This window comes from Schistocerca piceifrons, chromosome 8, assembly GCF_021461385.2.
Source record: "Schistocerca piceifrons isolate TAMUIC-IGC-003096 chromosome 8, iqSchPice1.1, whole genome shotgun sequence".
In the NCBI taxonomy this organism is placed as follows: Eukaryota; Metazoa; Arthropoda; class Insecta; order Orthoptera; family Acrididae; genus Schistocerca; species Schistocerca piceifrons.
Genome location: NC_060145.1, coordinates 3,125,539 through 3,197,627, shown reverse-complemented (window position 1 = coordinate 3,197,627; position 72,089 = coordinate 3,125,539).

Sequence of the window (72,089 nt, the reverse complement as noted above, 5' to 3'; positions counted from 1 at the left end):
CTTCTATTTACGATATTGCAATCTTATTATTTCGTATATGTCGTCCTGGAGTTTTTCGTGGTGCATCAGGATGCCAGGTTTTGTGTATTTACTGCATACAGTGTTGCCAACTGTCGATGTGCTTTTTCTTATGTTGCTGTGTCTGTGTGTAGTTTCATGATATTCGTTAGCTTGGTACGTGTGTGTGTGTGTGTGTGTGTGTGTGTGTGTGTGTGTGTGTGTGTGTATTTTATTGTTTTTGTGCCTAAAGTAATGAGTGAGGTGTTACTTACGTTGATTTGATCTTTCATAACTTTCATTTTCGCTGCAAGGGCTCCTCGTATGTGAAAGGGCTCTTTGTATAGGAAAAGTTTTCGTGTAGTGCTAAAAGTCTACTGTTGTAATTGTTGATTCCAACAATTTTCATCTGTTAGATGGTTCGTACTATTCTGTATTAGGTGTTGAGCAAATTTAGGATGGCTATTTTCATACTTCCAGCTTCTTTCGTGCTCTTTTACCAAGTTCTGGAATATCTATATTTGAAAACGTGTGTTTTGTAGGTCAGTACTGGATCTTCAGGCTTCAGTTACTTTTTCGTTACAACGCAACAGACTTTATCAGAGTGTCAACGCTTCAAGTTCATAATGACTATCGTCTAGAGAGCATATGGTTCGATGCGTAAAAGCGACGCTATCAGAGTATGTTTATATGACTATCCCGTGACCGCGGTTTCAACCACGTTCCTGGGAGACGTTCCCACATACAGTACTTGAGCGTATGGCCTATTCCACAATGATACGATGTTGGCACGGAATGTTGACGGCGATAGTTACGTTGCAATTTACTGTAAACGGGTGGAAAGACCTCATAAACTGTTATGAATCCCTCAAAGTATAAATTCCTGTTCGTGATTCCAGAATAATGAACAGGGTGACGTTACGTGTATTCGTCTGTACTGAATTTAGACTGAGATTAATGAGTCTGTCTGAACGACAAAATAAGGCAGTTTGTATGAATAGCACAAATTTTATGTGTAAATGAAGTCTGAAAAAAAGGATCCTGTCTACAATTACGGTGTTACTAAGTTTAACGATTGAACATTATTTCTTGAACAACAAAAAAGTCGCAAGTTTTGTATAGATCGTGTTATCAGTCCTAGCTTAACATAGAATACTCAATAATAATTGATGTGGCAGTTTCATTTGCGGCTGTGAAAACTATTGAAGTACAAGTTTATTACGGCAAACAATTGTTGACAAATTGATTCAAGGTAATTTGGAATTTCATCCTGTAATTCTGAGGAAATCTTTCATTGAAACAAAGTCGTCATCCTGTGGAAGCGTTGTAGTCTCTCTTATCAGCTTTTTGCTATCCGTACTCGAGATAGACGGTGGTGGCTGCCAGTCTGTCGCACAGTATTCCTCGAAAACAGATTCCAGACATTCCCGGTAACGAAGTCAAGTAAGAGTCTCCTTGTACAGAAAAAACATATTTTTGTCTATCTTTTTATCCAAATATATGACCTGGGTGTCATCGTCGGAGTACGTTTATTCACTTGTGTTGAAAGACTGAATGTAGGACATTAAACTGAAAATTTGTGGGTACTGACTTTACCGCTTCTGTTTACATTATACTTCATTTCTGATGTACCTTACCTTTCCTTAAAAAGTGAGTTCCGCTATTGAAGGGTTGAAGAGAGTCTCCTACGGTCGGAATCCTTAATATAATTTCAGGCAGCACATTCGCCGTGATTCGCAAAATTCTCTTGTTCTTTTGCTCACAGAATAAAAATTGTTATTATTATTGAATATATGAAAATACGTATCTAGTACTATTGGGTCACGCAAAAATTTTAGAGCAATATTATACAGAAATGAAACTAACTATGTGCTGCATTCTCAGTTACCTGCACTTTGACAGTTAAAAGGAGACATACGTTTTAATGTAGATCTTGAATCACGACCGAAGCTGGCAGCTCTAACTTTCACCTTTTGCCTAGAGGCGAGATTCAAGTGCAATAACTAAGTTCGCAAAATCCGCTTAGGATAGGACTCGTTTATCATTTGACGTTTCTCAGATTGCTTCCTAGTAGCGGAATTTTGCCACTTTCACCGACACCATACTCAGGCCGAAATCTTTCTTGCCGGAATGTGAAGGTGCTTACGTTACGTGTACAGGCCGCCAAGCTGAATTACTCTTGCAAGTTCTGAGTGATCACCAGCACTTTCAGAAGAATACAAAAATAGTTATAATTTCAGGTTCGAAAATGTCAGATGAGATTTTAATAACTTTTACTGTTCACAATAAATTTAAAAAAACACTGTTTTGGGATTCACGTATGTTCTCCGCTGTGCAGTCTTTCACATTCGATTTTGAGGAAACTATTCGGCAAAAGAATGGATTTTTTTGCATCTTGTTGCCTGATATCACAGCTTCATAACCAACTGTTCCCCTCCCCCCCCCCCCTTCCCACCCTCCCCTCCCCCGCTATTGCGACACTCAGAAGTTAAGTAAAACGCAGCGCATATTTTGGAAAGTTTGCAGTAAAAAATGCAGTCGCTGGTCAGGTGATGCGTCTCTATTTAAGTCGCTTCATTGACTTTCAGGGTTGATGCCCACTTTTACATTTCTGAACAGCATCGCTTAAGTGTCGCTTCTCCTCTAAATTCAAACAGGAAGGAAGATTATCAGCTGGGTCATATATCTAGCAGTCTTAGTGACATTTCAGTAGTAAATTACCATTCGAATTTTATTTCGTATCTAAATCATTTTCCACATTAGCTAGATACATATCAAGAGTTTGTTACAGTGAAGCAATCATCAAATATTTGTGTTTCACCCTATGTTTTCCTAGTTCCATCCTTCTCGTTGTCTGCTTGGAAGCAAGTTTGTCGTCTGTTGGGGCGGCTGTGTGTCTTTGGATTTCGGGTAAGAGTATCTGAATGTAAGGACGACTTAGCCAACTTCTGCATGTAGCAAAGAGGAACTGTTCTGGGTGAGAGAGACACCAGCGATCGAAGATCCATCGCTTTGGTTGAGTTTGCACAGGTACCTGTGCGTCAGCTTTCGGTCCGCCGTAGGGACTGTAGGTGGGCAGCGAGCAACCTCACTGTAAGGATGGGAAAAACCGACCAGTTAACACCGATACTAGTATTTAGGTTCTGAATAACCGGTATATTTCGGTGTTTGTTCCTTCTCCGTTGCAATCGGTGGTTCTTTATTTTTTAAGTAACAACAGGGCAAAATACCGAAATATCAGTTAGCCATAGAAGTAGTGCTAACATTTTTGGTTTAAATTAAATAACCTTTTCTTATAAAAATTAGTAATCTTTATCATAAACTTGCTTTGAAATTTTGCGCCATTATAGAAAATTGGAAAAGTGATGAGTGTTATTTTAATAACAGTGCTACAGAAACGAGCAAGAAGCACATGTCCGCAGCTCGTGGTCGTGCGGTAGCGTTCTCGCTTCCCGCGCCCGGGTTCCCGGGTTCGATTCCCGGCGGGGTCAGGTATTTTCTCTCCCCCGTGATGACTGGGTGTTGTGTGATATCCTTAGGTTAGTTAGGTTTAAGTAGTTCTAAGTTCTAGGGGACTGTTGACCATAGCTGTTAAGTCCCATAGTGCTCAGAGCCATTTGAACCAACAACCACATGAAGTAAGAATTGGTACAGCACTGCTGAGACAGTAGTGTACTTGTTACCATGTGGCGCGGCCTAATGGCTGGTAGGGGTATACATGCAGTGTACAAGACTTGCCTGATTCGGTCTGTATGATAGTTTCTCGTTGTCGTCGGCTGACAGCAGTTGTAATCTAGAATGGCACCATACCCAGTCTAGAATTATTTAAAGAATTGCAGTAGCAGTAGGATAGAACGCTCCATTTGCCTTAAAAGTTTGAAGATGGGAGGAGCCACAACAAACTAGTGGCTTTTATGTAAAGAGAAAATTTAAAACTTAGCATTCATTCGTAATTGAAATAAATGCTTGTAGCTGCGTCATTCGTTGCATTAAGAAATTTCTTTTCTATTTCTTTATGGTGAGTGGTTTCACACACCTATGTCCATTTTCAAACCATCCATTTATCTCGTTTCCCTTATTGAGTTACTGAACGCTTCTTTCTCTTTGATCAATCGTTAGTCTGAATGTGTGCGTGTGTAATGTATCTTTCCCACAGCACTCCCGATTTCAGATGATCGTGGTATTCATGTAGGAATCACAGTTCGTTTTACCAGCAATAAAATGTTTCAAATGGCTCTGAGCACTATGGGACTTAACTTCTGAGGTCATCAGTCCCGTAGAACTTAAGAACTACTTAAATCTAACTAACCTAAGGACATCACACACATCCATTCCCGAGGCAGGATTCGAACCGGTGACCGTAGCGGTCGCGCGGTTTCAGACTGTAGCGCCTACAACCGCTCGGCCACCCCGGCCGGCTTTACCAGCAATATTCAGTATCAGCACTCCATGGTAGGTTAAGGCTTTCTAACCGCTTTGTGTACTTGTTTTTGAGATTCATGAGCAACTGCGAAACTTCCTTAAAAGAAATTTTATCTTCTTCTATCATCTTCGCAGAGTCATTAAATAAAGCAACTTGTACATGTACAAATTTCAACCAAAGCTCCGAATATTCATTAAAAAAGAATGCGTGTAGCGCAGCTGCGCAGTCTTCTTGCGATAGAAAGTAAGATTTCAGTGGTACATACATTTTCAGGACTCTCTCTACTGCAGGCAAATGTGCGAGCCATCATGTTTTACTATGTCTCAGGATTCTTTTGTATTGCATTTCTGCTTCTTCTCAAAAATGTTTGAGAGCTTATACACGGACTGTGTATATATAAAAGTACGAATAAACCTCCGTAACAATATATTCGACGTCCACTGGTAACAAATCTGCTGGTCTTTGTATAGGGTTGCGTGCAATATGCGCTGCGCACCCCACGCCAACTCTTTTTCTCCCTAAGCCCTCTTGAAGTTTGAAGCAAACATCGCATTGTCCTTCACGTTGAACTCCACCAAAATCTGCATTGGCATTATCTGCACAAATTCCCATGACTTTCTCCTTAAGGCATGGTGATTTTCCAGAATTTCCATTAAAGAAACATACATAATAACTGCAGTTTCACTAGGTAAATTCAGGATATCTAATATTTTTACATTAATTCCAGTCTTTGGATGAAAGTATCGTACTAGTATAGGAAATATTTTGAGGTCTTTGTGGTTTGAAACGTGTGTACAGATACAGATAAATAGAACGTCTTTAACTTCTGTCTGTTGCTTATTTAAAGGAAAAAGGCGCAATCACACTGTTTATTATTTCTTCGCACTTAGTTTTCCCGCAGCGAAACTTCTTTTGAAACACTTTTTGAATCAATTTAGAAGCGCGTTCCATCGATGCAAAACCCTGATTGTGACTTACCGTGTGGTAAGCCGACAAACCTTCGGCTCTTGCAAGTTCTTCGTAGTCAGCGAAGTTTTCCTGACGGAAATAAGTTGAGAGTGATGATGTACCTGCAGCAGGCTGCACCCTTTTGTGTTTGCCAGACGTTAAATGACGTTGTATATCGTGTTTACCGACGTGAGAAACGGAGAATACCCCATTACACTTTTTGCACCGTACCTCTGAAGGTGTTGTACACTTCTGTCAAAAAGGAAACTCCTTTTGAGAGTCCTTCGTGAACTGACAACTTCGCTTTTTAGCAGTCGGCGGGATTGCTAAATAAAACAAACAAATTAGTTCAAGGACCTCGGCGAAGCACGCAAACACAAATCAACTCTGTCGAGTCTCCGTGCGGACTAATGTACGACTTAATTAATTTCACGTTGAACTTCGGCATCACGCGGAATGCTTCGTCTGGAAGTTGTTGTTTTTCAGATCGCTGCCAACCTCAGAGAAGTAAGAGTGGTCACCCCAGGCTAACAGCAAGTGGTGTTTCACCCAGTCGTACTATACATTTTATTTATTTTTTTTTATGTACACTAGCCAACGAAAGGTACTGCACGTAATCACACCCATAAATCCTAAGTTCATTGTGCTTTCGACACGTGGGAATAATCTGCAGTTGGTGGAATGTGAAAATTACCAGAATGCATGACCGATTAGGCATTTTGCGGGATACTTTTATTAAGTCTTCCAATGCGGGACGGGGCGGCAGAATCCGGGACGGTTCCGCAGAAACAGAACCGCACCTGAGCACAACACGAGGGACTCGTCGCCGCAAGCGTGTGGCCAGCTGTTCCGACACGTCTTGCTTGTTCTCTCAGAAGTGGAGTCACTCCACTACAGCAGACAATCCACTGCGAACGAGGCGCCACGGCAGCCTAGGTTTCGGTAAATTGCAGTCGGCCAGCTGAGTCGTGCCGGAGGCGCAACAGGTAGGTAGGGAGGCAGGCAGGCAGGCAGGCAGGCAGGTGAGCGCGCCCTCTGGAAGGCGGGAAGTGAGTGACGGCGGCGCCCGGCTGCCCGCGGATGCCCGATGGCCGAGGTGGAGGCTCGTGGAGGAGCCCCAGCGATGGCGCCGGTCACCCGTCTGTCTGCCTCCGCACTTGCAGCAGTCTACCGTGAGCTGCTATGGCTCCAGAGAAAGCGGTTACAGTTTCCCGTGGTGTCCTCTGCTGTCTGTCATTTCGATCAGTGTGGAACTTTCACTTTGTGTGTGTTATCCGCAAGTGTCGACAGTACTCAGAACGTCGCCACTTGACTTATGTTGTTCTGCCACTGAATACCGCTGCCCTATTTTGTACAATTCAGTTCGTAACAGGCATGTGGATGTTGGCCTCAACGAGACATGTAGAAAAACATCAGTAGGCCGACCGCGGTGGCCGAGCGGTTCTAGGCGCTTCAGTCCGGAACCGCGCGACTGCTCCGGTCGCAAGGTTCGAATCCTACCTCGGGCGTGGACGTATCTGATGTCCTTAGGTTAGTTAAGTTTAAGTAGTTCTAAGTTCTAGGGGACTGATGACCTCAGATGTTAAATCCCATAGTGCTCAGACCTATTTTTTTAACATCAGTATGCTTGAGGGCAATGCCTACTGACAATCTCTACTGGCTCTGCTAACACAGAGAGACACAAAGTGAAACTAAACGCTGCTTATCTGTTGCGTGTACACAAACCTTCCCTAAGTAAGCTGAAATCTAGGATGAACCTTCTAAGAACCTTCCCCAGTACAGTCCATCACCGTCAATGGCACGACAAAACCTGTCGACAACCACATCATGGATCCCGCCGTCGGAGAACTTCTCCCCAGGCTAAAATCTACAATGGAAAACTTTGAAGTACCTCAACAGACTAACGAGAGTGGTGGACAGGACAAAGGATAATATGTCCAAGTGGAACTACCAAGGGGACCTTTCAGCTTTATGCGAATGTGGTACTGAACAACTGAACGGTTGTCCTCAGTGTACAGTTTTCTGCACGGTGGAGCACCTTTTGTGGACCAGGGAGAATGCTGCCGAAGTTGCCAATTTTTGGTCCGATTATATTTACTTTTTGTGATTTGTTTAAATATAACTTTTATTATATGTTTCTAATTGCGTCACGTTCTATCTATATTTTCATGGTACGTATTAATTTTATATATTTAGTTTGTTTTTTCTCTTTTTGTCTGTTTTGCTTGCAACATCTGTGACACGAATAAATAAATCCGCAGTGGAAAAATCATTTTTTTCTATTTTTTAAATTAATTTTTGTTTTCACTAGTTTGATATCTTGCAGCATGCGCCATCTCGTTCTGCGTTGTTCTCCTATTTCTCTATTCTTTTGAACTTAATTACCAGGCTTTTAACCAAGTACATTTATGAACTTGTATATGCATGCGGTCAAGTATCTGCTTTCTAAACTGATGACTAAGCATGATGTAGTCCAGCTGGTCTTTTCGCGAGTCTTGTAGTACGGCGATTCCCGCAGATATAACCGTCACATCTGAACATGACGCAGTCACTTCTTGTGTGTGGGATCGTGAATTCCCTTTCCGTCTTACCGCGGATCGCACGTCACTATCTCCACTTCTACTGTAGTAGGAAGACGTGTGAGCTGCCTAGTTCTGTCTCGGTGCGTCAAAGCAAAACACAGATTCTCCAAAACTTCCGCCAATAAGGCGTCTTCAAGTGTTTTTGTCGTTATATATTTTGTTATATTAATAACTTTTCGTATGATTCCCGTACTTTTACGCATTACCACAGCACTTCATTTTAAAGTTTTCAGTTTTATCTGAAAAAGTGTGCATAGAAAAAAAAACTATTGGCATCCATTGAAACTACCAAACTTAATATTTCAGTAAGTTGTATATTGGTAGTTCCATTACAGACTCACAACGAAAGCAGCGGACGTGCTACCTCTGTGATGGGACGACAAAATCACTTGAAGACGCCTTATTGGTGGACATTTCGGGGAATCTTTGTTTTGCTTTCTCACTTCCAGAGTAGCAGACATTGTTAACTTGTCACAAACAAAAGTAAACTTCCTAAACACATTTATAATCTGCATTCCTGGTAGATTCGTAATCTTACTCTTGCACTTAACCCATCCAACCTTAATATTAGGCCACTCCACAAACGGCTGAACTGTTTGACATGAATCACTTTGCTAGTCGCCCATTCGCCGCTTAGGCGTTGACACACGAAGTGATTCGGCTCTTCCTAGGTACTCACATGTTTCCTAAAAGTTGATAGGAAATTATGTTTTTGTTATGTAAAGGTAGCGCACAATTAAGAGGTTCTCCCTCGTTATTACAAAGTGACTCTGAATGTTAATTTAGTACTAGCTGATAAATACAATCAATAATTTGGCTCGCAGACCAGAGGGTATTCTATCTTTTGTTACGGCAGCCAATCACAAGTCGGTTCATTTGGCAAATTTACACGATAGGTCTAACTGTGTTGTAGCATCTGTCATCTTGCCTCACTCCACAGCGTGCTGTTAAACGTCAACTCAACTGAGATGTGAATAAAGCTTGCCAAATCCACACGAACGTAAAATTTCTAAGTTTGGCGATCTTTTACAGAAGCTCGAAATTTATCACGGTTTCAATAGGAGATGCTTATAACAGTTTCCATAACGAAACTTGTCTCGAAACCTGGCAGAAAATCCAAAGAGATTCTGATCGTCTGTTCAAAAACGGTTCAAATGGCTCTGAGCACTATGGGACTTAACTTCTAAGGTCATCAGTCCCCTAGAACTTAGAACTACTTAAACCTAACTAACCTAAGGACATCACACACATCAATGCCCGAGGCAGGATTCGAACCTGCGACCGTAGCGGCCGCGCGGTTCCAGACTGTAGCGCCTTTAACCGCTTGGCCACCACGGCCGGCTGATCGTCTGTAAAGTATGCTAACGGCAAGACACAGTCGAAGCTTTGTCTTCGCGATAGCAATGGAAATACTGTCGACAACAGTGCTGCTAAAGCAGAGTTACTAAACACAGCGCCGACCGCGGTGGCCGAGCAGTTCTAGGCGCTTCAGTCCGGAACCGCGCGACTGCTACGGTTGCAGGTTCGAATCCTGCCTCGGGCATGCTTGTGTGTGATGTCCTTAGGTTAGTTAGGTTTAAGTAGTTCTAAGTTCTAGGTCTAGGGCACTGATGACCTCAGCTGTTAAGTCCCATAGTGCTCAGAGCAATTTTTTTGAATTAAACACAACCTTCCGCATTCATTCACGAAAGAAGACGAAGTAAATATTCCAGAACTGGAATCAACAACAGCTGCCCAAATGAGTGACTTAGAAGCAGGTGTCCTGGGAGTGACGAAGCAACCTAAGTCACTTAATAAAAGCAAATCTTCTCTTCCGGACTGTGTACTAATTAGGTTCCTTTCAGAATGTGCCGATGCAATAGCTCCATCAATCTTACACAGCCGCTCGCTACACGAAACACCCGTACCCAAAGACTGGAAAGTTGTACAGGTCGCAGCAATGCTCGAGAAACATAGTAGGAGTAATCCACAAAATTACAGGCCCATATCATTAACGTCGATATGCAGCAGAATTTTGAAACATATATTGTGTTCGAAAATTATGAATAAACTCGAAAAGAACGGATTATAGACACACAGTCAGCACGGATTTAGAAAACATCGTTCTTGTGAAACACTACTACGTCTTTAATGACACGAAGCGTTGAATGCTATTCGCAAGGGATTTCAAATTGATTCCGCATTTCTGGATTTTTATGTAGAAGGTTTTGGACACTGTACCGTCTCGTAGTGAAATTGCGTGCCTATGGAATATCGCCTCAGTTATTTGACGGGATTCGTGGTTTCCTGTCAGATAAGTCACAGTTCATAGCAACTGACGGAAAGTCATCGAGTAAAATAGAAGTGATTTATGGCGTACCCCAAGGTAGTGTTATAGGCACTCTGCTGTTCCTCATCTAAATTAACGATATCGGGGACAATCCGACCATTGGAACTTCTGAGCGCCGTTCCGTGTCTGTTACATAGTAACTTCCCGCTTTGGGTTTTAGTTATTTGGTTGATGTGTGGCCTTCACCCGAGTTTTAATATCTCTTGAATTAATGTTCTTGTCTTGCCCTTAAGGCTTATAGGGGCCTTCACCCAAATTTTACATCAAATCTTTTAAGGCCTTAAGCCGTTAACTTATTGTGTTGATGTGTGGCCTTCAGCCGAGTTTTAATAGCTCTTAAATTAATGTTCGTGTCTTGCCCTTAAGGCATACGGTTGTGATGTTTTGGTATGGGGCCTTCAGCCGAATTTGCTTAAATTGTTTTAAGATTAGGCCTTCTGTCGTTGGATTGAAACACTTCTTATTGCTTAATATGCGGCCTCTAGCCGAGTTCCATTAAAATTAAAGAGCTAAGGTCTTCAGCCTGTTTAGGCTGTTAGGAACAGAAAGTGTCCAAGGAATAGAAAAGCAACTGGAATCACTCAACAGAGGAAAGTCCACTGGACCTGACGGGATACCAATTCGTTTCTACACAGTGTACGCGAAAGAACTTGCCCCCCTTCTGACAGCCGTGTACCGCAAGTCTCTAGAGGAAAGGAAGGTTCCAAATCATTGGAAAAGAGCACAGGTAGTCCCAGTCTTCAAGAAGGGTCGTCGAGCAGATGCGCAAAACTATAGACCTATATCTCTGACGTCGATCTGTTGTAGAATTTTAGAACATGTTTTTTGCTCGAGTATCATGTCGTTTTTGGAAACCCAGAATCTACTCTGTAGGAATCAACATGGATTCCGGAAACAGCGATCGTGTGAGACCCAACTCGCTTTATTTGTTCATGAGACCCAGAAAATATTAGATATAGGCTCCCAGGTAGATGCTATTTTTCTTGACTTCCGGAAGGCGTTCGATACAGTTCCGCGCTGTTGCCTGATAAAAAAAGTAAGAGCCTACGGCATATCAGACCAGCTGTGTGGCTGGATTGAAGAGTTTTTAGCAAACAGAATACAGCATGTTGTTATCAATGGAGAGATGTCTACAGACGTTAAAGTAACCTCTGGCGTGCCACAGGGGAGTGTTATGGGACCATTGCTTTTCACAATACATATAAATGACCTAGTAGATAGTGTCGGTAGTTCCATGCGGCTTTTCGCGGATGATGCTGTAGTATACAGAGAAGTTGCAGCATTAGAAAATTGTAGCGAAATGCAGGAAGATCTGCAGCGGATAGGCACTTGGTGCAGGGAGTGGCAACTGACCCTTAAAATAGACAAATGTAATGTATTGCGAATACATAGAAAGAAGGATCCTTTATTGTATGATTATATGATAGCGGAACAAACACTGGTAGCAGTTACTTCTGTAAAATATCTGGGACTATGCGTGCGGAACGATTTGAAGTGGAATGATCATATAAAATTAATTGTTGGTAAGGTGGGTACCAGGTTGAGATTCATTGGAAGAGTCCTTAGAAAATGTAGTCCATCAACAAAGGAGGTGGCTTACAAAACACTCGTTCGACCTATACTTGAGTATTGCTTAACAGTGTGGGATCCGTATCAGATCGGGTTGACGGAAGAGATAGAGAAGATCCAAAGAAGAGCGGCGCGTTTCGTCACAGGGTTATTTGGTAACCATGATAGCGTTACGGAGATGTTTAGAAAACTCAAGTGGCAGACTCTGCAAGAGAGGCGCTCTGAATCGCGGTGTAGCTTGCTCGCCAGGTTTCGAGAGGGTGCGTTTCTGGATGAGGTATCGAATATATTGCTTCCCCCTACTTATACCTCCCGAGGAGATCACGAATGTAAAATTAGAGAGATTCGAGCGCGCACGGAGGTTTTCAGACAGTCGTTCTTCCCGCGAACCATACGCAACTGGAACAGAAAAGGGAGGTAATGACAGTGGCACGTAAAGTGCCCTCCGCCACACACCGTTGGGTGGCTTGCGGAGTATAAATGTAGATGTAGATGTATGTGTAGATGTAGGTTCAAGATTTAGAAAATATTCTTGGGTGAAACCTGAAATTTTTGCTTAGGCCTTGTGTTTTCCATTTGAAGTGTGGCGTTCAGACGATTTAAAGTTGATCAAGGAGGTCGATTAAAGTTTTTTGTGTTCTGCATGCTTGTTATTATATTATGTGTTGACAAAAAAAGTTTGTATGTTGAGTGTAAGTGACAGTAACCTCATTTTGGCCACTTTCCACAACCTAACCACCTCTGCCCGGCTAGCCTAGGCATTTCAAATACACCATATTATTCCCCACTGTCCTTCCTTGGGCCACACAGATGGAAGTCGAAAGGAGCGAGATCAGGGCTATAGGACTTGCGTGAAACGTTGCGTTGGAGGAAGAGATGTTCGTTCGCATTTTTGTGGTGACGAACATTTCTTCAGTTCCCTGAAGGTAGCACAATGAACTTCAGAGTTGATCGTTGCACCGTGAGACAGAGTAACCCATTCGGAGTCCCAGAAGACCACCGCTTTGACTTCTCCGACTGAGTGTGCGGCTCTGAACGTTTTCTTCGGAGGAGGTGGTGTAGCGCCACTCCGCGTGTTGTCGTTTTCTTTCCGATTTAAAGTGACGAAACGATGTCTGATCGCCTGTGACGACGTTCGACAGAAAATTGGCACGATCAGCCTCGTAACGCACAAGCAACACCGCACAGATGATCCTTCGTTCCTGTTTGTTATATTTTGTTAGGTGGCGAGGAAACCAGCGGGCACACACCTTTGAGTAGCCCAACTGGTGGACAAGTGTTTCAGCATTGTGCAGCGAGGTCTTTAATTGTGATCCGTCAGTCAGCTCGGAAGAGGGTGTCCGCACGTTCCAACACTGCAGGAGTCTCAGCTGTGTGCGGCCGTCCGATACGCCGGAGATCGGACAAGTTTGCGGGACCTTGTTACGATGGCGAGAGAAGCCTCGCCCAACGACTAACCGGACTGCCGTCCAATGCCGGGCCTCAGTAGGCATTCTGCAGGCGCCTATGAATATCTGCGATGCTTTGGGTTTCCACCGAAACAAACTGAATGATGCGAGTGCAGGTTTTCTCGGCGAATTTCATGTACGAAGTCTTCACGGGTTGTCAGCCGAGTAGCGTCGTCGTCTCGTAGCAACGTTTCGATGGAATCCGTGTCCATCATCTTCAGGCGAAGTCTTCGCCTGAAGATGATGGAGACGCATTCCATCGAAACGTTGCTACGAGACGACGACGCTACTCGGCTGACAACCCATGAAGACTTCATATATAAAAAACTGAATGACAGCCCTCTGCTTGGAACGCACCTCCGTTACAGACGACATTTTTAAGGCTACATGTTGCACAGCCACCTATCGGAACTTCAAGAAACTATAGGGGCTGGAGCGTGAATATTCAGTGATGTGTCGCAACAAATTCCGCATTTTTTTCAGCCGAAATTTGCTGGAAAAATTTGTTGCACTATTCAATGGACTCCATGCGTACTAGGAAATTTCCCATCAAGAAGTGGCCATCTGTTGTGTAGGAAAATTTCTGTAAAGCAATTCCGTGGTCAGGCCGTGACGACCACGAGACACTGACCGTCCTTTGTGCCAGCCTGCGCTAATGCCATCATTTGGGAGGTCCGTTCTGTTATCGCACCGTCCTCCCAGCTGGTGTGTGGTGTGGGCACCCTGACCACTGGACTCTCTGCTGCTCATCAGAGTATCTGCCCAGGCTGTGTGCAGCCCGCTCCAGTCCACCCACCATCCGACCTGGCAGTACCGGGAATCGAACACGAGTACTCTGCAAGGCAGTCAGCCAAGCTTTCCTCGCGCCTATGTTCGTGGACTTGGCCTCCAAGCGTCGACGTGTATTGGACCACGCTGTTACATTTCTATTCCTTCAGGAGTAGCGGAACGAGTCACTGTATACGCTCGCTGCTTGGGCAGCGATCACATCAGCAGATCTAGTGGGAATCGCACCCTTTTTTGCAGCTGTATTCTACCACCGGTGCCACTCTTTGATTCCCATATACTTTTCGGCGTCCGTGCCCCGCACGGTTAGCGGTGAAATGCACATTCCCCGGCTTTGGGGGATGAGATGGCCAATGAGATCGTAAAAACTGTGAGGTCAGTATCCAAGTCCTGGATTACACTCAAGTCTCCATCGGTGCTTCTTTTGATTTACTCCGTAGTTACGCCTTTCCAGCACCTGAAGAAAACTACTTGTTTAGGCACAGAAATATTGTGCGCAGAAATTAAAGCGTCAGTTCGATCGGACACGCGAAAACGTACCGTCTCCTCACCGTAATGACAAATGTTAGCAAGTAAGCTATACTGGTACCGTTAAGAACGGGATTTTTTTCTGATGGTGTGTTATAAGAAGCTACTAATACAAATAACCCATTAAAAAGCCGTTCGAAATTGAACAACATGGTAGTGAAGTGTATACAATGTGCAGTACAGTGTTCTCTTTCGTGCCGTTGGCTCGCTGACTACGGTGCCGGCTGAGGCGGGCGGCAGCAGCCTGTGCTCTTTCGGAAATAATTAGCGAGTCCGAGGTCGGGACCGGGCGCTAAGCCCGTTACGGCGCCCGCCGCCTGTTGCGCCACCTGCAGGCAGCACTCGCGCTGCTGATGAAAGACAGGCGCCGCCTTTCACTTTCTTCACTTGCAGCCACCAAACATCGTCACCATTGGCTCCGTTTTTTTTATTTATGTCAAGGTTGAGGCGTGGTTCAACAAGCTTGCCTCGCTCAGAAATTCTGCGCTTTATGGAAAAAAATGGGAATACTAAGTAAGCGGTTTGAGGATGATTCGGGGTCTCTTCATCTAAAGAAGAAAAGAAGGAAAAATCCTGTTACGGTACAGTAATCTTTACTACGTTACTCATCTGAGGAACGACAAAAAAAAAAGTTGTCAATAATGCTAAATCGTTTTGAAGTTAAAACAGAATCGTAGGTCAAAACGAAATGGCTTTAGTTCGGATTAAGGGAGGAAAGGCTGCAGTCGTTGAAATGTTGACTTGGGAAAAAAAGATAGATGCTTGTGGAGAAAGAAATCGTTCTGTAACTTTGCGTTCGCACCTCTCAGCATTTACCCATAGTATGAAAAGCTTCGTTTCGAAAGCCAGAATGCTGATCAATACTCATACTTTTTTTCCCGTTAGTTAACGACCTACTATCTTTGTTATAAAAGCTTGTAGTACTGTAGTGCCTTAGGCTGCCTCTAAAAGCCTGTCAGTCAGTCGGTCGGTCAGTTTATCAAATGGCTCTGAGCACTATGGGACTTAACATCTTAGGTCATCAGTCCTATAGAACTTAGAACTAGTTAAACCTAACTAACCTAAGGACATCACACACATCCATGCCCGAGGCAGGATTCGAACCTGCGACCGTAGCATTCGCGCGGTTCCGGACTGCGCGCCTAGAACCGCGAGACCACCGCGGCCGGCGGTCAGTTTATCACTCAGCTACAGTTTTGTAGATCATGTTCACGATAAAAATAGTGTTAATGGTACAGAAGTTGAGAGAGACCATCAAGAAAAACTTATCTGTATGCAGTATGGTATTCTGGCCATTTACAGGTATGCGATGAAGTATTTGTTTCTATGGTATGGGGTAATATTGTACAAAAGAGGTTTGCACAGCACTTGGCAACACCTCATGTGGAGCTGAGAATGTACCTGGCTGCGACAAACCAACAGTTCACCTAAGAGTTGCAGTCGGACAGACGTTTACAACGTCACGCACAGGTCGCCCAAGTTGTGATTGCTCACACCTTGCGTCCGTTAAAGTTGAGTCCTTACCGCAGGAGATCGGGCGCGGTCGCGGTTAATTTGATGACTTGGCTCGGAACTTACTCAAGTTTGTAGGTCTAATTTCCTGTAATGAGTGCGTAAATTTTTAAGGGATGCCAGGAATTTATTGCACAATTGCAATGCTTGAAGCAACACTTCCTCAGTTAGTGTTACATGATGTTATAGCTACAGACAGATAACTGCTTCGTTCGACCTTATCGTGTGAACGTAAGCCACGAATTTATCGAACTGAATTTAACGTCGAATCACAAAGCATGAAAACAAATATCCTGCGCAGTAGGCACACTTCTCCTCAGGCGACGAAGGCTCTCGGCTACGGCCGCCAAACGACTCGTTGTCGAGCTGCAGTGCACTCCCTGTCCCTCCGTTCTCGCCGATCAGAGACCAGGGAAAGCAATGGTATCATGTAAGGCCGTGCTACGACCAACCAGTGAGACAGGGAGACACTTGTTTCCATGTCAACAGCGACGCAGTTTGCTATATAGTGCCAGGATTTAAGCCAGAGTGCCCAACCCTTCAGCTTACCTGAACTACACTGGAAGAAGACGAGTATTTTTGGGCCACCAGTAATATCCTTAACAATAACTTCATCGAAATAAATTCGCTGACTGCGATTAGCTTGGCGTCACCTGTGTTAGTTACGACTGTTCTACCTGTTGGTGACAAATGAAAGTCTGTACCCGATTATCGCGAGAGGTCACCTTCCCATCGGGTTGTCCGTGCACACATCCCGAATCGACTCACGCTCCTGTATGTCTCGCTATATTGCTGTCTATACCATAGCCTCTTATTTTCATCACTGAATGCTCGCAGCTTAATTCTGTATTCCCACATTTGTGAGGGTAAGACCATTGGGAGTCGAGACCTATGAAATATCGTCTAGTGCCCGTCTCAACGTGTAAAATTTACATTGATAAATGTAAATATAAAACTATCAATAACCTGGGACTGAAAAAAAACGGGATGGGCCAATGAGCAATGAGAGAACATCATCGTGTGGGGCGAGTTTCATACGGAAAATATTCAGCTTATCATAACTATACATAAACCGAGTTTCATGGAATTTTTCTTTCACCTATCCCGAGATAGGTGTTCATTTCTTCTGCAGCATTTATACTTGCTTCAGGCAACATGGGGCCCGCGCGCCGCGGGTTTGACACCTTTTATTTAAGCCACATTGTTCAACATTACAGTTTGAATCAGGCGGATTAGGTGTAAACGTTAAAGTAGCAGAGCGATTCTGCATGTGGCTAAGATAGAGCATTCCCTTCGATAGACGTAGTTTCTCAGTACAGATATTGCGCTCACAGCAACACAGAAAGCTGAAGTCACAGATCTTGTGACACAAGTTGTCGAGGAAAGCGCTGCGCTTGTGGTCACAAGAAACTGAATTAAAAGACGTACGAGCAAGAACGTCGTTGCCTTCATCCGGAGAGTAAAATGTGAAACAATGCTTTGGAATCTGAGCAGTAGTTTTATCGTTTTACCAATTCGTTACGTATCTCTTACGAAAAATGCCGGATGGTCATTGCAGTGACAAGTCGTGCTTGTTATATTCTCTGACCGACACAATGCAATCTCCGTTCAGCACAGTCTGGAAATTTAGGCAACCGGTGGGTTGTTGCACTCCGCGAGTACTAAAATCTGATCCACGAACATTTATAATATGAGAGCAAGACTTAAAAAATACAGGATTTAATAATATGTACGACCAAACTTCCAGCACGCAATACTTAGCACATAAGAGAAGAAAATTTGTTGTATGGACGTCACTCCAAAAACTCCCTTGTTTTCGGCGTAAAACATTACACTTTGACTAATCTAAAATATGAGCTCTCATTATGTCTTCCGTTAACTTATATTCAGGCTTTAGCCCAACGTTGTGTAGAATTTCAGATGTACTGGTATACACCTGGAGTACTGCGTATGATTTTGCTGCCTTCCACAGTAAGAGCACGAAGACTCTTTGCATATTGTACTGTGTTTTGGTACATAAGAGATTTCAAATGCCTGGAGGATGAAGAGGCCTGGGAATTGGTCTTCTTCTTCGTATCCAACTGTTTCGGAGTCTGTTACATAGAAGTGAACTGAAATGAGAAAGGAGCTCGATATAGCGAGAAGTCGCCCTGATAAAGAAATACGTTGGCTGTTCAGTAAGTAATGCAACACATCTTTTTTCTCTTACAATTTCGGTTCCAAAAATTGGGGTATTCGTTGTGGGACATCGTAGAATATTTCCGCTTCAGTTCTTAAAGTTTCATGAAGTTCTGACAGTTGGCGGTGCTCTACGTAGCCTTCAAAATGGTGTCTCTAACGGAAGTGCGTTCCAAACAGAGCTGTCAATGAGCTCGGTTTGGAGGAAAACCAGAGCCTCGCAGATATTCGAAAGGCGACGGCAGAATGTCTTCGGAGACTTGGCAGTGAACAAAAGCACGGCGAGTCGTTGGGCGAGGCCTATGTCGTCACCGCAACAAGGTGGCGCAAACATGTCCAGTACTCTGCGTACCGGCGTGCCGCACACAGCTGTGACCTCTGCAATGCTGGATCGTACGGACACTCTCGTTCGAGGTTATCAGCCGGTCACAGTCGAAGACCTCGCAGCACCACTGCACGTGACTGTTCGTAGTGCTGGCGCACTCGTCCGTCAGTTGCGGTACTCAAAGGTGCTGCCCTCAGGAACTAGCAGAGACGACTTCAGCGTGTTCGTCGCCACAAAAATGCAAACGAACTTCTCCTTCCCCATGTTAACGCAAGGCGTCACACGAGTCTGCGGAGCCGAGAGGAGCTCACAACAACTTCGCTGGACTGCTCTTGCTCGCCTGCCCTAGAGCACGGATCTCGTGTTTTCCACATGTTTGGTCCAGTGGAGGTCGCACTCCGCTGGAAGCAGTATTTGGATGATGGGTAGGCTACTGGTGCAGCAAGACGTTGCCTCCGAGGTCTACAGGTACAGAAATGACCCGCGGGCAGAAAATGGTTCAAATGGCTCTGAGCACTATGGGATTTAACATCTGAGGTCGTCACTCCCCTAGACTTAGAACTACTTAAACCTAACTAACCTAAGGACATCACACACATCCATGCCCGAGGCAGGATTCGAACCTGCGACCGAAGCGGTCTTGCGGTTCCAGACTGAAGCGCCTAGAACCGCACGGCCGCAGTGGCCGGCGCGCGAGCATTCACATTAGACCATATATGTTGGATGGATACAGAACGTTAACATGGCACACTCGCCAGGTATTCATGTGTCAGCATTAGTTGTTGCAGTTATTTGTATTAGGTTGACTCTAGCCTCGTCCATAAGTGCTTACGAATTAGTAACTCGATTTGCGTTGTCCTAATCCCTTGTAGGCCCCCAGGCGCAAGTAGTAGGCTTAAATGTACGTTGTTTCAAATTTCCTCGTCTCGGGACCCCTTCGTTCAGGAAATCACTCCGGACACGTACTTTAAGTGGGCCAGCCATTATCGTAAGCTAATGTGCGAAACAAATGTGGCTGCCACCTTCGCAGTTATGTAAGTTTTGATTACACTATACCGGAAACCAAATTCATTGTGAATATTCGTAAACAGTTATGCGCTCGCCAAGTTCTTACTGATAATTTAAACCACTGATGCTAAGTGTAAGGAAGGCAACGATGTGAGTGATCTGTCAACAGAAGCAATGGCGTGAGTCGTATATCAACTTTACGTACGGTGAAAAGAAACACAAAACACTGGCGGCGAACCTAGAATTACAAGCTAACCAGACAAAGCAAAACGGTATTCCAAAAATTACATGAACAGAATGTTTTTATATGGTTTGTTGGAACGTCCAGCTCCTGACCGTTTCTCGTGGTTAATGTACTATTAAGAGTTGTAAAAAATAAGCTGGGATGGGGAGATGAAACGTTTCCCGATCTATGGCCGTACAACACGTCGTCTTCTTCTTCTTCCTCTCTCTCTCTCTCTCTCTCTCTCTCTCTCTCTCTGTGTGTGTGTGTGTGTGTGTGTGTGTGTGTGTGTGTGTGTGTGTGTGTGTGTGTACGAGAGAGAGAGAGAGAGAGATCCTGATAGTTTGGCCGTATCTCACATCAGGGAGAAGCGTGGTTCATACGCACGTCTATCCGTGCAGATTCAGGTTTTTCTCATTTTCTGTAACCTCCAGACAACTGCCGCTGTAGTTTCTTTCAGTGGACCACCGCCATCTGCAGTCACGTTGTTCACTTCGCGCTTGTGGTCCTTCTTTAATAGTATCAGTGTCGCAGGGAGATTAAATGCCAGTGCCCCTTTTTCATTTAGGTTTTCTTAATTACTATTTATAATTGGCGTCCACTTCACTGGTAGGGACCCACATTGTCTGGATTCACTGGCGTCGTCTTTTAATTTATGGCTTCCGATGCTCATTACTGAACATACGAGCGTCAGATGTGCCTGAGACTATTGGGCTCGGGTGTAATGAATGGTAAATGCGTATATGCTAACTGCAAAAGATCGCAAATTTGCAACGTCTGACAACAAGCCAGTCATTATCAGAACTTGCGAGCAAGGTGAATTAATAACAGCACAAAGTCATTCTCCTGTGTGCTATTTAACTTACGAGAGGAAACCCTGAAAGCAACGGTGCAAGGCAAGTAGCATCCGACATATATTTGAGCTCTTGTTGCTTCCATAGCGCTGGAAACTGATGATGTAACTTAAAAGTATTTTGTTTTGGAGAAGAAAGGCTATTCTGTTATTATTTCTACACTCAGTTGTTTGTTTTTTGTTTATTTGTTGTAGATTTGGAAGCAGCTACAGCTTCATTACATGTAGTTTAGCACTGTGATCAGTGGGAGATAGGACCTTAAGTATATCCTGCTAATGTACTAGATCATCTTCTAGTGCAGTAGCTGTAAGGTTCTGGACGCTGCTAGGTACTGGTGTGCATTAACAGGCCATACGCTGAGATGACAAGAGTCATGGGATAACATACGCACCTTTACAGATGGCGCCAGTATCGTGTGCACAAGATACAAAAGGGCACTGAATTGGCGGAGCTGTTTTTTGTACTCAGGTGATTCATGTCAAAAACATTCCGACGTGTTTATGACCGCACGACTGGAACAAACAGACTTTGAACGCGGAATGCTAGTTGGAGCCAGAAGCATGGAACATTTCATTTGGGAAATCGTTACGGAATATTCCTAGATCCACGGAGTCAAGACTGTGCCGAGAATATCAAATTCCAGGCGTTACTTCCCATTATGGACGGCGCAGTGGCTGACGGCCTGCACTTAACGACCGAGAGCAGCGCCTTTTGCATAGAGTTGTCGGTGCTAACAGAAAAGCAACACTACGTGAAGTGACCGCAGCAGTCAGTACCCGGCATAACAGCACAGAGAAATCTGGCATTAGTCGGCTGTGGCAGCAGACGACCGACGCGAGTGCCTCTGCTAACAGCACGGCATCGCCTCCAGCGGCTCTCTTGGGCTTTTGACCATGCTGGTTGGACCCTAGACGACTGGAAAACCGTGGCCTGGTCGGATGAGCGCCGATTTAATTTGGTAAGAGCTGATGGTAGGGTTCCAGTGTGGCGTATATTCCACGAAGCCATGGACCCAAGTTGTCAACAAGGCACTGTGCAGCCTGTTGGTGGCTCCATAATGGTGTGGGCTGCGTTCACGTGGAATGGTCTGGCTGCTCTGGTGCAACTGAACCAATGACTGAGTAGAAATGGCCGTGTTCGGCTACCTCCTGACCATCTGCAGCCATTAACGGACTTCATGTTCCCAAACAACGATGCGATTTTTCTGAATGTCCTCAATGGGTCACAATGCTTCGCGATTGTTTTGAAAAACATTCTGCACAGTTCGAGCGAATGGTTTGGCTACCCAGATTGCCTGACATGAATCCCATATATTTATGGGACATAATCGAGAGATCATTTGGTGCACAAAATCCTGCAGCGGCAACACTTTCGCCGTTAAGACGGCTGTAGAGGCAGCGTGGCTCAATAGTTTTGCAGCGGACGTCCAGCTACTTGTCGAGTCGATGCCGCGGCGAGTTACTACGACGGGCAAAAGAAGGTCCGACACGGTGTTATGAGGCGTCCCGTGACTTTTGTTAACCTCAGTGTACTTTCTGGCCGGCCGGAGTGGCCGAGTGGTTCTAGGCGCTACAGACTGGAACCGCGAGACCGCTACGGTCGCAGGTTCGAATCCTGCCACGGGCATGGATGTGCGTGATTTCCTTAGGTTAGTTAGGTTTAAGTAGTTCTAAGTTCTAGGGGACTGACGACCTCAGCAGTTAAGTCCCATAGTGCTCAGAGCCATTTGAACAATTTGTACTTTCTGTTTTCTGTCACACGTATCTCAGTGCTGAAGTACCTAATGAGAAAGCGACAGATGCTTCGAAATCGACATCAAATAATAAAAAACATAATAACAGTTGATAGGAGGAAAAATGGTAAGAGATTAGCCTTTATTCCCCGTAACAAAATATATTCGAAGGGTGATCATACAATGTAGGCTTGCACGGCCGATATTGTCTTCACTAAAAACTTCCAGGCTGATAGGCCGTGGTCGATGTATAAAACCCTTCCCTGACGTTTCGTCTCCGACTGCGGGAGACATCCTCGGAGGTAAAGCGGCGAACTGCAAAGAGAACTCGAGAAAGCGCTGATTATATATGCAGTGCAGAGGGCGCCACTGTTCATCACGCGGCGTCGGCTAGGAGGCTGTCTCTGGTAATGCCAACATTCTCGATTGAAAGTAATTGATCGTCACGCTTTCGGTGCAGCGCTGACATCCAATTTATATGCAGTTTAACACCTTCGTCTTTCCTGTTAAAATTATTTCGATGTTTATGAATCTCGATAACCTCTCTGTATATGCGCACATAATAATCCCAGGTTTTATTTCATGATTACCTTCCTAGTAAACATATTCCGCTACGGCCGATTTATCCGTGTAACCAAGGCGGCAATTCGTCTTATGCTCAACAAGACGGGTGTTATCACTTCCCTTTGTGTGGTACCGATATAAACTTGTCCACAACTACAAGGAATTTTATACACCCCCGGTGTAGCCAAAGAATGTCGTGTATCTTTTGCCAATCTTAAATATTCCTTTATTTTCCTGGTGGGTCTGAAAATAGTTTCCACCCCATACTTGCTTAACACTTTCACAATGTGATCTGTGACTTTACTAATGGACGGAATAAAAACCTTGCCGCTGGGCGGTTGCTGTTCGTCGTTGCTCCTGATTCTCTGCCTAGAGCGAAGTGCTCGCTCTATCTCCTTGCTAGAATAGCCATTCTTGACGAAAGTCGACCGTAGATGTTCTGTCTCATCTCTTAAATGAATAGATTCACAAATTTTGTGCCGCGCGGGGTAGCCGCGCGGTCTAGGGCGTCTTGTCACGGTCCGCGCGGCTCCCTCCGTCGGAGGTTTGAGTCTTACCTCGGGCATGGGTGTGTGTTGTCCTTAGCATAAGTTAGTTTAAGTTGGATTAAGTAGTGCGTCAGCAGTTTGGTCCCATAAGATCTTAACACAAATTTTCCAAAAAAAAAAGTACGGCCTCTCTGCCACAGCTTTTATTACACCTCTTTTTTGTCTAGTGCGGTGATTAGAATCTTTATGCAGGTAACGATCAGTAAGTGTGACCTTTCTATACACCTTATGGCCCAACGTTCCGTCCCGTCGTTTAATCACAGACACATCCAGAAAATTCAGTTGCCCATTACTCTCCGTCTCCATAGTAAACTGGGTTTTTCGATTAATGCTGTTTAGATTTGTCAGGAAAGCATCCAGCTCCTCTGCTCCGTGTGTCTGTACTACGAAAGTGTCATAGACATAGCGATACCATCTGGCTGGTCTCTTACTGACAGTCTGCAACGCCAGTTGTTCAAGGGAGTGTTACGGGTGTAGCGATGCAAACGACGTTCGCCATTTAGTTGGGTCGCCCCTCGAGATGTGCGTGCACTGCGAAACGCGCCGGTGACGAACACGCAACTACAGGCCGGCAGGAAGACCGCACTGGCTCCGCCACAACAAACAACTTTCACTGTGCCGGAGGCTGCGCCGCGCTGTCGGCAGTATTGGGGGCGCTTAGCACCCGGCCGGCCGGCCGGCCTGCCTGTTGCGAATGCAGGCGGACCGGTCGCGGAGTGGGGTGGACCAAAAGCGGACGACCCGCCGCTCCCGAAATCCCCACCTGTGGCGCCGGACTGGCGGTCCTGACCAGCGGAAAGCAGGCGCATGTAGCCGAAACCACTTATGTGGTGTTGATGCCGCCCACCACACAACCACTACCAGATATTCGAGAAATTGCAAGAACAGGGAGGGTAGCAGATAACAATAGGAAGAATACGTGATTAAATCTGTAGAGTGTTTGAGTGGTATGAAAGGTGCGGAATTTAGTGCACAGAGCTGCCACGTCTGGCAATATCGAAGTCTCTAAACTGCTTTGGCACGAAGTCGAATTGAGCTTGCGTAACAGATGCGGGTATGTCGTTGTATCCTGCTCTGTTTCTGTGCCTGACTTCATCAATCACAGTGGCTGGCGCTTCGGTCTAAAGGCAACTACACGACCGGCTGTTTTCAATGGGTGAGAGATCCGGAGAGTGTGCTGGCCTGCACGCTAAGCTAAACCTTCTGAACTGAGGCAGGCCTAGGCAGCACAGACTACACAGAAGGCAGGCCAGAGCCACTGGCCGTAACACATCAGGAATTATACTCCTGCTGTCGTCATCACCGGCTGTGCCAAAGTGTTGAGTATCAAAATGCACCTCAGAGTGTTACATCCCGTACTGGGCCAGCGTGGCAATCAAACCAGTCTGGCAACGTCCGTGTCCAGTGGGGCGTGCACGCACAGGTTGGAAGGACGCCTCTGAGGGGGCAGCTCGAGACTGCCTGATTTGAATAAACCAGTATCAGAGCCGAGGTCATTAATACCCACTACACAAGAATGACTACGCGTAAAAGAGTTACGCAATGGTTTGGATAAGCGAATTTAGTTGTTTGATCTTGGGTAACGCCACTTGAGTCGCATCAGCTTCGCATAAATAATTGTTGGAAAAATTAATTGATATCCACCAAAATCTGTGGTCAGGGAGTGAATATGGAAACTGTGTTTCACTACTGAAATTACGTAATGGCCTGATATCACAATCAGATTTATTTAAATCAAACACCTGAATATAAAACGAACATTAGTGATAAACATCAAGTATAGGCGAAATCCGAGACCGAATGGTTGGCAAGATTGCCGACAGGTCCTAACTGCGAGATACTGTGCAATCTCATGTGTACCACAGGGCGACCAGATCAGACATAAATCAGCATAAGACACATTAGTGATTGATAGATTCTATGTAGCATGCACAATTGATTCATATTGTAGCCCCAGTAGTTGAGTCTAGTACAGAGGGGGGATTTGAGCAGCCTACTACTTCTCTACATGCTGGAGCTGCGTGTATTACCCCTATTGTTGTCGTCGCTCGTGTGACCAACGGCAGCGTCGGGTGGAGGCCGATGCTGCAGTCAGGGCCGCTGCTCAGCAGGTCGATCAAAGGACTCCAGAGTGAAGTCCTTGAAAGAAGCGCCACCTCTAAATTTCCAAGTTTTGCGTCCGACGGTCCATATGATGCCCCAACTAGTCCTTCCGTTAGTGCGGAAGAGAACTGCCTCCCTTCTGCGCAGCAACCACCCAATATCTACGGTGCTGCTTTCGACAAATGCACCAGTCCTTGCTGAGCAACAAACTTTGCGCCAATAACACTCAAAATTCAAATACAGAGATATGTAGATTGGCGGAATACGTCGCTGCGATTGGCAACGCCCATATAAGACTAGCATCTGGCGCCGTTGTTAGATCGCTTACTGCTGATACAGTGGCAGGTTATCAAGATTTAAGTGAGTTTCAACGTGGTGTTATAGTCGGCGCACGAACGATGGGGCACAGTCTTCGAGGTAGCGACGAAGTGGGGATTTTCCCGTACGACCATTTCACGAGTGTACCGTTAATATCAGGAATCTGGTAAAACATCAAATCTTCGACGTCAGTGCCGTCGGCCGGAAAAAGATCCTGCAAGAACGGGACCAACGACGGCTGAAGAGAATCGTTCAACGTGATGGAAGTGCAACCTTTCCGCAGATTGCTGCAGATTTCAATGCTGGGCCATCAATAAGTGTCTTCGTCCGAACCATTCAACAAAACTACATCGATATGGGCTTTCGGAGCGAAGGCCGACTCGTGTACATTTGATGACTGCAGGACATAACGCTTTACGCCTTGCCTGGGCCCGTCAACGCCGACATTTGACGGTTGATGACTGGAAACATGTTGCCTGGTCGGAGGACTCTCCTTTGAAATAGTATCGAGCGGATGGACATGTAGAGGTATGGAGACAATTTCATGAATCCATGGACCTGCATATCAGCAGGGGAGTGTTTAAATTATGGAGGATCTGTAATGGCACGGGGCATGTGCAGTTGGAGTGATATGGGACCGCTGATACGTCTAGATACGACTCTGACAGGTAACACGTACGTAAGCATCCTGTCTGATCACCTGCATCCATATATGTCCATTGTGCATTGCGACGGACTTGGGCAGTTCCATCAGGACAATGCGACACCCCAAACGTACAGAGCTGCTGCAGAGTGGCTCCAGGAAAACTCTTCTGAGTTTAAGCCCTTCCGCGGGGTGCCTTGCAACGTGCTGTTCAGAAGAGATCTCCACCCCCTCGTTCTATTACGAACTTACGGACAGCCCTGCAGGATTCATGGTATCAGTTCCCTGCAGCACTACTTCAGACATTAGTCGAGTCCACGCCACTCGCGGGGTTCCTACACGATATTAGGCGGGTGTACCAGTTTCTTTGGCACTTCAATGTATGTAAACAACATCCTGCAATGGAATAGTTTACCTCCAGAGTAAACAGAGTCTGCAAACGCGAGCCGACTTCACGGCCACGCCACCAGTCACCCAGCTCCCAGACTGCTCATGTGGGAAGCCATACGCATGGGAGCACGCAAGAGCATAAGCAAGATGCAAATAAGGCGGCCGACGTGTGGCGTCAGAAGGTCGCTCACATTCCTGAGGTCTAGGGAGGCCAGCGAACAAAGCCTGCTGACTCTGCAGCTGGAGCCTCATCATTTCGCACCCGAGCACCGTCCGTCCGTCACAGTAGGCCACCCCCGGTCTGAGACTGTCAGCAAAGGGGACAGGGCGGCGCGGCCGGCCAAAGCTGAAAGCCCGCCACGTACCCACAGCCAGCTTGCGGTAGTGGCAGAGGGCCCGCAGTTAAGCCGCCGTCGCCACACGGACCGTGCCGTCCAACGTCAACGTTCAGAGTGCTTAGTTCAACGTGCTGCTGAACGCTCAGGAACGATGCGACTCGTGCACACGGTACGTGGGCGCCAACGTGGTATACGCGATCACAACGCACTCCAGCGGCAGTTGCGGGATGTTTATAGTTCGTAAATCACACTGTTTACCAAACGGGCGCGCGTGAAATTCCCACGTCAGCTGTATTAAAACGCACATTTCTTCCATCGTCCACGACAAGGAAAGTACCATGTCAAATCAATAAGAACACAGGCTTATAAAAGTTCCATTACAAACAATGCGATACAAATTTGCAATACTTCTCCACATAAGATAAACATTACTTCATCATTCCCACATTTTAGTAAAACCCCAAGGTCAGTCTTACTTGATGACTGTATCTGCCCAGTAGCAGAATCTTTGCAACATGTGAATTACGAAGCGTAAAAGAAAAAGGAGCTAAATATCTTTATACAAGTAGCGCAAGCTGCCCGGTAGATTAAGCCAACCGAACAAACTCACCCCTCGAAAAAAGGTGAACTTATATTTACATAACATCAAATATCATAGTGTATACTTATATTAAACTAATAATAAAGTATCAGAACGTAATAAAAACGCGAATGTTAGGAAAAAAAAATTGGATGTGTCAAGACGCGAACCACCGCCCCCATAAACAATTCATCACTGGACAGTGACGCTACTCACTTCACTTTTTTTTTTTTAATCTCATTTTGTTCGCTTTTGTTCGTTGCATCTGCTCGGGGCGGACGTCGTAAGACATTCGTTTAAGTCCGTCATTGATCCATTAACTCAGTTTTTTTTTTATTACAGACGGTTGCTAACCCTCTGACCGAACACGCTGAACTACCGTGCCGGCAGACTTAAGCAACAACACACCTCTTACATCAAATAATATTATGTTACGCCGAACTGAAAACCTTAATCGTAGATATGTTACTAATTGATATTTAATTATAACAAATTGTACCAAGTACAATGGGTTTTGGGTGGATCTTCAGTGTGTCGCTGCCTTCAGATAGCGCACTCTCATAATACGCAAGTTACAATAATTCTTTTGCCACGAATATGATATTTGTCATTATTTCATTGGAACGAATTACACAGTTAACAACGGGTTTTCCGGTGATTCTCAATTTGATGGTGCTCAGAAACGGCATGTATACGTATAGGCTCGAAATGAATGCCAATATGGCGCCTCACAACTCTGTACTGAAGGGAGACGGCGTGCGTGTGACGTAGTGGCGTTGTGCCATCTCATTGGTCAACGCTCAGAATATCTGACATGCTAGATGTTGCTCTGCTCGTTCGCAAAGACGTCCGAACGTTCTATTCCACGCTATGACGTCAGAAACTCTGCACGCTCAACGTTCAACGTTCTGATGCACGGTCCGTGTGCCGACGGCTTTAGCTCAACGCCCGGCAGGCCCTCTGATGTTTGTTTCTGCTGCCCTTCCAGGAACTGTTCCGACACGCTCGACTCACTAACACACCCCTCAGCTGTGTCCTCGGCTGTAACAGGTCGCCATGAAACAGAAGGCAGAAAAGGGTAGTGGAAAGAAGAGAGATCCACGACCCAAAGTAATTGGAATATCGTCAGTAGAGTACATAGTGTTCAATCACCGTATCTCCACGCAAATGATCAGCCCACACTTCTGAAGAGCCGTCCTTCCTTCAGGTACCCCTTAAGCCGTCGGCACGCGGACCGTGCATCCGAACGTTGAGCGTTGAGCGTTCCGAGTTTCTGACGTCATAGCGTGGAGCAGCACGTTCGGGAGTCTTTACGAACGTGCAGACCCGTATTTGGCATGTCAGATATTCTGAGCGTGCGTCTGAGCGTTGACCAATGAGATGGCACAACACCACATACGTCACACGCACGCCGTCTCTCTTCAGTACAGAGTTGTGAGGCGCCATATTGACATTCATTTCAAGCCTATATGTATATATGCCGTTTCTGGGCACCAGCAAATTGAGAATCACTGGAAAAGAAGTTGTTAACTGTGTGATTCGTTCCAATAAAATAATGAGAAACGTCATATTCGTGGCAAAAGAACTATTGTAACTTGCGTGTTATGAGAATAGGCTATTTGAAGGCAGGACAGACTGAAGGTCCACACAAAACGCATTGTTATTGGTACAATTTGTTATAATTAAATTTCAATCAGTAAAATATCTGCGATTAAAGTTTTCAGGAAGGGTAAGATAGTATGCCTAGAGTTTAGCGTAATCAACATCGTCGATATTTTGTATTGAGCTCTTTGTAGGGGCGGAGGTTCGCGTCTTGACACCTCTAAATTTTTTTGCTGACATTCGCGTTTTTATTACGTTCTGATACTTTATAATTAGTTTAATACAAGTAATAAACTAATATTTGGTGTTATGTAAACCTTTTTTTGTGGGGTGACTTTGTTCGATTGGCTTAGTCTACAGGACAGCTTGCGCTACTTGTATAAAGACATTTCGCTTCTTTTTCTTTTACGCTTCGTAATTCACATGTTGCAAAGATTCTGCTACTGGGTAGGAACAGTGATCAAGTAAGACTGACCGTGGGATTTTACTAAAATGTGGGAATGATGAAATAATGTTTATCTTATCCATCGAAGTATTCCAAATTTGTAATGCACTCTTTCTAATGGAATTTTTATAAGCCTGTGTCCTTGTTGATTGGACATGGTACTTTCCTTTTCGTGCACGATGGAGGAAGCGTGCGTTTTAATACAGCTGACGTGGGAATTTTACGCGTGCCCGTTGAGTGAAAAGTCTGATTTACGAACTACAAGCATCCCTCAACTGCCGCTGGAGTGCGTTGCGGTCGCGTTTGCCACGTTGGGTTCAAATGGCTCTGAGCACTATGGGACTCAACTGCTGTGGTCATCAGTCCCCTAGAACTTAGAACTACTTAAACCTATCTAACCTAAGAACATCACACACATCCATGCCCGAGGCAGGATTCGAACCTGCGACCGTAGCAGTCGCACGGTTCCGGACTGCGCGCCTAGAACCGCGAGACCACCGCGGCCGGCGCCACGTTGGGTCCCACGTACCGTATGCACAAGTCGCATCGTTCCTGAGCGTTCAGCAGCACATTGAACTTGGCACGCTCAACGTTGTCGTTCGACAGCACGGTCCGTGTGCCGAGGGCTTTAGGGATGATATGCGCAGAGCCGGAACTTGTCTGAAACGACAACACGGCGTTCTCACTGGTCCCACGACTGCCGCCACGCACACTGTCCAGTCACATTAATGTCACTGCCTACGAGAAGCCAGAATAACCACCTTTTGCAATGCGGACCACTGCGAGGTGGAAGAGGATCAGCGAGGTTCTGGACGGGGATGTGGAGCCGTGCTGGCTCCAGTGCTGCGGCAGCTCGGTTGAGGATCCGTGGCACGAACAGCCCGTCAGAGGGAGTCCCGATTTGGTTTACATCCAGTGAGTCTGGTGGCCACGGTAGTGTGGCAAATTTATCCTGGTGCTCTTCGAAGCACGCACGTACACTGCGGGCTGTGTGACCCCCGCAGTCCCAGATCCTTCCAACGATTGTTGCAGGATGTTCGCCGTATACGCCGTCGGCCGTCTGCCTGACAGAGCATAAAACGTGATTCATTTGAAGAGGCCAACTGTCGCTCCTCAGTGGACGTCGAGTTGCGGCAGTGGTGTGCAGATTCCAGCCTTAGTCGCCGGTGAACAGCACTCAGCGTGGGTGTACGAACAAGGCGCCTTCTGCTGAAGCTCTTGTGCAGCAACATTCGCTGAACGGTCGTTGAGGAGGTGCTGCTGGTGGTTCCTTGGTTCATTTGGACAGTCAGTTGCTCAGTGATCGCTCTTCTATTCGCCCGTGCACACCTCAACAGCCGTCGCCCAGACCTTTCATCTATGGCCCGTGCTGCACCACAACCGCCTCGGCGCTGGTCTGGATGGAGCCATTTTGCCATACACGTTGTTCTTTAACCAACGCGACACGCGAACAATTTGCAGAGTTAGACGTTTCGAAATGCTTACACCATTGGCTCGAAAGGCCAATAATCATGCCGTTCTCGACGTCTGGTAAATCGCCCAGTTTCTGCAGTACAACAGCGATCGCACTCTTTTCCGCGTCCCCGCTGCATGTTTTGTGCACCCTCCATTGCTAGTGCTGCCACGTGCCGACTCTGAGCTGTCACTGCACGCTGACGTCAAAAATAGGCGGTGGTCGCGTTTATGTGACTGCACCATGTACTTTTTGCTGTCGCATCAAGACAAGCTGCAGCGATAGTCGGTTGCTGTAGTGACAGTCTGTGGTGGACCATACGTTGTTGTATTCTCGAATCTTTTCTATTACTCGTCTTTTTCTTTGGTGATATTAATCTTATATCCTGTTTTCAAGAAACTATCCATTCTGTTCATCTGCTCTCCCACGTTCTTTGCTCTTTCTGACAGAATTATAAGGTTTACTTCTTCTCACTGAACTTAAATTCCCGTTCCAAATTTCTATTTCGTTTCCTCTACTGCTTTTTCAATGTACGAGTATATATTTAATAACAACGGGAACATGCCAAATTTAAACAGACAAAAAATCCCCAAGATTGGCGATCTTTTACAGAAGCTCGAAATTTAGCGCGGACTTCAATGTGAGATGCCTGTAACAGTTTCCACGACGAAACTTTGTCTCGAAACCTGGCAGAAAATTCAAAGAGATTCTGATCGTATGTGAAGTATGTTAGCGGCAAGAAACAATCAATGCCTTCTCTGCGCGACAGCAATGGAGATACTATCAAAGACAGTGCTGCCATACCAGAGTTACTAAATGCCTTCACAAAAGAAGACGAAGTAAATATTCCAGAATTCGAAACGAGAACAGCTGCCAACATGAGTAACGTAGAAGTAAATATCCTCTGAGTGGTGAAGCAACTTCAATCACTTAATAAAAGCAAGTCTTCTGGTCCAGACTGTATACCAATTAGGTTCCTTTCGGAATATTCTGACGCATTAGCTCCATACTTAACAATCATATACAACCGTTCGCTCGACGAAAGATCCGTACCCAAAGACTAGAAAGTTGCACAGGTCACACCAATATTCAAGAAAGGTAGTAGGAGTAATCCACTAAATTATAGGCCCATATCGTTAACGTCGATATGCAGCAGGATTTTAGAACATATACTGTGTTCGAACATTATGAATTACCTCGAGGAAAACGGTCTATTGACACGCAGTCAGCATGGGTTTAGAAAACATCTTTCTTGTGAAACGCAACTATCTCTTTATACACATGAAGTTTTGAGTGCTATTGACAAGGGATTTCAGATCGATTCCGTATTTCTGGATTTCCGGAAAGCTTTTGACATTGTACCACACAAGCGGCTCGTAGTGAAATTGCGCGCTTATGGAATACCTTTCCAGTTATGTGACTGGATTTGTAATTCCCTGTCAGGGAGGTCACAGTTCGTAGTAATTGACGGAAAGACATCAAGTAAAACAGAAGTGATTTCTGGCGTTCCCCAAGGTAGTGTTATAGGCCCTTTGCTGTTCCTTATGTATATAAACGACTTGGGAGACAATCTGAGCACCCGTCTTAGGTTGTTTGCAGATGACGCTGTCGTTTATCGATTTATAAAGTCATCAGAAGATAAAAAAACAAATTCCAAAACGATTTAGAAAAGATAGCTGAATGGTGTGAAAATTGGCATTTGACCCTAAATAACGAAAAGTGTGAGGTCATCCTCTTGAGTGCTAAAATATCCGTTAAACATCGGTTACACGATAAATCAGTCTAATCTAAAAGCCGTAAATTCAACTAAATGCATAGGAATTACAATTACGAACAACTTAAATTGGAAGGTACACATAGAAAATGATGTGGGGAAGGCTAACCAAAGACTGCGTTTTATTGGCAGGACACTTAGAAAATGTAACAGACCTACTAAGGAGACTACGCTTGTACGTCCTCTTGTAGAATACTGCTGCGCGGTGTGGGATCCTTACCAGATAGGACTGACGGAATACATCGAAAAAGATCAAAGAAAGGCAACACGTTTTGTGTTATCGCGATATATGGGGCAGCCGGCCGGAGTGGCCGAGCGGTTCTAGGCGCTACAGTCCGGAACCGCGCGACCGCTATGGTCGCAGGTTCGAACCTGCCTCGGGCATGGATGTGTGTGATGTCCTTAGGTTAGTTAGGTTTAAGTAGTTCTAAGTTCTAGGGGACTGATGACCTCAGAAGTTAAGTCCCATACTGCTCAGAGCCATTTGAACCATTTGAAATATGGGACAGAATGTCACAGAAATGATACAGGGTTTGGGCTGGAAATCATTACAAGCAAGGCGTTTTTCGATGCGACAGAATCTGCTCACGAAATTCCAATCACCAACTTTGTTCTCTGAATGCGAAAATATTTCGTTGACACCGACCTACACAGGGCGGAACGATCACCACGACAAAATAAGGGAAATCAGAGCCCGTACGGAAAGATATAGGTGTTCGTTCCTTCCGCGCAGTATACGAGATTGGAATAATAGAGAATTTTGAAGGTGGTTCGATGAACCCTCTGCCAGGCACTTAATTGTAATTTGCAAAGTATCCATGTAGATATAGATGTAGATGAATAGTGCACAACCCTGTGTCTTTTCCTACCACGTTCAACCTCTCTTTCAGGTACTTCCAAACAACTGAAAAAAGGCTTTACACACACACACACACACACACACACACACACACACACAGACACAGAGAGAGAGAGAGAGAGAGAGAGAGAGAATCTACTAAAATATTTGGCAGTCACCATTAAAAATAGAAAACAAGTGTACAGGTAACTACCGCTACATCGAGTAATTTTATTGCTATCCGTTATGGAAAAGATAACAACAAGACTATTGCTGTTGTACTACATCGTAGCTTCACAAATGAAAGGGTGTCATTTCAGGAGTATAGTACATCCATAAAAAAATTATATTATTTGAAGTGTGTGTGTGTGGTGGGGCGGGGGGTTGGGGGGGGGGGGGGTGCACAAGTGCTCGCAAGTTTTTCACCTATGCGGAAGACTGACAATTCGTGGCCGAGAGATGGTAATCGTTAATAATATTTCATTTGTTTTGTTTACCTCGTCTGAGGCGTCCCTCACATAAAACGAGTAGCTATGTCGTTCATTTACTGATGTGTGATAAAGTGAACGAAGTGTATCGCCAAAAAAAGAACGTCCATGTAGTCCTCCAAAATATAATTATCACTTCACAATCTGTTGGACTAAAACAGAAAAATACAATATTATCATGGTTGTCGGCGTATTACCATTTAATATATTCCTAACTTGCAGCTCAAAGAACTTATAACGTCATTTCTGATGTTACGGAATGATTGGCTGGATCGAGCGCAAGGCTCCGTAAAAGAAGCAAAGGTGCCAATTGTGGCGCTTTTATACTATCGCTGGTACATGTCTTGTGTGAGTGCCACGATGTGCCCAGAGCCTGAGTAGCAGCAAGTTCTGAAGAGCCCAGGCCGTAGCGGGTGTTCCGGTTCAAAGATCTTCACTCCTAAGCAACACCATTCACACAGAGCTCAAACGGACAAGAGGAAAATGGGCCAATTATTGCTACTCACTTCAAATGTTGTGACAGCAGTGCAAGGCTCAAAAATGGCTCTGAGCACTATGGGACTTAACATCTGAGGTCATCAGTCCCCTAGAACTTAGAACTACTTAAACCTAACTAACCTAAGGACGTCACACACATCGAGGCAGGATTCGAACCTGCGACCGCAGCAGCAGCGCGGTTCCGGATTGAAGCGCCTAGAACCGCTCGGCCACTCAGGCCGGCAGCAGTGCAAGGTTTTCATTGGTCATAGTATGGTAAATTAATGAGTGAAAGTGGAAAAAAACTTTGTAAGCGCCATTTTTCCCACAAACGCGTATTCAGTGTTATTGTGATCTCGGTAGTTTGTTGCATGTTCCTAGACTTGTTCCAAGTGTCTAATCATGGAGAAAATATTTCAAGTGTCCATTAGTAGAAAGTGCACGGTATTCGTACAAAACAGTGCTTCCCTCAGGCGTCCCAAATGCCTTTCCAGTGCATACAACTGACTTCCTTGATTTTAAAAATACTGCTTGTTGTCAATGGATGCGCGCAAGCTCTCGAAATGCAATATATTCGAAGTGTTTCACACTCATCCATCTCAAATAGCTATTAAAATTTCTTACTCTGAAACAGAAAAATGTCATTGTATTCAAAAGAGGAAAGACAATGGCAGAGACATGCCGTGCCATACTCCACCTGAAAAACCAGCTATGTCTGTCAGTTACCTGTCGACGATGTTGCCATTTCTTTCTCAACAGCATAGAGAATTTTATAGTAAACTTTGCAGCATCTGACGCAGAAATAAATACTTACAACTCTTTTCATTACTTTAATTTTGTTATTCTCTTGTAAAAAGTTGAAAAAAATGAAGTGGTTCTTGTTGACTACGATTATACTACTTACAATGTTTATGCTGCATTTCTGCGCTTGTGTTAACAATAAAAAAAACGCAGTGCCAGTGTGTTAATGGCGCGTAGAACACGAACTTTCTTGTTGACACTTAAAATGAGTCAGTTTAATGGCATTTATTTTGTAATTTTTCTTATGAAATGATAATTAAATCGACACCCTAGCTGCAAACAGGCGTTGATATACATCATTGGGGACATGTTGAAAATGTTTGCCCTGACCTGAACTCGAACCTGGGATCTCCTGCTGAAAAGATGACGACCGTGGGTGAACACCACACAAAATTATACCGACATTATTGAGTAGAAATATGTAAAATATTTCAGGATCATGTTTCCTAGAATAACTGTTACACGAAGAGCAAATGTAACTGCACTCAATTATTTGAAAACTCATTAATATGCTTCTTCCAGTTCAAGTTTTCATCAGTAGGTACCAAATCTTCTTGTTGACTTTTAAGTGAAAGGTCACTCACATACATAAAGAATAGGAGTGGACCGAAAATTGAGCTCTGTGGGAATACATTTGTGATTTATCCCCAGTCACTAAAATTTTCTATCTTTCCAACATTGATGGAATTAATCACCTCAACTTATTGCATTCTGTTTGTTGCGTATGATTCAAACCACTTGTATGTGAAACCATCAGTTCCATAAAACGTAGGTTTTTGTAAGAGTGTAGCAAGTTCTACACGCACTTGTATGTAAAACCATCAGTTCCATAAAACGTAGGTTTTTGTAAGAGTGTAGCAAGGTCTACACGATCAAAGGCCTTGGTAAGATCACAAAAAACACCAACCGGGATATTTTATAAGCTAGTAATATTTGTTGGGTAATGAATAAATCGCATTCTCAGTCTACCAGTTCTTCTGTACTCCAAGAAGACGTTGCTGCCCCTGGGCTGTGGCGAGTGGAAGTTGTTCTTACTCTCGTCGGTCCAGGAGATAGGCCAGGAATGCGGCGCGACCGCTGGGTGTTAGCAGGAGCGCCCGTGTTCCACGCCAGTGCGTCCCTCGCCCCCTGCCGCCTTTTATTTGCCTCACTCTGGCTGAACGCCGCTACGCCACAAGAAGCTCCTAAGCGGGCAGCTCCTTACGGCCAGACGCCGCAGCTGCGTCTGGTTCGACTTCTGTGCCGACCCGTTGCGCGCAGCCTCCACAACGCCTGCTTCACAAATGAAATGACGTTTTTCTGGGCTGTGGATGCGCGCCCCGTATTCTCTCACATACCGTACACAGGTCTCGCGTGAGGAGGATTTACAAAATGTTTCAGTCTGTTCCTAGCCCTAACAGTGTGAGCTTTGAAGGACTTTGAACCAGTAAGTCGGCATGCTTGATGAGAATTAACGGCGCATGCGGAACTGTGTGCGGTATGGCGTGACAAGATGCGGAGTTTTGGCCATGTTTCGTTGGGATTTGAACGAATAAATGTATACGAAAGTGGAAAAGGGGAGCGTAAGTGATGTAAAAACATCTGACTTTGTAGAGAAAGAATACAAGCAGGTCTTTCACAGTCCTTGTCTATTCAATAGTCCTAGCCGGCCATGGTGGCCGAGCGGTTCTACGCGCTATAGTCTGGAACCGTGCGACCGCTACGGTCGCAGGTTCGAATCTGCCTCGGGCATGGGTGTGTGTGATGTCCTTAGGTTAGTTAGGCTTATGTAGTTCTAAGTTCTTGGGGACTGATGACCTCAAATGTTAAGTCCCATAGTGCTCAGAGCCATTTGAACCATTCAATAGTCCTACACAGGGTGTCCAAGAAATGTTGCGACAAACTTCGAGGGGTTGTAGGTAGTGTCTTGAGGAACAAATCGAGGATAGGAACCCGTGTCCGGGAACGTCATCCAACGACGCTACGAAACGTCGATGTTTTAGGCGCCAGCGCCTGCCAGTGGGTCACCCTTCAGCAGCAAAAGTATCTCATGCGCTGACACACCGTAGGCGGTATGTCCCGCAGTGTTGTTTGTTATTCAGCGATGGCAACTGACTGCCACGATCGGCAGTGGATAAGATGGAGCCAGCTGCTGCGTAGACAGGCGTTCTGTCGTATGACTGCGATGCTCTGTTGTCTAGGAGTATGACGGTTCCGGACACAAGTTTCCATCCACAGTTTATTTTTAACCTGGAACCATGTAAAGTCTCCGGGTTTTTCGGTATGGAGGAGAAAAATAAACCGCGGATGGAAACTCGTGTCCGAAATCGTTATCCACCGAAGCCACAGAGAATAGCGTTCATAGGAGACAAGGCCTTTGTATGGAGAACATAGCTCCACCTTCTCTACTGGCAATCGTGGTAATCAGTCGCCATCACTGAATAACAAACAACATTGCGAGACGTTCCGTTTACGCCCCGTCACCGTACAAAATCAAGGTTGCTGCCGAAGTCAGTTGCCCGCGCCTATAACTTCGACGCTCTGTAACGTCATTTGATAATGTTTGCAGTGAAGGGTTTCTATCCTCCGTTTCTTCCTCAACACACTCTGTACATCCCGTCGAAGTTTGTAAACACATTTCTGCGACACCCTGCATTGCCCCTCTCCCTCCAGGTGCTGTGCTCCACTTATTGTATCTTTGGTGTAGCTTTCATTTTCCATTCAAAAAGACATCGTGTGATAGATGGCCAAAACAGCTCTCGCACCATGTTTTTGGACGTCTTGAAAGTCGCCGAAATGAAGACCACACAGGTGTTGCTGCAGGTTATGAAAGAGGTGGTGGCCCGAATAAGCCAGGTATGGTGAGTAGCATGGATAGTCGACTCGTTGTAAACGCAGAACCTTCAGTTTGGCAGTCATAGCTTGGGACGTTCGCGTTTTGTCCTGGAGCAACAGTCACGGACTGTGCGGCTGGTCCCGGCGGAGGTTCGCGTCCTCCCTCGGACATGGGTGTGTGTGCTTGTCCTTAGGACAATTTAGGTTAAGTAGTGTGGAAGCTTAGGGACTGATGACCATAGCAGTTGAGTCCCATAAGATTTCACACACATTTCATTTTCCTGGAGCAAAAGGATCACTTTGGTCGACTTTCTATGGCGCTTCGACTTAATTACTTTCTTCAGATGCTCGAGAAGGTTGGTGTAATACTCTCCGGCTACCCCGAACCCTGACGTAAATATTTCACCAACCAAACGCCATCTTAGTCCCAGGAAACAGACGTCATCTGAAACTTCCTGGCAGATTAAAATTGTGTGCCAGACCGAGACACGAAAGGCAATTAGATGAGGAAATGAGATCCCGAGTTCGAGTCTCGGTCCGGCACACAGTTTTAATCTGCCAGGAAGTTTCATATTAGCGCACACTCCGCTGCAGAGTGAAAAATTTCATTCTGGAGATGCCATGTGTTTATTGGCCAGTTTCTGGGTCACATCATCTTCGGTGGCGGGGAGCTACCGTGCATCGGTCCTTCGAGGTTTCGTTTGTTTTGGGATCATAAATGTGATACCTGGGTCCTTTCTGTCAGCAGTCTGGCCTTCGGTATCTACAGGATGTCGTTAGTAATGGAAAGTTCACTCCGGTGGAAGATATCCAGCATCTCGGGTAGCTCCCTGGTGGATATTCGCCGGCCCTCAAGAATGAACACACGGACAGCATTGCTCTTGCCGGGTCTGTTGTAACGGATCGCCCACTGTGTGGTTCGTCTTCATCGGTATAAGGCTCGGTCTTGAGACTTCCAGGTGTCGACAGCGCATATTTTTTGTGATGTATCGCTGTGAATTTCATTTTTAGGCTTACCCTACTGGCAAAAAATCATTACACCCAGTAATTCCACAGACGTGAGCTTTCTTGTGCCCTTGATACCCCACGTCGTATTTGAAACTGAGAATAGGTATGGGCAGAGGACACGTGTGATATTTGCACAGTCACAAAACAAGATATCGAGCTTTTGTATCGTAGCAAAATCTTTTTCACTTTCGTTTAAAAGGGTCGCAGCCAAGAACTTCTGACAGTGAATGCTACTTTAAGAATACATGTGACTGATGATATATAACAGGAACAAGGCTTAATGCAAGAGCTAATTACGTAATTTCAGGAGATGAGGTGACATGAATGGGGACTGCTCAGTTATGCGAAGTTTATTTATAGCAGCAGAAGAAATTTCCCTGCGACATTTCCAGTATGAGGCATCACGTTACAGCGGACTTGCCCGATGTTGATCTTTGGTCCACAAGAGACATTTGGTGGATTGTGTAATATTTCGCACGTAAGGCAATTAGATTAGGAAATGAGACGCATAAAGTAGTAAATGAGTTTTGGTATTTGAGGAGCAGAATAACTGATGATGGTGGAAGTAGAGAGGATATAAAATGTAGACTGGCTTTGGCAAGGAAAGCGTTTCTGAAGAAGACAAATTTGTTAACATCGAGTATAGATTTAAGTGCCAGGAAGTCGTTTCTGAAAGTATTTGTATGGAGTGTAGCCACGTATGGAAGTGAAACGTGGACGATAAATAGTTTGGACAAGAAGAGAATAAAAGCTTTCTTAATGTGGTGCTACAGAAGAATGCTGAAGATTAGATGGGTGAAACCTTCCCGTCTCCTCTATATCTCTTTCTTTTTTTTACGCAACCTTCCCTTCTACAATAACCTATGAAACCTTTCCTTAGGATTTCTATCTCTTGCTTAATAATAACAAATGAAATCTTCCCTTTGAAATTTATTCTCTTTCTCAATCTTCGCATACAAATTTAATTGCCGCTTATTAAAAGCGATTTTCTGATTATTTCGACGAAACATAGAATGTGTCGTCGTCGTGGCCCTCAGTCGTTACCTGCACTAACCCAGAACTGTTCCTTACCTTTTTTACTGTTACTGGATCGCCATCTGACTGCTACATCGAACTGCGGCATGAATATACTTACTCTGCTTTACAATACTCTTTTAACTGCTGGTGGGCTGTCATAATAAGTGGCTGTATTTATTACCAAAGCTGACGTTATTCTTTAATTAATTTGACTAAAGTTAAGAAATTCATAGTTACACTTTTTCTTGACAACAATAAAATTTTTGCAAAGTTTTACGTTGATGGTTTTTGGGATGGATTATAATCAGTAATGCAACACTGCTGGCAAAAATTAATTATATTCTGAAAACGCTTCAAATATTTACTGTTGGTAATGAAATGATTTTACAGACGTTCAAATGGGACTTACTTTTTACAATAATCTTAAAACTAGCATTGCGCAAACATACCTTCAGTAGTCTTGAGTTTCGCAAAGAAAATAATTCAATAGTATTAGTTCCTCTTATGTTAATAGCTAGCTGATGTCGCTGTACATCCGTTAATAATCTCTTATAAATCATAGCTGGTGGCTGGCAGCCACACTACTACTCTCAACCTCTCGCTTCAGACCTGCTACCAACTCGCGTCACATCTCGCTTACTACTGACCTCCTACGAACGCTGAACTGCGGTCTCCCCTGCCAACAATGCTTTCTGGTGCAGACAATCCCTGCTACCATTACAAAATGTATCAATGCGCGGTCTTTCCCGCTCTTTTCTCAAAATGTATCCATACGCGGTGTCTCTCGCCCTTTTTAAAATTATATCAATCTGCGGTCTCTCTTGCCAACAATACTTTGGTGCAGACATTCCCTGCTACCAGAATTATTTCCAACATGACAAATATTAATTATTCCTACTTAATCCTATTAATAAAATATAAACATCTTTCATAAATTGTGTTTTGACAATAGAAATATACACGTCTTACATGGGTAGATCACATAACTAATGAGGGGGTATTGAACAGAATCGGAGAGAAGAAAAATTTGTGGCGCAACTTGACTAGAAGAAGAGATCGGTTGGTAGGACATATTCTGAGGCATCAAGGGATCACCAATTTAGTATTGGAGGGCAGCGTGGAGGCTAAAAATCGCAGAGGGAGACCAAGAGATGAATACACTAAACAGATTCAGAAGTATGTAGGTTGCAGTACGTACTGGGAGATGAAGAACCTTGCACGGGATAGAGTAGCATGGAGAGCTGCATCAAACCAGTCTCGGAACTGAAGACCACAACAACAACGAGGCACGTCCAAGCAGTAGCCGTGTGAAAAACGTAATAAAAGATTTTGTTACTAGCTTCGTTACTACTCAGTTTAAGTAAACAATCGTAAAAGAATTGCTCTTAAATTTTTCAATGTGTGACTTTGAATTAGGCGGTATCATGAGGAAATTATTTTGATTTTATTTATTCGCATGGCGTACGTATGCGTTTGGCTTTTAACAAGCAGCGAGTGAGTTTTATATTAAACGCATGAAACATAAAATTTCAGAGTGTGAGGAAGTCGTTGTGCAGATAAAGCCATATTTACGAAAAGAACCACCTAACTACCCTGGTTATATCGGAGACTTACGGTTAATGTTGTGACCTAGTCTGCTAGCGACATCATGCAGATTTTGGAATAAAAGTTCATGCTCTGTTCAAATCGAAGGTAGGGCTGAAAACCACAGTCCTTTACTAGAAATGGTTTTACTGGAGGAAGTATACCGTTGCCTTCCTCCGACCTTTGACATAAATTATCCAGTCAACTATATTCCGTCCCTCCAAACAGTTTCGAGACTGGACTATTAAAAAACGGAGAAAAGTTATGGTGGTGGTTTTTATGCTTCAGGTGTTCCACATAGTCGCCCTCCCCTTCCCTCCCCCCCCCCCCCCCCTCCTCGCCCCCACTTGACTACAACGCACAGCACTTCCATACAGCCTTGTGAAACGGTCGGAAAAGTCATTATTTGGGATGTTGTTCAACTCGTCACATGGGCTTCAATGTCAATTATTTCGATAGAGCATTGACGCTCCATTTTAATTTCTGCTCTGTCTCGGTTTGTGGTAGGTTCGTTTGGATAACACAAAGTCTCGCCACCTGTGATGATTCTATTCCAGAAAAAAATTGACCATGGTCTGTATGTCAGTGAAGTGAAGTCGCGGTAGGCACACATACTTCGTTTTTTTTTCTTTTTTTGTGGGGGCGTGTCGTGATATGCAAATACTTCTCTACTCTTCAAAATATACTGGATAATATCTCGAACACTAGATTTACAGACGTTGCTCCATTGCAGTGTGTCACACAACAACGTTGACGCACTTCGGCCGCACTTCCGCTACTTGACGGTGCCTGTTCGCAACTGACTGGTGTACCGCACATCCGTTGTTCACAGTTGTTAGTTCATGCTGCCGCCGTACTTACTGCCCTAACGTCGATTACACACCAGCAGTAAAACCAGCCTCGTAACTTACTGGACTGGCGGCGCAGGGGCAGCCACCGTGTGCACTTCGAACCACACCGCAGCTCGTCATTGCTCGTGTTAGCGATCATTTCAACAGAGGAAAGAAGTTACTGACTGACAAAAGTCGTAGTAGAATTTATAGGCGACGGAAACCTGTAGATCAGTAATCTGGCTTCTCAACGAAACCCAATATATACTTCAAAGTTTTGAGTCACGAGAATTTCAGTTATATTGTCCGATTAATCAACTTTGGTACACATTTTTCAAAATCTGATACAAAAATCTGCTTTGTTACGTGAACTGATGTAACGATAAATGGTTCAATCGGATTTATAGTACTTATTGTTCCCATACAGCCTCTATCTCAATGCAGACAGAATTACTCCAACTGTTGTGATTTTTCAGGTTTTACTAACTTCCAGCATGCTGCAATAACTGCAGGTCAGCAACTTACATTAATGAGTACAACGGAAAAACAGACAAACTCGCAAATTTCACTTTTTTTTATTTACTTGATGACTAATTTCGGGCCGGGGCCCATTTTCAAATCATTCAGATAGTCAAAATGGTAGTCCTAAAACTACAAGAACCATGGCCAGAAAAATATATACGTATTAGGAAACAGTCACAGCGCATATACACTATGTGATCATCCGGACACCTGGCTGAAAATGACTTATTCGTGGCACCCTCCATCGGTAATGCTGGAGTTCAATACGGTGTTGGCCCACCCTTAGCCTTGATGACAGCTTCCACTCTCGCAGGCATACGTTCAGTCAGGTGCTGGAAGGTTTCTTGAGGAATGGCAGCCGAGTCTTCACGCACTATCGGTCGGTGATGCCTGGCACGAAGTCGGCGTTCCAAAACATCCCAAAGGTGTTCCATAGGATTCAGGTCAGGACTCTGTGCAGGCCAGTGCATTAAGGGATGTTATTGTCGTGTAACCACTCCGCCACAGGCCGTGCGTTATGAACAGGTGCTCGATCGTGTTCCAAGATGCAATCGCCATCTCAGAATTGATCTTCAACAGTGGGAAACAAGAAGGTGCTTAAAACATCAATGTAGGTCTGTGCTGTGATTGTGCCACGCAAAACAAGGGGTGCAAGCCCCCTCCATGAAAAACACGACCACACCATAACACCACTGCCTCCGAATTTTAGTGTTGGCCCTACACACGCTGGCGGCTGACTTTTACCGGGCATTCACCACACCCACACCCTGCCATCGGATCGCCACACGGTGTACCGTGATTCGTCACTCCACACAACGTTTTTCCACTGTACAATCGTCCAATATTTAGGCTCCTTACACCAAGCGATGTGCCTTCGGCATTTACCGGCATGATGTGTGGCTTATGAGCAGCCGCTCGACCATGAAATCCAAGTTTTCTCACCTCCCTCCTAACTGTCATAGTATTTGCAGTAGATCCTGATGCAGTTTGAAATTCCCTCTCCAACTGTCTCAGTCAACAGCCAAGTTCGGCCTGTACGCTTTTGTGCTGTACGTGTCCCTTTACGTTTCCACTCCACTTTCACACCGGAAACAATGGACTTAGGGATGCTTAGGAGTGTGGAGTGTGGAAATTTCGCGTATGACACAGGTGACACCCAATCACCTGACCACGTTCGAAGTCCGTGAGTTCCGCGGACGCCCCATTCTGCCCTCTCACGATGCCTAAAGACTACTGAGGTCGCTGATATGGAGTACCTGTCAGTAGGTGGCAGCACAATGCACCTAATAAGAAAAACGTATGTTTTTGGGGGTGTTCGGATACTTTTGATCACATAGTGTACGTATCGGCTGTAAATGTTGATTTACACTTCATAATACGGATACAATTTTCTTGACATCGTTCTTGTATTTTTGGAAATGCCATTTTGACTATCTGGATGATATGAAGACGGCTCCCGGCCCCGAACTTGTCGTCAAGTAAATAAAAAAAAATGAAAATTGCAACTTCGGCTGGTTTTCCGTTGTACTCTCAGGTTTTGAAAGCGCGATTAATTGATAGTGTGCTTCCGGATGCGTCGAGTTTCTGTTTACATTTTATGCACATTGTTTCGATGACCGACCCAACTGTTTTCTTCTGGTACTGCCAAATTTGGTGTTAAGTTCCTGGACTGTTGAGTGTCCAGTGAGCAAAGAAGACAGCTGGGTCTGTCGACAAATATTGTTCATTAAAAGGAAACGACAGTTCGGCACAACACTCTGACCTGGTGCTGATCCCAAACACTGGAACAGTACTCAACAATTGGTCTCACTAGCGTCCTACGTGCGGCCCCCTTTACAGATGCTGCACTTTCTTAAATTTCTCCCATTAAACCGAAGTGGACCTTTCGCATTCCCTACCACAACCCCTACATGCTCTTCCATTTCATACTGCTTTGCAGCGTTACACCCAGACATTTAATCGAAGTGACTGTGTCTAGTGGCGCACTACTAATGCTGTACTCGAACATGATGGGTTTGTCTTTCCTGCTCATCCGCATTAACTTACATTTCTCTACATTTAGAGCTAGCTGCCATTCATCTCAGTCATTTGCTTACCCTGTCCGGCAGATCGTTTATGTATGTACAGAACAACAGGGGTCCCATCACTCTCCCACGAGGCAGTCCTGGTGAAAGCCCTGTCTCTGATGAACGCTCGCCATCGAGGATCACTTACGGGGTTCTGTTACTTAAGAAGTCTTCGAGCCACTCACATACCTGGGGATCTGTTTCGTGTGCCAGCAGTGTTGACGGAAATCAACGAATACGGAATTCACCTGTTGCCCTTCATCCTTCGTTCGCAGGATCTCACGAGAAAAGGGCGTGCAGAGTTTCGCGCCATCATTAATTTCTAAAAAGGTACTGATTTGTAGATAGAAGCTTTTCCCTCTCAAGGAGATTTACAGCAGGCATCTATCGGATGAGGTATCAGGTGACCTGTGTGTGACTATAAGTAATATTATATCCATGGTCAACTACGTAAAAGCGCAGATAAATGGTTTAAATAAGCCTGATGACAACTGTGAGAGCAGTATAACAAAAGCAGTAAAACATGATCTACACGAGCAAATAGAATGCAGGTCTGGACAAACTGAAGATAATCATTTGCGTACAATATCCTGCTTGCTTGTCCCAGGATTCCAAAATACACGTTTTCAGAATCCCTGAGCTTGAGCTAGGGTAATATCTACAGTAAGGCGGCTGTCAGCAGCTACCCTCGCTCCTACCGCCGACACCAGAAGAAACGAACCGGAAAGCGATCCTTCCTACTGTACACGACTTTGGAGTCACCAGAAGGCATTAGCTCACAGCAAACACGAGGAAATAAGACTGGAGCAGTCGCCTCTTTCGAAGCCCCTCTGGCTGATAAAAGTGATGGCATAAGCTTTTATTTGACACCACGGTGGAATAATACTACAGAGCTATTCCTCGAATTGTACAACTTATCCAACATGACAACTACAGCGCCATCAGCATCCCCTGAGGGAAGTCAAAGTCACGTAAATGATTATCGGCAAAAGACTGAATAAACTACAGTTTTTGAGTGACTGTACGGAAGAAGAATGGGAAGTTAAGGTAAGACTCAATTTACTTACCTCTGGGTACTAGTCAGCTGCTTTTCTGGTGTTCTGTAGTGAAAGTAAAAACTGTTCTTGATTTAACTCTTGTATTACTCAATGAAAGACTTGCGAAAATCGTCTCTGTTTCAGGCAGATTTTAAAAGAGAAATGGAGAGATTGGAGCCGATAGAGAGTATCTATTCTAATCGTTTTGCCAAAAATAAGTATCGACACCTAAAGGTAGCGATACCTTTCGATCGATACTGTGTTCCTCCACCTCAGTCAGTCTGGGTGGACGGGAACTGGAACTTCGGATAACGGCAGACTGGTAAACTGTGACGTGCGTTTCTTATGCCGCTTTCTGACCATCGTCATCGTCATCATCCTGAACTCGTGCCCAAAAAATGGGCGTCAGGAACCTGGTGCCGGTTGATCCTCCGCGGTGATGGAAGCGCCGTACAGCTTTCTCGTGCGTGGGACCTGACCGCAGCTTTCGCTTTCGGTGAGCGGCGGAGCCGTCTGGGCCAGTTCACGACCTTTGAGAGGAGATGGGAACTGCTCTGGTGAGCACCCAAGAGCAGCCGGGTTTTTCTCAGCTACCGTTCCCGAGGTACGAGGCGTCTTTCTGTAGACGCGCGGGGCAAACAGGTTAGGTAGCCGAAGTTTTTCTAATATGTTGTTGTTGTGGTCTTGAGTCCAGAGACTGGTTTGATGCAGCTCTCCATGCTACTCTATCCTGTGCAAGCTTCTTCATCTCCCAATACGTACTGCAGCCTACATCCTTCTGTTTCTGTTTAGTGTATGCATCTCTTGGTCTCCCTCTATGATTTTTACCTTCCACACTGCCCTCCAATGGTAAATTTGTGATCCCTTGATGCCTCAGAACATGTCCTACCAACCGGTCCCTTCTTCTTGTCAAGTTGTGCCACAAACTCCTCTTCTCCCCAATTCTATTCAATACCTCCTCATTATTTATGTGATCTACCCATCTAATCCTCAGCATTCTTCTGTAGCACCACATTTCAAAAGCTTCTATTCTTTTCCTGTCCAAACTATTTATCGTCCATGTTTCACTTCCATACATGGCTACACTCCATACAAGTACTTTCAGAAACGATTTCCTAACACATCTATACTCGATGTTAACAAATTTCTCTGCTTCAGAAACGCTTTCCTTGCCATTGCCAGTCTACATTTTATATCCTCTCTACTTTGACCATCATCAGTTATTTTGCTCCCCAAATAGCAAAACTCATTTAAGTGTCTCATTTCCTAATCTAATTCCCTCAGCATCACCCGACTTAATTAGACTACATTCCATTATCCTCGTTACCTTTTGATGATGCTCATCTTATATTCTCCTTTCAAGACACTGTCCGTTCCGTTCAACTGCTCTTCCAAGTCCTTTGCTGTCTCTGACTGAATTATAATGTCATCGGTGAACCTCAAAGTTTTTATTTCTTCTCTATGGATTTTAATACCTACTCCGAATTTTCTTTTGTTTCCTTTACTGCTTGCTCAATATACAGATTGAATAACATCGGGGATAGGCTACAACCCTGTCTCACTCCCTTCCCAACCACTGCTCCCCTTTCATGCCCCTCCACTCTTACAACTGCCATCTGGTTTCTGTACAAATTGTAAATAGCCTTTCGCTCCCTATATTTTATCCCTGCCACCTTCAGAATTTGAAAGAGAGTATTCAAGTTAACATTGTCAAACACTTTCTCTAAGTCTATAAATGCTAGAAACGTAGGTTTGCCTTTCCTTAATCTTTCTTCTAAGATAAGTCGTAGGGTCAGAATTGCCTCACGTGTTCCCATGTTTCTACGGAATCCAAACTGATCTTCTCCGAGGTCGGCTTCCAGCAGTTTTTCCATTCGTCTGTAAAGAATTCGTGTTAGTATTTTGCAGCTGTGACTTATTAAGCTGATAGTTCGGTAATTTTCTGTCGACACCTGCTTTCTTTGGGATTGGAATTATTATATTCTTCTTGAAGTCTGAAGGTATTTCGCCTGTCTCATACATCTTGCTCACCAGATGGTAGTGTTTTGTCAGGATTGGCTCTCCCAAGGCCGTCAGTAGTTGTAATGGAATGTTGTCTCCTCCCGGGGCCTTGTTTCGACTCAGGTCTTTCGGTGCTCTGTCAAACTCTTCACGCAGTATCGTATCTCCCATTTCATCTTCATCTACATCCTCTTCCATTTCCATAATATTGTCCTCAAGTACATCGCCCTTGTATAGACCCTCTATATACTCCTTCCACCTTTCTGCTTTCCCTTCTTTGCTTAGAACTGGGTTTCCATCTGAGCTTTTGATATTCATACAAGTGGTTCTCTTCTCTGCAAAGGTCTCTTTAATTTTCCTGTAGGCAGTATCTACCTTCCCCTAGTGAGATAAGCCTCTACATCCTTACATTTGTCCTCTAGCCATTCCTGCTTAGCCATTTTTCGCTTCCTGTGGATCTCATTTTTGAGACGTTTGTATTCCTTTTTGCGTGCTTCGTTTACTGCATTTTTATATTTTCTCCTTTCATCAATTAAATTCAATATTTCTGCTGTTACCCAAGGGTTTCTACTAGCCCTCGTTTTTTTACCTACTTGATCCTCTGCTACCTTCACTACTTCATCCCTCAAAGCTACCCATTCTTCTTCTACTGTACTTCTTTCCCCATTTGTAATAAGACTACTTATTAGGAATAAAGGGAGGATGGCGACGGTGTAACGGTGTGTCTTGCTTCTTACCGTGCGACAGGAAGTGGCGTAGGAGGCGTCCGATCATTAAGTAAACTTGAATCTTCATGCAGTGCCGAATACGTCGCTGAAATAATTATTCACTGAGCTGTTCAGAGAGATTTATTGACGCGTTTCGGTCTCTAGCCATCATCAGAAATACAAATAATTTGAAGGAAGTCTTCAGACTGTGGAGTCATGTATCCCACGCATCAGTATCGGAACTTAACTGATGTGTGATGCACACGACTCTATACACTATACGAAGTATTTTGTTCTTTCTTGCATATTTCTGATAATAGCCAGAGCCCGAAACGCGTCAGCAGATCACTTCTGAACAGCGAAGTGAATAATTGTTTTAGCGACCCATTCGGCAGTGCATGAAAATTGAAGTCTTGTATCTGACTTGACACACAGGACCAGCTAATTCAGTGGGTCTGATCTGTAGCGTCATACAACATTGACAGCAGTAGTTATTACCGTACTGGTGGTCAAGATACAATTGTTTCCAGTGGAATTTTCACTCTGCAGCGGAGTGTGCGCTGATATGAAACTTCCTGACAGGTTAAAGCTTTATGCCAGACCGAGATTCGAACTCAGGATCTTTTCCTTTCTTGGACAACTGCTCTGACAATGAGTTACCCAAACACGACTCACAACCCCTCCCCACAGCTCTACTTCCGCCAGTACCTCGTCTCCAAACTTCACACACGTTCTCCTGTGAAACTTGCAAGCCTATGCTCCGCTGCAGATTGAAAATTTCGGTTTGGAAACATTCCCCAGGTTGTGGCTAAGCCATGTCTCCGTCTCCGTAATATCCTTTCTTCCAGGAGTGCTTGTCTTGCAAGTTTCGCAGGAGAGCTTCTGTAGAGTTTGGAAGGTAGGAGGCGAGGTACTGGCGGAAGTAGAGCTGTGAGGACGGGTTGTGAGTCGTGCTTGGGTGGCTCAGTTGATAGAGTCCTTGCCCGCGGAAGGCAAAGGTCCCGAGATCGAGTCTCGGCCCGGTGCACTATATCCCAGGAAGTTTCGGGTTTCAGAATGCAATTGCTCTTTGATATTTTCGTATTTGAGTCGATGCCTTGTTTCGTGAGAGCTGTTAGTACGTATTTTCTCGAAACTGAGTTGGAGCCCTTCTCAAAATCTATGAAACCAGGAAGGTGGTCTGATTTCCTTCTATAAATTCTTTCAGTATTTGCGTATGGTCAGTTATGCTATATCCGCTTCCTAAGCCAACTTGCTCTTTTTCCTTACTATTATTCAATATAATTTTAACAATTAACTTGTAGATTGTGAAGATGAGACCGATAGATGTATTTTTTTATCTTGTCTGTCTCCTTTAAAGTGCAGTATATCACTGTCGGCATTGTTGCACTCCTGTGTAACTCTCTCCCTCCGCAGACATTCAGTAAGCAATTCTGCAACTCCCTTTTGTATCATTCTTCTGCTTTTCTTCATTCCTGTTGAAGTAGCACCATCTGCTAGTTCCTCATAGCTTAAATGAAGTTATACACCGCGTTTAGCATTATTATCGGAACATTATTGTTTTCTCTATTCACTTTCTGTATCTCTCATTCATTTGTTGTGCGGTACTTACTTTTAACGGAATCTTTGAAGGCTTGTGGAATTTTGTCGGTATTTGCCATATTATATGATATGTGTCGTCTACCCATCGAATACTCTTATTAGTTTCGAAGGTTTCCTTGACCAAATTTCCATTGTGTATTTTTGTATTCTCTCGAAGACCTTTCCAATAGGTAATCTTAATTTGCTGTATTACATCACTTTTCCTGTAATCTTAGTAAGTACTGCATTTCACACTTTCAATGAAGAATCATGTCTTTTTACTGAAGAAAAATTAAATGCAAAGAAAACAAAGCTGACTGCATGACAAGAACAACGAATAACACGATACACATGCACGCACGCAGTCATTTAACTTCTAGAGCACCAAAGAAGGACGTAATAAGCTTTATTCTTCTGGATTCCAACCAGCGTTGGGAAAAAGCTCTCTTTTGCGGAAATTTTCTAACAGATGCACCAAAAGAAGTCTTGCCAGCGGATTTTGCTTTAGAATCTTCGAAGCATTTGCATTATAAGCGTTACGAAACGTAATCTTTCCATCAGCTTCTACATCTCAGTGAGCATGTAATATGTACTGACACTCTTTCACTTGTCGCTACGGTCGCAGGTTCGAATCCTGCCTGGGGCATGGATGTGTGTGATGTCCTTAGGTTAGTTAGGTTTAAGTAGTTCTAAGGTTTAGGGGACTGATGACCTCAGATGTTAAGTCCCATAGTGCTCAGAGCCATTTGAACCATTTTTGTGACTCCGTTGACGTAGTCAAAACCTCACCTCTGCTTGCACCGTTTCGTCACTATCAAACGTGAAGTCCTCGAAGGCGTTCTTTAAGGTCTGGAAGCAGATGAAAATCGGATGGGGCCAAGTCGGAACTGTGTGGACGGTGATCGACGACTGTGAATCCAAGACGTTGGATTGCTGCAGGTGTCGCAGCGTTGGCACTGTCGCACTGAAAGCGACGGTGTTCCACGTGTGGACGAAGTCGTCTACGGTTAGAAACTCGACTACTGGACGCTGCTTCCCACGCATCGACATAGTTAAAGTTACACACCATTTTACACGCTACAATTCGCAGCCCCTTGCGTCAACGAAGCGGAACAGGCGACCGAGCGACCGAGTAGTATGCGTGGCATGTAATACCGCAACCGATATTGAGAATGGAATAAAAAGTTCGGAGGCATTACCTTTCAGCACGCCGTCGTAATTTGTATGTTGTTGTTGTTGTGGTCTTCAGTCCTGAGACTGGTTTGATGCAGCTCTCCACGCTACTCTATCCTGTGCAAGCTTCTTCATCTCCCAGTACGTACTGCAGCCGACATCCCTCTGAATCTGCTTAGTGTATTCATCTCTTGGTCTCCCTCTAAGATTTTTACCCTCCACGCTGTCCTCCAGTACTAAATTGGTGATCTCTTGATGCCTCATATGATGTCCTACCAACCGATCCCTTCTTCTGGTCAAGTTGTGCCACAAACTCCTCTTCTCCCCAATCCTATTCAGTACATCCTCATTTGTATGTATGCATTTACATGTTCCATCGTCACATCTAAGTATACAATGTAACGACGTGTTTTAGATGACTAAACAGAGTACAAACTCTGTTAGCCAAATAAATAAATATGTAAATAAAGTAAACAGGGGAAATAAGATTAAGAGCAATTCCTGCTTGAATTGTCTTTTATATGCAGACGACGCCACACTACTGTCAGATAATAAACATTACCTACAGAGGGAATACATTTGTTAGGCAAGGTTTGTGAAGAGTACTGTTCGATGAGTTCAGCAAAGAAGACAAAATCAACGCCCGTCAAAGGGAGGTACTCTGTACGAACAAAAACTGTGATCAACAATAGAACTGGTCAAATATTGTAATTATTTAGGTTGTGACGTCACATATGAGTATGACGAAGACAGAGAAGAAATTACCGAAGTTTAGAAACAAATGAGGAGCAATGAAACGAAGAAACAAACAACACGGAAATTTCGAGAGACAGTGGCAGTTCCAACGCTTGTTTACAAAAGTGAATCGTGGTTTATACGAAAACGTCAAAAAAAATCGCTTACAAGCAACAGAGATGAGGTTACTAAGAGCAGTAAAAGGGTGCGCAAAAGCCGACAGATTTAGAAATCTGGAAGTTAGGAAAGAATTGACTATATTAAACATCCTAAATAAAATACAGGAAAATAGAAAAAAAACTGGAATGTACATCTGAAAGAATGAATGGAGAAAAATACCTCTGCTGATAAGAAAATTTAAGCCTGTTGGGAGAAATCAACGAACACCAAGGAAGCGATGGATACCGTAACTGGTCCAACAAAAAGAATCCTTAAACATGAAGATGGTGGAATAAAAATATAAGTGTGCCTTTCCGTGGCTCTAAACGCGGTGCAGTCAGAGGCTGAGTTTTTGAAAGTTCACGCTGTGGAACCGCCGTGTGTACTGACGAACTGCGCCGGAACGCAGGCGGCCGCTAGGCCAGTCCGAGGAGGGGCGTGGCGGCGGGGGGCAGCGGCGTGACTAATGCTCCGCCTGTGTCCAGCGAAAGGGGCGCGTGACGTCACACGGTGGATAAGGCCCTCCCGCTGCCGCTGCCGCCCCCGCGATGTCTCTCTGTCTCCGCTTTCACCCCCGCCACTCACTCTGTTCCGCACGCTCCGCGCTTTCTTTGGGCGCTCGCAGATTACTGGAGGGCCACGAGCCGAAGAGAGGAGCTGTCACCCGTCGCTTTGACGTCGTCGACGTGCTCGATTGTATATTCACAGCAGCTATCCAGAGCTGCGTCTACTTTTATACTCCCTCATGGCGTGTAAGCGAGGTGTAATCGCCGGCTGGAGTGGCCGAGCGGTTCTAGACGCTACAGTTCGAATCCTGCCTCGGGCATGGATGTGTGTGATGTCCTTATGTTAGTTAGGTTTACGTAGTTCTAAGTTCTAGGGGACTGATGACCTCAGAAGTTAAGTCCCATAGTGCTCAGAGCCATTTGAACCATTTTTTGAGGTGTAATCGAGCCACTGTCATTATCGTTATCGTGGGACTTTCGCGAGTGACGAACGGGAAGACAGACGGACAATAACCACGAATTTTTGCGTATCATTATGATGATATTTTTCACGGGATGTATGCGAAAATGGTCAGTTACTTCAATCTCCTTAGAACGTACTCTGATGCCTCACCGTCAAGGGAAGTCGATAAAACTATGCAATTTAGTAGACTAAAGAAAATGAGACATTTGATGCTAAACATTAGTTCAGAAACGGCAGCAATTTTGCCAAGAGATGATAAGTAGGTAATGAGGACATGTAGGTATGAAAATGTGTTTTCTCGATTTTTGCGAGTCGATACCTAGTTGTATAAAAATGTTATCAACTATCGCTAAGATTCTCGTTCTACGTCTTTGTTTGAACGTGAACTCTGTGAAACGCAGGGATACACGTGCAACTCTAAGTTGGTTGTCAGAGGACACTAGTGCCTGCCAGTTTCACATTCCGTAGTGGGTGGGTCTTCCAGAATGTTGCAGAAGACACAGTTTGATTGGCTACAAATGCTAGTGCAACTTCGATGTGCAAATCGTTTAAGCGTCTTGTTGCACGCAACAAATCAGTTACTAAATGTTACTATGATAGTTCGTAAGTACGGCCGCAAACAGACGACGGAGTCACCAATGCTGCCGCTACGATACTAACTTGACAGGATCCTCGCTCGCTCGCTTTAATTTTCTTGTGTGTGATTTTTCTCTTGTTGACCAAGTAGTGACTTCCAGTCTGAACACTGGTAAAAGATGAATCTTTGCCACTCTCTATCCACCTGCTCCCCTCTCTCTGACCATGAGCCTCGTTTATTGTTATGGCAAACGAGAGTTTGGTTTTGAGATGAAGTTGCTTAAAATGAAATGGGCAAGTACGTTTGGATCATTGATATACGAGGTGTAAGAGAGACCTCTCCAGTTGCTGAATCAATGAAGATGAAGATAGTAGTTTCGACGACAGTATTTCGGATGATTTTGATTGCGAATTTTTAGGATTACAAAGTTTCGGACGATCCAGGTTACGTAGTAGTATTCTAATCATAAGCTGATAAGCTATAAATACAACGCTCATGTTTTCTGTAAAACCGACGGCGAGGGAGAAAACAAAATAGTGCTTCGTTGTGTACTCGTATAGAATTTCTGATTAAAATTATATGTAATGAGAAAAAATATTTATAGTAGAAACAATTTATATTATAATTTACATCTACCGCTATTGTATTTAAAACCGACTACAAGAAAGAAAACGGAACCGCACATTTCCACAGCATAGCACAGCATTTTCTTTCTCGCGGTCTTAACGGAATACTCGTACACTGTCGGGTTAAAAAACTACACAGCCAATGTCCATCCGGGCTTTTGACTGGAATTGGATGAGCACCTATGAGACACAATAATACAACCGTCTAATAACGGGGTTTCCCGCCTATTAGGGAGGAATACTTTACAGTTGTGTTTGTTGAGGGTCAACTGCTGTTTCCTCCAACAAGCGTCCATCCTTTGCAGGCCTTCCCCCATTTCGCTACATTTTCCCTAGCATAAAGTCCGGGCGCTATCGGCGGTGCAAGCATCCCTCATGACCGCCCTGTGCGATTTCCTTCGACCTGTTATCAACTAATTAATTGCCATATTCTCAGCACAGGTTTTCTGCGACTTTTATATTGAAGATTGTACATGTCGCAGTCAGTCGCACTGTTTATGGAACATTAGTTTTGTATCAATGATTTATTTGCTACGCGTTTTCGCCACCAGTGTTCATCTTCAGGCATCAACAAATACTTAATTCACTTTAACTTCAATCATGTTTTATCGTAAACACAAGAAAACGTCCGTCATTGCAACTGAAATTTATCCTTCAGTACCAGATACGTTTCGCCTATTCATGTTAGGCATCTCCAGTTGTCTATAATACATATAAAAATGTTTATACGTATTTTGATGTGTCATTCGTAGTGATTCTTTTCCAGTTTGTATAGACCTACCTATTTCTGTTTAAAATTACTCAATAAAAATTTCAATTACAAAAGACAGAATTTTTCGAATCTTTATGATTAAATATAACTGAAGTTATTATCAGCGACTGAGGAAAATGGCAGCAAATATATCAGTATTAATTTACTTTGCATTTGGCAAGGACTTTATCGACAAACGCCTGCTCTACGAGCTTCGCCTGTTACTTCGTGTGGAGTGCATTGTTTGTGCGTTTGGTGTTTATGTCATCTAGCTGTGTCGTCCAGGATGCTATCTCGCCACTTAATTCTGGGTCTTCCCTTTCTTCTCGTTTCATCTGTTGTTCTGAGGAATGCTGTTCCAGGTAGTCTGTTCTCCGTCATTCTTCTGTATGGGCTGCCCAGTTCAACCTTCTTTTTCTTAGATCTTCAACTAATTTTTGGTGTTTGTACAGCTTTCTTAATTCTTCATTTCTTTCTTATCGTCCGTTCTATGTTGGTGTCATCAAATACAAGTCCAAAAATTTTTCTTAATTTTCCTTTCGAGTACTAACAGTTTTTTCATTTTTCTTCCTAAATATTAATGCTTCACTCAAATACTACTGATCTCACTAAGACTGCTATTAACTATACAGTATTATTGGTATTTTGTTGTCTAGAAGCGAGGATCCCCCTTCCTTGCATGGAAATAAAACTCACGGAAATCTCTAGTGAAACGTGAAACTTAACTTGAAAATAGTGCAGAGAAGCACTACAAACTCCGGCAGATACTCGAGCATCGCAGCAGAAGCTAAGTTTGCAACAAAATACAGGGTGTTTCAAAAAGAATGACCTGATTTTGAACTGTAACAATTACGAAGCATGGGCGTGCCGGCAAAGGAGTGGGTTGTTTGAATGGACGTGACACAGACTTTAGAAAATCGTCATTAGATGTCAGTCAAAGCGTCTTCTCAGTTTGCAGTCAGTCAGATTAAGATGGCGTCTGATCAACAGAAGGCGTTACGTGTGCTGCAGTTCGCAAAGAGTGAATCAGTGATACCGGTCCGTCGCGGTTTTCATCGGCGTTTTCGGCATTGATCCGCCTGCACCCAAACACATTCGTCGTTGATATGGGCAATTTGAAGAGACAGGATGTTTGTGCAAAGATAAGAGTTCATGTCGACCTCGAACTTCTGATGATATTGTAGAAAGAATTTTTCAAACGTTTGAGCGGAGTTCACGGAAGTCTGCTCGCCGCTCTAGTTGAGAACTGGCGAGTGTTAAGGCGTCGTTTGGTCTATAAACCATACAGAACAGAATTAGTGCAAGTTCTTCGCGTTGGTGATAAAAGGAAATGGGTTCAGCAATGCTCTGCTGGAGGAGACGGGAGACAACACAATTTTCCACAGTTAATTTTAATTGATGAAGCGACATTACATGTCAGCAGTAAAGTAAATCGACCTAACGTGCGCATATACGGACACCAGCGCGAAAGACACACACCTAAAGTGAACTTTTCTGCGCTATTTCTCGTGAAAAATTATACGGTCCCTTCTTTTTGACGAAAACACAGTGACGTGAATGAGCTACCATTGAATGCTGCAGAACTGATTCTTTGCACGTATTCAGGCGGACTCCGAAGACTTCATTTCCCCAGTGGGCTGGAACTCCACCACACTGGCACAACAACGCATGCCAGCTTCAAAGTGACACGGGACAGGGCGCACGGGACACCGAGACACTGCTCTGCTTTCTTGGCCTCCAAGATCGCCAGAAACGACCCCATGCGATTTTTTTTTCTTGTGAGGATATGTGAAGGAAAGTGTGTTCATCTCCACTTTACCGCTTGACACAAGAAGTGAAGAACAGAATAGCAGCCGCCATAACTTCTGAAAAAGCAGATACGTTGCGTAAAGTATGGCGAATTTAGCTGTCGTCTAGATGTCCATGGTGCTGATAGTGGACGTATAGAGCATTTGTAATAGCATAGCGAAAACTTCAGGACTTCGTGAGTATTTTGCAATTCATCTCATGTTCATAATATGTTTGTGTCAATAAATATGAAGTTTTCAAATCAGGTCATTGTTTTTTAAACACCCTGTACTCTCGAAAAATATTTACGTGTTTGCCTGTCTTTTTGCCAACAAACGCACTTCATATACTTTCCAGCTCTATGTAACGAAGCATACGATGAAACATGTAGTTCCAAATAAGTTACTCTCCAGTGAACGTGTTACATAAAGAGTTTTTTTATTTCGTTTTGTTTTCAAACTGAGGCTCTCCATTTCTGTAGCGACGAACGTGTTTTAATAACTCTGTTCCATTGTTTCAGGTAAACGTGCGTCCCTGAGAAACGAAGCAACGTGTCGTAATCGTAAGTAATTATCTCGTACAAAAGACGTTCTCTAGCCATCAGCCGGTGCGAGACCGCCGGAGAAGCGACTGCTCACGATGGAGCGTGGGGGCCGCCTGCCAGAGAACTGGATTCCGTCCGTATCTTGATGGAGCGCGCGTTCGCTTCTCTCATAACTGGGTGTCGGGAGGGACGGGACAGGCTTTTTCAAGGCCGCTTCATTTTCGCCGATGCTTTCTTACCCCGTCACTGTCTCGTGGTTCCAGACACCAATATTCAGTCTGCGTGTTTCACTTACACGCTTCAACACGGGAGCGACGTAGTTAGTTTTATGGATGAGGAATTTCATTGATGGTAATACCGATAACCAAAATGTATGTCGGTAGAGGAACAAACTTGTCCTAACGGTGGAAGGAGCTATTCTTTGTTTTCCAAATATTCAGCGTTGGCGTTCACCTTCCGTGTAAGACATGAAGTACATCATTGCAAATGGAAGGGCAGCAGTATATCGTAATATTTCGTGGAGACCACACCTGACAACTATTTAGTTACATACCATGGAAGCTCTCCGTTCTCGATGAACGTGGAATTTCATTTAGACCGATAACCGGAGTACGAGTTTAGTACAGGGTAGCGCTATGACACGCGGCAAATCAGACGCCATTCCAAAGAACTAACTGCAAAGAAACAAATGTTGCGCATATGATGCCTGTCTGGGATATGAATTAGCAATTGACATAACGTACCACTTTGACTACTGTGGTACAAATTACACACGTCAGAAAAAGTTTTCTATCACTTCGGTTCCCAGAGTTCCGGAACCTGTGCAGAAAATTGAAACAGAGATCAGCATAAACATCATTTCCGCCATTTTTATTGCTCATGAAAACCACATATTGCATGTTGTACCACCATACTGCGAGACCCTCAGAAGTAGTGGTCCAGATTGCTGTACACACCGGTACCTCTAATACCCAGTAGCACGTCCTCTTGCATTGATGCATGCCTGTATTCCTCGTGGCACACTATCCACAAGTTCATAAAGGCACTGTTGGTCCAGATTGTCCCACTCCTCAACGGCGATTCGGCGTAGATCCCTCAGGGTGATTGGTGGGTCACGTCGTCCATAAACATCCCTTTTCAATCTATGCCAGGCATGTCCGATAGGGTTCATGTCTGGAAAACATGCTGGCCAATCTAGTCGAGCGATGTCGTTATGCTGAAGGAAGTCATTCCCAAGATGCGCACGATGGGCGCGCGAATTGTCGTCCATGAAGACGAATGCCTCGCCAATATGCTTCCGATATGGTTGCACTATCAGTCGGAGGATGGCATTCACGTATCGTACAGCCGTTACGGTGTCTTCCTTGACCACCAACGGCGTACCTCGGCCCCACATAATGCCACCCCAAAACAGCAGGGAACCTCCACCTTGCTGCACTCGCTGGACAGTGTGTCTAAGGCGTTCAGTCTGATCGGGTTGCCTCTGAACACCTCTCCGACGATTGCCTGGTTGAAGGCATATGCGACACTCATCGGTGAAGAGATCGTGATGCCAATCATGACCGGCATGTTGTTGGGCCCATCTGTACCGCGCTGCATGGTGTCGTAGTTGCAAAGATGGGCCTCGCAATGGACATCGGGAGTGAAGTTGCGCATCATGCAGCCTATTACGCACAGTTTTAATCTTAACATGACGTCTTGTGGCTGCACGAAAAGCTTTATTCAACTTGGTGGCGTCCCTGTCGGGATTCCTCCGAGTCATAATCCGTAGGTAGCGGTGATCCACTGCTGTATTAGCCCTTGGGCGGCCTGGGCGAGGCATGTCATCGACAGTTCTTGTCTCTCTGTGTCTCCTCACGTCCGAACAACATCGCCTTCGCTCACTGCGAGACGCCTGGACACTTCCGTCGTTGAGAGCCCTTCCTGGCACAAAGTAACATTGAGGGCGCGATCGAACCGCGGTATTGGCCGTCTAGGTATGGTTGAACTACAGACAACACGAGCCGTGTATCGCCTTTCTGGTGGAATGACTGGAACTGATCGGCCGTCGGACCCCCTCCGTCTAATATGCGCTGCTCATGCACGGTTGTTTACAATTTTGGGTGGGTTTAGTGACATCTCTGAACAGTGAAAGAAACTGTGTCTGTGATACAATATACACAGTCAACGTGTATCTTCAGGAGTTCTGGCAACCGGGATGATGCAAAACTTTTTTTGATGTGTGTATTTTGTGGTGTTACTATTAAAGAAAATTAATTCCGGGACTGAGTTGGTGATCATTATGAACTCTTACTCATAACACTGTCGAGATTGCTTAATGATTTTTCTTTTATTATATTGTACTAGCAGAGATACTAGGCACTGCCCAGGTATTTATTTACAGCTGTGCGTTCCCGCCTGTACCATGCAGCATCTGTACTTGCGCCCGATGTTTATGTTGTGATATCTGCTGAATTATGTGTCGTACAGTTATATAATTTTGCTCTCACATTCTGTAGTACATGTGCATTCTACCTGTGAAATACGTCGCAAACAGAGTTAGTAGTAAAGAAGTAATGTCTCAAGCGGTGATTTTACTGCGCCAACAGCAGAAATGTAGTAAGCGACAAAAAGTTTTCCTTTCATAATTTTGTACATGTTGTCAGAGAAGAAAAGTTTGGTAAAGATTTCAAAGTCGCAAAGTGCTCTCACTCTCAAATACTGGATAAATGAAGTCTGGGAAGTCACGCATCGCAGGCTACGCTTGTTTGTCACTCCCACCCCACCCCTTTGATATGCAGGTGGTTCCTACCGCAGCAGCGATTATTGCTTGACAGTGATGTATACGTGTACCAAATTTGGTTGAAATCGGGCCAGTGGTTTAGGAAGAGTTGTGGAAAACACACACACACACACACACACACACACACACACACACACACACACTCACTCTTCTATAATGCGTGTGGATTTCATTACGTGTTTAACCTATTCTCACTATGAGATTCAATCTTAGAAATTCAGAAAAAAGTTCATTATTAACGTACAAAAAATATCTGAACAGTAGTTGCAAGTTTGGATCAGATGATGTCAGTAGCCGAAACATGTTACCCAATAATGTAATAAATATTCAGTCATTAAGTAATCTAGATAGTTCTTTATGATGGTGTTGTGTACTTGAATGGAAACTTTTACACGTCGAGGCCTAAATCGGAAAGGATGAGATGGATTAAAAATTTGTATCTTGCCAACCTGCTGCATGAATCAAAATGATTCACTTCGAAAGTTCGGGATTAACTATTAAGGGAAGAGGATGACTTGGGTGTGCTGTAACTTAACTAAACTAGCTGCTCCTTTAATATCAAGGATAGTGGGTTAAAATAACGTTGAATATTCTAGATGGTATTTTATGGTTCGATTTATGAGCTTCCCCACAAGCAACCACAGCATCAAAGAAGTCAACATGAAAACCATGTCGTAAATTGTGATTTCCGGCACTTTCTGTGCATGATAGATACGAGCTATGTTTCGCACGTAAGCTAAGTCAAAATATTTTTTTGATATCACCTCGCACACACAAACATTCCACCTCGTAGTGAACAAATATGTAACGGAATACTTATGTATAATAGATGATATTGTAATTAATTTGTGGGTAGGGAGTTATCTTCCACTTGAAAAGGACCGCCAAGTCAAAATGGTAACCGTTGTGACTCAACTTACATTAAGAGTGAAATTACACTATGAGTTACACTAAGAGTCATGTGATCTTTGCTGGAGAAAAGATAATCAAATAAACGTTGCGTTTTCGGTTGTCAAGCAGGCTTAACATTCTTATTTTTGTGAGGAACAATTGTTAGCCCTTCTGTACACCCGAGTACTGCAATCATGAAATATAACTGTTTAATAGTAGATCATAACAACCAAAAATAATGTAAGACGATTGAGGTTATAAGGAAGAAGTTAAGGAGAATATTGAAGTTTAACTACCCCTCGATTCAAGGAAACCTAAGTAAAGATGCCTGACGGAGATTTGAAGTCTATTTTCTCATTGCACGAATCTCTGTTCCACGTGTGTCTTATAGAATTCGTTACATTGGTGCTTTTAGTGGCAGAAAGTGTATATATTCTTGAATCGTCTGATATGTGAACCATGTACTAGCGTAGGATGTGTACATTTGTGAGGCAAACGGAACTTCAACAGCGTTGTCCTGTAGAACAGCCGTGCTAGGCTGATCGCTGTATGTTTTCTCACACAGACTTCTATCCAACGGTGACCAGTTTCTCGTTGCTGAAGGAGTGTGTCGACTAACTATACGCTTAATGTCGTGTGGGTGTGGTTGTTTTTCTGTATTTGGCATATATCCATTATAAGAAACGATGACTACACCAAAGGAAAACGGAGGAGAAGATACCACCTAATGGATGATAATAAGATAAATTTGTCATACTGTCAAGAGAATCGGAAAACGTGGAGAATGCTGTACTGGCATTTAAAGACCCTCTCTTTACGCGGAACATACGAGAACAACTCACGTATACGATCTCCACATCTGTTTAATGAACAAAACTATGTCTGTAGTTTAATGGACAAATCGCTTGATGTTGCCATTATACTTCGAAAAGGGTCGGAGTGTACTGCGTGTGTATTAAGCTCGAAATGTTGTTGTAGTTAGATTTTTACGTTGGCAAAGGATTCTCATTTCATTTTGTCGGTCCCCGGCTTTCTTCGATTAACGTTCAGCTCATTGTTGTCTCATGCGCAACAACATGGCTTCGGTGCTAGAGGACGCAGTTTTCGTCGTAGTCGTCGTCATTGTGTTTTCTCGATGTTTCTGACCTCGGTGTGCTGTAGCTTACAGCAGATTTACTGCTTTTCCTACTTCTTTCTGGGAATGTTGCTTCTTGTACTTCTTTTTGCAGTGTGTCCTGTCTTTGCACTTCTTTCTGCCTCTTCTTCCTCTTGTTGCGTGGGTCGCTCACAGCTACTCACGCAGCAGGTCCGGCCATCTCGTGGTCGTCGGCCAGTGTAGCCCGTTGCCCAGGGCGCTGACGTGGCGGTTTTCCGAATTACGCGCTGACGCGTAAAATTTCCTCGCAGATTGCGGGAATCGATGTCTTAGCGTCGGAATTGTGGCAGTCTTGTGCAGCCCTACATTCTTGGACTCGCACGGCACGTGCAGCCCCAACTTCAGCACTTTTTGAATCGTCTGCAGGTCTCGGTCGAAGTGCGGCGGCCTCCCCCACGCTAAGGCGGCGCAATCGAGCACTGGCCAGGTTGGTGGCAAGTACAGCGTAATGCCGGAGTGTGAGGGCAGCGTCGTCGTGGAGCTCAGCAGGGGGCAAAGCACGCGCATTCTTCCTTGCGCTTTACCACTCGTCTCCCTGATGTGTGGCTCCCACGTTAGGCGCCGGTGTTGGACCAGGATACGCACCCTCCCGTGATCCGTAGCGGTTGCAACTCTAGCGGAAACTTCTTCTTGGTGAGAATCAGAGCCTGACTCCTGGCCGCACTGAATTTGAGCCGTCGTTTGGTGGCCCACGCTCTCAGCTCATTGCAGGATAGCTGTAGGTGGCGTCTCATCAGTTGGATGTTCGTGCTTCGTGCGAAAAGTGGTGTGTGATCCGCGTAGAGCGCCAGTTGAACCCTCGGTGCCTTTGGAATGTCTGCCGTCAAGAAGACGTACAGAAGGGGACCGAGAATGGACCCCTGTGGTACTCCCGCTCTGATGGGACGTGCTGTGGACTCCCTGTCGTCTGCGTCAAGTGGGTTCGGAGCGGGCGTACAACACTGGTACCCCATGTACCAGAAGTTTGTACCTGAGGCTATCGGGCCACGCGCTGTCGAAAAAAAAATTCTTTCTAGAAAGCAACATGTGTATTTGCCCTTTTGTTCCCAATTCGGATTTGGTGGCTATGATGCACGTGTTCATAATGTTATTGTGTTTGAAGAATTTGAATGCTCTAGATGGCGGCAGTATGCGTCTATATTGAAGCGTATTGTCGAAGGACGGCCAGTTACTGTTAATGTTAAGAATAAACCGGGAATGGTTATTAAACACCGTGGCTTGGTAATATTTGTATCCAATGAGTTTAGTATTGGAGATGAGGCGTTAATTTCACGTGTGGAGGTCGTACATGCAGATTGTCATATCGTTCATTGTCGTTCATTTAAGGAGGATGTGGATGCGTCGGACACGTTGGACTTGGAAACCCCGGAGGAAATTGTCTGTATATCGTCACATGAGGATGTTCCGGAAGTTTCGCGCTGCACGCCCGAGGCGTTGGATACGCCGACGGATGAATCTAACTAGGCCCATATTTGGTCGTATGTGTAGGTGGCGTACAGAGTTCACACAAACAGACGGTGTTAGGTTTGAGTATGGTAAAATGGGTGCCGTCGAGAAGCATGATGAAAGTGCCAAGAATTTTGCAAGGCTGCAGCATTATGATATCACAGATGAATTTAAGTTCTTCTCTAATAAGTATGCTTCTGTAATTATTGACAAGGTTGTAACATATGTTTATAGAATTAATGTTAGGATTGAGCGACTAACTTTGGATGAAAGAGCTAACAAGAAGATATTCGAAGATCAGGGCGCAGTAGAGAAAGTGCGTATAGCATGTACCAATAAAATCGATACATTTGACCTTAATCCTGAGCGTTCTGCAGGTGTTCCATGGCGTAAATATACGAAGAGGGATAGGTTTAAGTTTGTAACACATTCAAAACCTGAGACTAGTGCAGATATATCTAAAGTTAAATCGTGGACAGATTTGGAAAAAGAATGTAAAGTTAAAAATCGCCTTTTTCAAGGTACTAATCCATTTTATATTGGTCTTCAAATTGCTGGTGATGAACCTGAGAAGTCGGATAATGTTCAGAGTGAAGTAAAATATCTAACTTATGTTGTAAGAAATAGAGTTTATGTGACTTTTTGTAAGAGGAAAGGTACTGTTACATTCTGAATAAAAGTTATTGTTAACAGGTGATGTCTGCGTTGGAGTTTTTTTATTCCAACTGGGTGTATTGGTTATTATTGGTAAGGCCTTCATAGTCTGTTCTTCTGAATCCCACAGCGGAACGCAGGTTGTACGCCATCCTGCAATATCCAATAAATAATACAAACGTCGCAACAATTGCCACCTCAGATGTAGACAAAATTCATACGAACATTTACAGTGCCAATGAAGCTTCTCTTTAGCTAACTTGTGTACAAGCCTATATTTATTTCTACTCTGATCAGGAGACCTCACTACCCGTGAGGCCATTTTCTAGGATGGCCTTCGGCTGTGCGTCTGAGGTATGACTTCTGAGGTTCTTCTATTGAGGTTCCAATAATTGCACACAATGGTCTATAGCGACCTTGCCTAAAGTCAAAATGCCTGTTTGCACACCTTATACCATTAGGCATAAATACATATTCTCTGTATGCGTCCCTAAATTGACGAATTAAATCGTCCAAGGAGTACCGCCCTAAGTTGCTCGCATCGCTCCAGTGCCCTCGTCGCAGGTTCCATCAGGCGCAGGAGTTGGTGTTGTGTTGAGTGGCCTCTGTGGAAGCCGAGCTGCTCGTCAGGGAGCAGGTCTTCATCCCTGACATGGCGCCGCAGTCATCTGGCGTACAGCCTGTCGAACACCTCGGGGGAGTGCAGGCAACAGGCTGATGGGCCGGTAGTTCTGCGTCAGCCTATGGTCTTCACCAGCCTTAGGAATTGCTGCCAACTCAGCGTGTTTCAATGCAGATTGGTATTTGGATGTCCTCAGGATGCTGTTGAAGATCATATTTAATCTGGTAACTACTTGTGGCGGCAGCTGCCGTAGTATATCGTTATCAACGTTGTCGCAACCCCCTGCTTCCCTGGGTTGGATGTGTGCTAGTTGGTACTTCTTCTGAGACGTCTCCATCTTCCCCATTGCCATGAACACTGTAGCCGGCCCTCCACCAGGCGAATGTTTTCGTAGTGGATGACATCCTCACAGGCGTAAAGTTGGCCGCGAACACGCCTGCCAACACGCTGACCTCAACGTCAGGTTCCGATATGATGTCACGACGGCGGGATTCGCTGGCGTCGTCTTCCGCGCGGACCGTCATCAATTCTGAGCGCGGCAATTTTCCCAGCCCAGTCTCGATTTTGGTGATTTGTGACTGGAACTGTGACGTTGCGGCGCGGTCGGTTTAGCAAGTTCTTGGATGGCGCTTACCTGGTGACCTGCCATTCCCGACACTATCGGTTTCCCTCTCGTATGGCCTGTATTATGTCAGAGGGAAGATGGCAGGAGTAATCCGTTTACTTCCGCCTCCCGCGCAGCGTGGCCGCGTCCGCCGCTTACAACATGTAGTGGTTGAACGCGGCGAGTGCCGCGACTGCGCCTTCGTCATCTGGATCGGGCATGGCGGCGACAGTCTCGGCCAGGTGAATCCAGAAGAGCACTCGGCATGGAAGTACTTTTTGCGACCCCGTCTCCGCCCAGGTCGAACATCACTGGCACACAGCGCCACACGTGTGGTAGTAGCGGCGTCGTGTGCGGCCCGGTACGTCCAAGACGTCTGGGCGACCGTGACGTGGGTGGTTTGTGGGGTCGTATGCCCCCAGCACTACCACGCCGCGGTTGTTGGCCCTCGGAGCAGTGGTCTGCCGCTGATGGTGGTCCCTCGCGAGCTCCACTCCGAAAACTTGAAGTTGAGGTAGCCGCCAATAAATAGTTTGCCCCGCACCGACAGCAGAGCATCGAAGTCCCAGTTGTAGGAGGCGTTTCAGTTGATGACAACGCGGCAGTGAAGGTCACTCGGCCCGTCAAGGTGTTGACGGCGACCCCTTTCGCTTCTATTGTAGACACCTCGGCAAGCTGCATGGATGTCGGCGCAGCGCTGTTTTCACGGACGCTGCCGTCCCGCCACCGGCCGTTTTCTTTCCTGTCTCTGCGGTAGCGCTGGAAGTTCGGTGCCGGCGCGCTTACTCCAGGTTTGGGCGGGGTTTCGGTGACGAGGCAGACGGCCACAGCCTCGTCTCGCAGGAACTGCCGAAACTCTCCGTATTGTGTCCTTACACTGTTCGCGTTCTGCACGCAAACTGTGAGGCCCACGGCTGGTGTATTAACGATGTCTGGGAGTTGTGGATGCTGCTGTGGTGTTGGCCTGGGTAGCTGCTTGCACAGCAGCTGAGCTGGATGACGAGCTGTGTGAACTCGTTTAATATATCGCTCCGAGTTCCGCAGCTTCAGTTCTCGCAAGTGGTTTCTCCTCGCGCGGTGTCGTCTTTGGGCTTGACAGGCGATTTGCGAGTCGGTGGCGACCTGTGGCGGCGGCTGTCCCTTCATGGTGCCGGTCGATCCGCCTGCGGTGCTCCCCGTCGCGCCTGCCGCGAAAGGCGCACGCTCATGCCAACGCCCGCGCCGCTGGGCGACTGAGGCGGCGGTTGGACGTGTTGTGGCGGCCTGGCTGGCACTCATCTCTCTGCTGTTGCTGCGGAGTACCTCCTTCCCTGCTGTAACGGCTCGAAGGGGCCGACCGTGCTCTCTGGTTGGCAACCTCGGTAGTTCGCCACGTGCTTCCCCTGGCAGTTTCAGCATCGTGGAGGGTCTGTCTTTGGGTTAGTGCGGTCACGGCTGAGGTGCGCACCCGCACACTTCACACACTGCGCGGGCATCTGGCAATAATTCGCGATGTGGTCGAGGACCTCGCAGTTGAAGCACTGCGGAGACGCTCTCATACTGTGAAGTTTTTCTACCATAACTCTGATACCAGCCACTCGCTTGACCTGGCAAATCTTATTCAAAAAACGGTTCAAATGGCTCTGAGCACTATGGGACTTAACATCTGAGATCATCAGCCCCTAGAACTTAGAACTACTTAAACCTAACTAACCTAACGACATCACACAAATCCATGCCCGAGGCAGGATTCGAACCTGCGACCGTAGCAGCAGCGCGGTTCCACACTGGAGCGCCTAGAACCGCTCGGCCACCCCGGGCGGCGAAAATCTTATTATTCCTCGCGTTGTCGTCGAGGATAGCTAGGAAGAACAGTGTGTTCTCAGTTGTCTACTGTCGACTTCATTCGTGAGGTAGTGCGAGAGTAGTAGCCCATTTCTTCCAGCAGCTCTTTTAGGTATACTGGGTCCATAATGAAAGGGAGCTGGCTGAAGAAGACCTTCAACGTCTACACCAGCTCCGAAGAGCCCTCCTTCTTCACGATTTCCGTGACCCCTTTGTACCCTTCGACCGTGTGTGTCGCAACTCTGCACAGTTCGCTTCCTGTCACGCGAGTTGTGCAGCTGCCCTTCACGACACACTTCATCTTCTCTTTGAACGTTTTGAAGCCTCCCACAAACTGTACGATGACGGGCAGTGGCGGAGGCGTCTTCTTCCGGTGCCGATATTCCGTCTCCCGCCTTCATCGGTGAGGTCGGCGCCTGTGGCGCTGCCTTTCGTGCTGGTGGTGGCCGCGTCCGCGTCAGCTGGGCGCTTTCGCGAGGTTGGCTCCACTTCCATCCTCTCAGCTGCCGGTGTTGCCCCTGGTACGAGGCCTAGCAGTAGGGCGAGGCCCTCCTGGAGCGGTGCAGGCGCTTGTTGCAGGTGGCGTGCTCTGCCGTAGTGTGCTGCCCTTGGCGGCCGCGGGCGTCGTTGCGTGCGAAGCGGAAACTTGGTCCGCAGCGCTGCTCGTAGTTGTGGGGCAGGGTGCAGGTGGTCCTCCTACACCCAGTGCGTGCGCTACAGCGTGCAGGGAAAGCCCCCGTCTGCAGAATAAGCGCGCCATCTCTGCAGTGTTGCGCCTCTCTTCCTGAGTCGTAACGTCGTAGATGGCGGACGATCCAGTCCAGTAGTGCCGTTCTTCTCATTCTCCGAGTCTCTGCACCGGTCCACCGTAGGCAGCGGGTAGGGTGAGGCCTCCAACAGAGCAAGCTCTGCTGAGCGGAGGTCCAGCGCACTACTCGCTGCCGCATCCGAAGCAACGGCCGCATGACGACTGCTCGAGGACAGACCAGCAGCCACCTCGGAGTCCGACGACTACTGCTGGTCGGTCACGGGTGGAGGGCTACGTGGCGGCGCCGGTAGAGCCAGCTCTGCCGGGCGGCGACCCGCCACCTCCTTCGCTTCTTCGCAACGGTCCGCGCGCGAAGCCATATCAGCGCTGATGTTTCTACTAAGAAATGACTCGGAATGGCGCTGCATGTGTACTAGGGCTTCCTCATTAGTTCTAAATATTGTTGCAATTAGATTTTTACGTTGGTAAAGGATTCACATTTCATTCTGTCGTTCCCTCGTTTTATTCGATAAACGATCAGTTCATTGCTATCTCATGCGCAACAACACTGGCACCGTGCTGTATGGCGCAATGTCTAATACACTGGAAAGTCACTCAGGGCCAGAAATTTGCAAAATCATAAACTTCTGTCCATAACTATGGTTACAGTGGTTTTCTCGAGTGACTGAGGATGAATGTCGTGTAGCTTGTTCTAGCAAAAGCACACTTCTGATTACATCACGAGCTTTGCCTGATGAGGTTACTACTCAGCCTGAAAGAACACTAATCAGATAGGACTCAAAATCCTACTGAAAGAAGTAGCTCTCACCACATACCTGTTGTTGTTTTGATCTTCAAGAATTTGCCTGAAGTTCCTCTTCATACGCAGAGGCAGCGAGCGCACGATCTTTTCCTTCACAACTTTCCTTTTTAGGCTATGTGGCGAGGTAGCCTGCACACAGTGAAGACGTATCTGGTACAGAAAGTGACAAAATAGGATATGAGGAGGCGGAAGAGAGGAGCATTAGGTGGGGTTTAAGCCGAGCATCCTAACTGTCACCGAAGCCGTTCAACATGTACGGAGATGGACTGATACGTAGGGCAACAGACGTCGCAAGATGCGACCGTAGGAGAAAGGATGAAGACCGTAGAATACGCGGATGACCAAAGAGAGCTGGCGGGATCAGAAGAAGAGTTACAGCAGGTGTTTAAGAGCATTGCAAGAACGGGCGAGAAATATGCGACAGTATAAATATAGTAAGGCGGAAGTATGAAACTAAGCAAGAAGTGAGCGCCAGTTAACGGTTTCTTAGACGGAAAAGAATGCACAAGTAAAATCCTTACTGTATGGGAAGTTTAACGACATGGAACGGAAGCTGTACAGAAGAAATAAGGAGGAGGATATCTATGGGAAGGAGGAGATTTGGAAAGGTGAATCAGTTACTAACATCTAGAACAATTCCAGTGAAAGCGAGGAAACGATTTGCTGGACGTAGTGTCTACCATTCTACAGCAGTGAATCATGGGCAGTTGAAAATAGAGATGAAAGATATTTAGCAAGTTTTCAATGTCTATAGCTGAAAGTGAAGTGGCGTGACAGACTAGCAATGAAGAAGTAATGAAGAAAATAGGGATGGACTGAAAGAATTAACAATGTAGAAAATAAGAGAATAAAGATGATTTTTGGAAGTGATCAGAAAGAGGTAAAAATCTTGGTTGGAGCATATACTGCGTAGGAATTGTCCACAACAAAGAATTACAGGGGGAAAAGTGGAAGGAATGCGAGAAACACGTAGGAACAGAATTGGAATGATGGACGACGTTAGAAATAGAAGAACATACAGTCAGATGAAGGAAGACGCTCAGGACAGGACACAATGCAGAGCCTCCTGTTGAAATGTGTCATAAGGCATATATACTAAAGGAGGAGGAGAAGAAGTGATATCCTGAAGGACAGGTAGGAAAGTGAGGTGTGCAGTGGAATTCCCGAACACACAAGGATTGGAGCAGGTCACGGACGCAAGGTGGAAAGCGGGGGCAGCCACCTGCCGGAGAGCCTCCCGTATCGCTCGATGGGCCGCGGCCCGCTGCTCAGGTGGCGGCCGTTCCGCCGGCCGCACTGCGCGGCTTTCTCCGCTGGAGTCCGGCCTTCGTCCCGGGCGTGGGCGTCGGGGCCGGTGCCGCCAGCAGCCGCCCGCAGTCGCGCCCACACTCAACTAAGAAAGTTGCGCGGCCGTCACATGATGCTAGCGTCGAGTAGTAGGCTGGTTGGTTGACTTGCAGGAGTGGACCAAACACCGAGGTCATCGGAAATCAGGATGGCCAGACGCGAGTTTGAACCCTCGTTCTTCCGAATGCGAGTCCTGTGCACTAACAACTGCACCACCTCGTCCCGTCATCGAACAGTCTGCATAGCGATGCCGAGAACAAGACAGAGCAGTCCGCGTGCAAAGGCGTGTAGACAGCTATTTTTCCCCGCTCAGCACAGTAGTGGAATACTACAGGAAATTCATCACACTGGTATGAGGTGCCCTCTACCATTCGTTACACAGTGGCTTGTGAGTATATATGCAGATTGTTCCAAAGTCTTTGTGACGTAAGTCCAGGAATGATAGGCCACGTCATTATGAGCAGCTTCACTTGGAACCAAAGTGTTTGCTGATGCTTCCCAGCGGCGCCGGGTGTCCTTTAGTATTCGCGGGCTTAGGAACGACGAGATTTCACCGAACTAGCAGGGACTGGCAGCCTACTAACTGCCCCAGTAAACTGATAGATTTTCAACAAGATAACCATAAGAATCAGTGCCTCAAAGCCAGTGGTTCCCAACCTTTCTTAACCCTTTAACCCTGAATACAATCACGTATTACCTAGTCCTCCCCCCCGCCTACCCCCCCCCCCCCCCCCGCCCCTAATGTCCCCACCATTAACATCAGCCCACAAGTAAACTTTACGATGCAAGAGAATTTTCTTTGATCACTTTCATTTTTAAAATGACGAAAGGTAAATGATATTTAGTTGTTGTAGTTGTTTTATTAAACCTCGAACTAATGAGTCCCGGAGACAGTTTGT